Here is a 72,089-nt window from a genome sequence, read left to right on the forward strand (position 1 = left end):
CCAAGCCCAGACACTGGGAGGATACTCTGGCCACCCTCCCTTTGGAAGTGGTAAATCTCCTCCGCTTTGACTTGGTAGAAACATCCTCCAGATATCTCAGATCTTCTCCCTCTCTCATCTTCTCCTTATCTTCTCCTAAAAAACCAAAGACAGACATGATGCAGAGGAGGAAAAGGATGGTCAGGGTGGGGTGGCGATTCTAAGGATTGGTGAGAGGAAGTGGCTCCAGATCTGCCTCCACTCCCCGCTCAGCACCAAACAAGAGGGAAGTGGCTTTCACTTATCTCTGCTCCTCACCAGAAGCCACTCCTTTTTTTAAATTTTGGTTTGCATTTAATTTTCTAAATAAGGACAAAGCAGCTCTACCCTCCAATTATTGATACAGCACACTGTCACTCAAAAATGATTCCTGAGCTCCTCTTATGTGCAGGCACTGTATCAGGCCCTACAGCATGCAAAGACGGAAAGTCAGCATCCCCACCTGGCAAATGTTTAAGCCTATTGAAAAGAGAAGGAAGCAAACAAGCGATTTTAATAATGAGACCCAGGATCAGCCCCAATCAGTATGAGATAGTTTAAATATAATAATATAGTCCTGGAGATGGGTACTACGTGCTGTAGAAGCAAAGAAGGAGCACCAGCATCTACCTAGATGGGGAGGAAGCATCATGGAAGGTGTCAGGAAGGAGTGAAGTGGGGAAGAACATTCCAGATGGGAGTATGTAGAAACATAGAAGAGTGTACAGTATATTTATTTGGTGGACTGCTGTTCATCCATTTATCCTTTCTTTATAAATCACGTGCAAGACATCATGCTTGAAAGTAAATTCAAGGGAGATAATGGTAGAAGTTTAACAGGTAGGAAGAGGCTAGATCCTGAAGAAAAGCCTAGATTTTGTTTTGTTGGTAGAGGAATCAGGGAGGAATTTGAGCAAGGAAGTAAAAATAAGATTGTTTGTGGGGTGCCTGGATGGCTCTATCATGAGGTTGAGCCCATCATGCTCAGCACAGTGTCTGCTTGAGGTCCTCTCCCTCTCCCTCTCCCTCCCCCTTTGCTCCTCCCCCTCACTCTTTCATATTTTTTGAAGATTTTATTTATTTATTTATGAGAGACACAGAGAGAGACAGAGAGAGAGGAAGAGACACAGGCAGAGGGAAAAGCAGACCCCATACAGAGAACCCAATGTGAGACTCGATCCTGGGACTCCAGAATCATGCCCTGGGTGGAAGGCAGGCACTCAACTGCTGAGCCACCCAGGCATCCCACCTCACTCTTTCTTAAATAAATAAATACGTACATACATAAAATCTTTTTAAAAATTGAGATTTTTTTCATTGAAAAGAAAACTCTGGCTTTGAGAGATAATTTCTGGTAAAGTGAATAAAAGTCTTATGATCAGTGAGAAGGAGGCTATCACAATCTTCCTGCTTCTATATGAATAGGGCAATGATGAGAGAGAAGTAGGAGAGACATTTTTAAGAGAGTTTAATGGACTTGGAGACTGGGTAGGGGCGAGAAAAAGGAGGAATTTAGTATAGCTCTCAGGTTTCTATTGTGAGCAATTGATGAAAGGTAGCATCATTCTCTAAGTGATGGAGCCCAAGAAGGGAAGTGGGTTTGGGGAACAATATGAAGTGTTTGGATTTAGTGCTATTGAGTTAGAAAAGTCTATGGGACTCCCAAGTGGATTTTTTTTCTTCAGGCTAGTGGAAATCTGTCAAGAGAGATTTTTAATCCAGAGATAGACTGGGGAGTCATTCATGCACAGGGAGCTATTAGAACCATAGCCCTGGAGAGCCTTCATAGGAAGAAAGAAAAGCATGTAGTAAGAAAAGTAGCCTGTTGATAGGAACCCTAGGGCTGAGAGGTAAAGTTAAACCTGTAAGGGAGACTGAACAGAACTATCAAAAATTAAAAATTAAACAAGAAAGAGTGACATTATACAACCAAGTTTTAAGATGAAGAAAGTGATTAGCAATGGTAATAGAGGCAGATAAACCAAGAAAAATTATTTATCTGCAGAAAATAAAATTTTAGCAACTAGTAGATTTTTTTATTACCTCAATATAGTTTGAGTGGAGTAGTGAGATTGTTTTGGATGACTTTCCAGATTTGTCTGCCATTTATCTTTTAAAGTCTTACCAATGTATTCGTGCCCTTGTTCATCCCCTCTCAGTACCTAGAGAAAATGGACATAATTTAGCAGTTATAATAAAGCCAAAATCCATAGCTGACATAGATTCTATTTACCTCTTTTTTTAAGGAGTCACATAGAGTGCTTTACACAGCAGATGCTGAGATTCAGTGTTTCAGATGAGATTGTAGAAACAAAGGGCCAAAGCCTCAACACCTCCACCTCTTACTTTGAACATCACACAGAAAGCCTCTTGATTTATTATTTAGTTAAATGGATTAATCTTCCAGGTCACTTCCCCCAAACATAACTAAATTATTTCAGGTAATTTCTAAAAAGAAAACCCCATTGGAATTGTGTATACATCACAATTCTATTTATGGATATGCCCTGTTACCCAGATATAAACAAAAAGCCAGGACTGGCAAAAATTGAGGTAGGAACTGTTTGGAGTTTAGTTTTTCCAAGGGAGAGGGTGCTTGTGTTTTTTGTCTATATAACAGACATAGCAGTATCTCTTTGATTCACAGATAAGGGGGAGGCATCCTACCCACTATGGCAGGCTCAGGGTATCAATGACTACAATCCTTATTCTCCTATGAAAGTGATCTGCCTAGGAAAATTAAGTCCTCTAGCAGATACATCCAACACTTAACCACTCCACTCATTAGAACATGATCAAAGTTGAGCACCTCTACACACTAAGTCCTGTCAGGCTTAAACGTGAGGCATAATCAACAGCCTTCCATAGTTTTATCAGAAAAACCTGGAAATTAATACTGGAAACCTTACAACAATAATGTAGAAAATAGAAAGACCAAAGTCTTAGGACAAAAGGAGCATGAGGGACACTAGAGTGAGGTTACACTCAGGAGATCTAATCTTTCCTAGTAAACCTATCATTACTAGTGATGGTTATATTTGCCACAGGTTACTGAAATCATAAATCATGTCACTTACAGAATGACTCTTTCATTCAGGACTTTAAGTTTTCTTCCTTAAGTTACAGCCCTACTATGTAACTTTACCTTCTCTATCCAAGACACATGAAACAGGATGGACCCTTGACGTGAGCAGACAATCACTTAAAATTAGTTAGTTTCTAACTGATTAGCCTGGTAGCTTACAGAAAATCATTAACAGCACTTTTACAGTCAAATCCTAACATGGAAACTCAAGTTAAATAAAGCACAATGTCTAAGAACAATTTAATATTTTTTAGCTGACTTAAAAATAATCAATTCACCAATCCCATGGACACACAGAAATATCATGCGTAGTTCCCTCCAGTCAGCACAGGGCATAGGAGAAGAATAGGTCCACAAAAAAATGGAAAGTAAGCCAGTTTCCTCAAATGAATTCTAATCTTTTTTTTTTCAATTTATATCAGCTTGTGGAGCTAATCAATTCAAAAGTTTAAGGGACGTTTGAATCACCCAAAAGTGATTTATGGCTTTATAAGAAATGGCAGCATTTTTACCAAAATCCAACAAACAGTGATTTAAATAGATGGGTTGACTTGCACTTCTGGCCAAGATCAAGTAACAAGGCCTGGGTTCACCCTCCCACATAAAAAAACTAATAAAGAAAACAAAAGACATAAAACAATAATTTTCAAAACATCGGGCATCAGGTGATAAAGGAAAATGATCCCTGAGAGACAAGAAACAAAGTGAGCTCGGCAATGGCTCCACTCACTTCCTGGAAAGTTTTCAGGCTGCCACACAGGAAAGGGAAACCCATGTGCACACAGTATCACACAGTCCCCCTGGGCCTGAGTCAAGGACATGGGGCTCAGAGTCTGTGGAGGCCAAGGTATTTTTATTTTGCTGCCGTTAAAAAATCTGGAACTCGATAAAAAATTGAGCATGTGGAATGGAAATGGAAACGTGGGCAATGTGAAGCGAATACAATTTGAATTTCTGGAGATGAAAGCTATAAAGTCTGAGATTTAAAAATTACACTAAGGAAATTAAGAATTTCAGAAATGGTTTCAGAAGAAGTTAATGAACTTGAACACCTATCAATAGAAAGTATTCAAAATGAAACATAGGGAAAAATAACTAAAGAGAAAGGATCTCAGCATCCATGAGTGAGACATCAACTTCCAGGAGCCTCAGAGATGTATAATTTGAGTCACAAAAAAGAGAGGAAAAAAGTGAGACAAATAAATACCTAAAAAAGTAATACTCAAAATGTCCAAATCTGATGAAAACTACAAACCAACAAATCCAAAAAGCTCATTGAGCCCCCAGCACAAGGACCATTAAGAAATACTCCAAAGTACATTATAGCAAAATTGCTAAAGAGGGTGATGAGAACATTTTAAACACAGCCAGAAGAGAGGAAAAAAAAGAGAAATTAGGTACACACACCAGAAAGAGAGACATCAGATTTCTCATTAGAAACCATTCATGCCAGTCGACAGTGGTGCTACATATTTAAATTGCTGAAAGAAAAAAAAGCTGTCAACCTAGAATTCTGTATCCAGCAAAAATATTTTCTAAGACTAAAGGTGAAATAAAAACATGTTTAGGCACACAAAAGCTGAAAGAATTCCTCACACCACAATTTTCCTTCTGCATTTTCACACAGAAGGAAAATGAAACCAGATGGAAATCTGGATCTGCACAAAGAAATGAAGAACACCAGAAGTGATAATTGCATGGAAAATATAAAAGCCTTTTATTCTTTTTTATTATTATTTTTATCATCATTCACCATTACACAGTTAAAATAAATGCCTCCCCAGAAGACTTCAGAGAATATTGATAACATTACATCTACCATTACAAGGTAGTAGGAAAAGATGGGAGTAACTTTTAGAAATCCAGCCTAAAACTTCTATATACTGATGATATAAATATCCCACTGGATCAGAAAAACTTGGATATCTTAGCAGTGAACATTTTCATGATAGAATTGGGTAAAGCAGGGCTAATCAAAGAAAATATGCAGACATCAATCATGACATAAAACATGACTGAAAAAATATACTTTGCCAACTCTATTTTCACAGCTGTCCTTCACTTACTCTTTGTTCCAGCCATGTCACATGGTTTCCCCTACTCTGGCAGAGTTGGCCTCATTTTAGACTTTCTCCAGTTCTTCACAGCCTGCTAGACTAGTAGTTCCTTGTTGGTAAAGATTCTGCTATCTTACCCCAAAACCTAGCATGGAGACTGATCCATAGCTTACAAATACAAAACAAAACAAACAACAACAACAAAAACAATAGATGATGATTAGAGAGAAAGAGATGCAAGGCTAATGCTAAATTTATTCTATTATGGTTTAAAATTCACACTTTCTCAGGGCCTGATTGGCTCAGTTGGTAGAGCATGCAGCTCTCGATCTCAGTGTTGTAACTTTGAGTCCCACCTTGGATGTAGTAGACATTACTTAAAAATAAAATCTTTTTTAAAAAAGTAAAATAAAATTCACACTTATTCTTAAGTTTGGATTTATGAGTTAAGGCCAAAGAAAAGTTTTTTAACCATGGAAAATGGTTATGTATTTAGACTTCTGGTTACTATCACTATTCAACTTTCCTGCTGCTTGCTTTTGTTCTAAAGGACTTATTTTTTGGCCACAGAGTGTCTTAGACTGTTTTCTAACATGCCACACGTTTTGCACCAGGTCAGAACACACTAACCCACCCAAAACAGAGATTATTCCTTAGCTTTGATTTTGATTCACTTCCAATTTTTTCCATCAGTGTCTGTGTGTGTGTGTATGTGTGTGTTTGTGTGTGTGTTTAGGTATGTAGACTCATATATAATAATGCAAGACAAATTGCATTTTTCATTAACAACTCTGAAATCAGGATGCCTTACACAATCAAAGGATCTTAGATTAATTGAAATACAGCAGTACTTGAGGCATGTCATGAAAAATGACTCCTTCTGTTCCATGCTACCCTATCCCTGAAGTCAACTCTCCCAAGGCAACCACTTTTTACTTTTTAAAGATTTCTTTTGAGAGAGAGAGAGAGAGAGAGAAGCATGCATGTGTGAGTGAATGTTAGGAGAGAGGGATAGGAGAGGGAGAGAATCTTAAGCAGATCCCCACTGAGTGTGGAGCCAGAGGTGGAGCTCAAACTCACCACTCTGAGATCATGACCTGAGCCAAAATCAAGAATCAGAGCTTCAGGTCATGATCTCAGGGTCCTGGGATTGAGTCCTCAGCGCAGAGTCTGCTTGTCCCTCTCTCTCCCCTCTGCACCCCCCCATCCCCCACTTATACTCTCTCTCTCAAATAAATAAATAATTTTTTAAAAAAGAGGAATGCCTGGGTGGCTCAGTCAGTTAAGCATCTGCCTTCAGTTCAGGTCATGATCCCAGGGTCCTTGGCTTAAGCCCTGAGTCAGGCTCCCTCCTCAGCTAGGAATCTGCTCTTCCCTCTCCCTCTGTCCCCCCTCCCCAAGTTGTGCTATCTCTCTCTCATTCTCTCTCTCAAATAAATAAAATCTTTTTTAAAAAAATTAGATACTTAACCAACAGAGCCAGGCAGGTACCCCTACTTTTTAAATGTTCCTGTAGATAATTATCTATATATCCTCAATAACATACTTACATGGACATTGTTTTATTCTCCATCTAGGCTTTATCTACTTACATTCTACAATGGAAGAAGGTTTTTCATCTCTCTTAACCATCATCACTACCCCCCTTCTCTTGCCAATCCACTCTTCTCTCAACATAATTGTGGTATACAGTGTTTCCCAAGATTTTTTTTGCACATGAAATACATACCTGATATAATTCCCAGGACTGTGAAAAATAATGTATTTTACTGCCATAATTAGGTTATGTTACGTGGCATAATTGACTTTAAGATAGATTATCCGAGTGGGTCTGACAATCACATGAGCCCTTTCAAAGTATAGAGTTTTCTCTAGCTAGGAGCAGAAAAGGGAGAGAGGTACATATACTCCAGCCATCCTGGAAGAAAGCAAACACCCACGCTGTGAACTGTTGATGGGAAGGTGTGGTCTTTAGGAGCTGAGAACAGTCCTGAGCCAATGGCTAGCAGAAAAACGAGCACTTCAACCCTACAACCATTAGAAAATTAATTCAACCAGCCATCTGAATAACCTTTGAATTGGATTCTTCCCCAGATCCTCCTAAAAGGCCAGCTGATACCCCAATTGTGTCTTGTGAGACCCTGAGGAGAGAACCCAGTTACTCTATTCCTGAATATTTGAGCTATAGAATTGTAAGCTAGTAAACAGGTGTTGTTTTATACTACTAAATCTAGAGCACCTCTCAGGATGGCCATTATCAAAAAAAAAAAAAAAGTATTCATGAGGATATAGAGAAATTTAAATAAGAAACTAATTCTGTAGTTATACCTCATTTTCTAGTTATAATAGTATTTAGCTTTTATACTATTATGAATATATTAATATTATTTGCAAGCAAATCATTTAGTACACTTTAATTATATTTCATTCCTAAACAGTTTTGTTTCCCTGGAGTTAATAATTACCTCCTTTCCTTAGTATGCTATGTATTTATCACTAATTCTCCTTGAAATTGTCAATTTGCTCAAACATATTAGGTCACCTATAAGCTTCATATTTTTGCCAAAGATCAGCCTTTTGGAGCCTTCTAACCTGCTCAATCTGAGCTGATTGTTTTCTATCTCTTTGTAAAATTGCTTTAGTGTTGAATCTCCCCTCATCATTATGCTGGAATGCCCTCTCTCCCACATTTCTTGAATTCTTTGCTTGCTTTCTTAAGTCACTCTTTTGTTTTAGAGAAACAGCATTTCTAATAGTTGCTGTGAAAAGGACCTTGGAGATCTTTTTTTTTTTTTTTTCCTTTTTCTTTTTTTTTTTTAATTGTGAGAACAGTTAACATGAAATCTTAAATTCATTTTTTTTAAGATTTTATTTATTCATGAGAGACACAGAGAGGCAGAGATATAGGCAAAAGGAGAAGTAGGCTCCTGGGAAAGCCCAATGTGGAACTCGATCTCAGGACACCGGGATCACCTGAGCCAAAGGCAGATGCTCAACCACTGATCACCCAGATGCCTCTGAAATCTTAAATTTATAAGTGTGCAACACACTATTGATAACTACAAGCACAATGTTGTACAGCAGATCTGTAAAACTTATCTCACATAACAAAACCCTATACGCATTGAACCACAACTCCCCATTCCCTCCTCCCCAGCCCCTGGCAACTCCCTTTCTACTCTCTGCCTCCATGTGTTTGACTATTTTAGATACATTATATAAGTGGAATCATGCTATATTTGCCCTTCTGTTTTATTTAACATCATATTCTGAAAGTTCAACCATATTGTTGTATATGGCAGGATTTCCTTTTTTTTTTTTTTTCAGGCTAAATGATACTCCATTATATGTTTATTCCACAGGGAAATACAAACCAAAACCACCCTGTGATATCACTTCATACCTGTTAGGATGATGTCTTAGTCAGTTGGGCTGCTATAACAAAATACTATAGATTAGATAGAGTTTAAATAAAAATTTATTTCTCCCAGATGTGGAGACTGAGAAGTCCAAGATCAAGGTGCTGTGAGATCCAGTATCCGACGAGAGTCCATTTCCTGGCTTGCTGATAGCTACCTCATTGTATCCTCTCCTGGCAGAGAACACAGATACCATGTATCCTCCTCTTTTTATAGTCTTTAATCCCATTCAGGAGAGCTCTACCCTCATAATCCAATTATATCCCAAAGATTCTACCTCTAAATACTATCACACTGGGGTTTAGGCTTCAACGTATGAATTTGGGGGAGACACAAACATTTGGTGCACAGAAGATGGTTATTATCAAAAATATATATACATTCCTACCAACAGTGTACAAGGGTCCCAACTTCTCCACATCTTCATCAACATTTGTCATTGTATGTTTTATTTTACTTTGTTTTGTGATAATGGCCATCCTAACGGATGTGGGGTGATATCTCATTGTAGTCTTTATCTGCATTTCCCTGATGATTAGTGATGTTGAACATCTTTTCATGTATCTGTCAGCCATCTCTATGTCTTCTTTGGAGAAATATATACTCAAGGAGATACCATCTCACACTTGACAGATGGCCATTATCAAAAACAATAACAAAGAAGTGTTGGTGAGGATATGGAGAAATTGCAACTCATGCACTGTTGGTAGGAATATAAAATGATGTAATCACCTTGAAAAAAGAGTATGGTAATTCTTCAAAAAATTAAAAATAGAAATAACTTATAATTCAGCAATCCCACTTCTGGAAATTTATATCCAAAAGAACTAGATTCAGGATTTGGAAGAGTTACTTGCACTCTTGTGTGTATTGTAGCATTATTCACAACAACCAATATGTGGAATCCATCTAAATGTCCATCAATGGATGACAGGTAAACACAATGTGAAGATACATTTTTGAGACTTTTTCACATTCTTTTATATTGCATTCACACTGAGCTGATAGTTTGGCTGGGTGTAGAATTCCATGTCTGTGCTTCTTCACTATTCTCTGACTTCCAGTTTGCTTTTGAGAAGCAAACTGATGCCATGATTGCCAGTCCTCTGGGTATGACCTGATTTTCTTCAACTTCTCCCCTTCCTCTTCCTTTTCTAGTCTTCTTTTTTAAAGTTTTTAAGAAATTCTCTGAAATTAACAGTGCTCTGAAATTAACAGTGATGTTCTTGGTACATGTCTTTCTAAAGTGCATTCATTGGTCCCTTTTAATTTTTTTTGTCCCTTTTAATTTGGAAACTCAGATCCTTTAGTTGTATTATTTCTTAGATAATTTCCTCCTTTCTGTTTTCTCTGATCTTTCTTTTTAGAACTATTCGTTCCTGACCTGGTCATTTAATTTTATCTTTTCTTTCATATTTTCCAACCATTTACTTTTGGCTCTATTTTGTAGATTTCTTCAACTTTGTTTTCCAATCCTTGTATTGACCTCTTTATTTTGCTTCTTGATTTGCATAAGCTCTTCCTGTTCTCTGAATGTTCCTTTTTTTATTTTATTTTATTTTTTAATAATAAATTTATTTTTTATTGGTGTTCAATGTGCCAATATACAGAATAACACCCAGTGCTCATCCCGTCAAGTGCCCCCCTCAGTGCCCGTCACCCATTCACCCCCACCCCCCTCCCTCCTCCCTGTCCACCACCCCTAGTTCGTTTCCCAGAGTTAGGAGTCTTTATGTTCTGTCTCTCTTTCTGATATTTCCTACCCATTTCTTCTCCCTTCCCGTCTATTCCCTTTCACTATTATTTATATGCCCCAAATGAATGAGAACATATAATGTTTGTCCTTCTCCAATTGACTCATTTCACTCAGCATAATACCCTCCAGTTCCATCCACGTTGAAGAAAATGGTGGGTATTTGTCATTTCTAATGGCTGAGTAATATTCCATTGTATACATAAACCACATCTTCTTTATCCATTCATCTTTCGATGGACACCGAGGCTCCTTCCACAGTTTGGCTATTGTGGACATTGCTGCTATAAACATCGGGGTGAAGGTGTCCCAGCGTTTCATTGCATCTGTATCTTTGGGGTAAATCCCCAACAGTGCAACTGCTGGGTCGTAGGGCAGGTCTATTTTTAACTCTTTGAGGAACTTCCACAGTTTTCCAGAGTGGCTGCACCATGTCCTTTTTAAGTAGAATATTATTCTTTCTTCCTAATATGTTTTTATATATTTCTGTGGGTATTAATTACTTTGGAGAGATTTATTTTTAAATCTTTGTTGCTTGCTTTGTTTTTCTTTCCTCTGAGTTCCCACTTTTGTTGTTGTTGTTGTTTTAATTATAGTCTCTATTTTCATCTTAGAGCCTTTTCTCAAACGCCTGGTGATCCTTGATCATTCCTATGTAAGAGTGAAATAGTAAAATTTAGAAGCACTTTTGTTTTTCTTCTTCTCCATTGTGGGCTTTATTATAGAGATGTGGTCATTCCATAGGGAACCTCTAATAGTACGTGTCTTTAGATCTTCTCTCTTCAGCAAGTTTCCCCAAGGACAAAGCATCCAGTCTCCCGCCAGGAGGGTATAACCCTGACTATACACATTCCAAAAGCTGCTCCAGAAAAGGAAGCTGGAGATATCAATAGTTGGTATGTAAACCTTTACTTAATCTTTCCTGTTTTCAGTGTGATACCCCATCCTCTGCTATGCGTGGTATGCTCGAATCCAGGGCCTCTCTCTGCCTTTCCTGAGAATGAACAGTCAGAGGGCTAGAAATTAGGGGAGAGTAGGAGCCTGGCATCCAAGTTTGGTGAGGAGGATCTGGGACTCCTCATTCAGACTGATGCCTTCCACTTGGGATTCTCCCTAGGATTCTGCACTCATTTTTTTAATGGTTCTTCCTGCCTATAGGCATTTAATTTTCAACGTTCTCCACACTGCAGCTTTTTACCACTAGTCTGTTCACTTTCCAGCTTCCAGATTTTGTTCTTTTGTCATCACTTTAGTGGAATTGCAGGGGAAAAAAGCATCATGGTTAGCCAAAATCTCCTAGATATTGATTGGTTAGAAATTTCCCTCCATTTGTTCTTACATCAGCCTCGTTAATATGAAGAATTTTATTTATTTTTTTAAGATTTTATCTATTCACGAGAGAGAGAGAGAGAGAGAGGCAGAGACACAGGCAGAGGGAGAAGCAGGCTCCATGCAGGGGGCCCGATATGGGACTCGATCCAAGGTCTCTAGGATCACACCCCAGGCGGAAGGCAGTGCTAAACCGCTGAGCCACCTGAACTGCCCAAGAATTTTAAAGCATAAGGGAATAGCATTAATACTCTTTTTATACCTACAGTGTATTTTCTGTTTAGATTTTCTGTTTATTTGTATAAAATTTTCAAGGTTTCTGGAATTTTCATAACTAATATGAAAGAGACAAAGTTGAGAGAATCCTTTACTTGCCCAAACATTTGCTCTCTCATGCACATACACCATTTGGTATGTCAGATATACACATGCCAACCCTCCAGTGCCTCATCTTTACCCTCTGTGAAATGGCCCAAGGTAAAGAAGGCAAAGCCTGCCAGGAGTGATCTCAGATGTGCAGGTGTGGTGGACCTGCCTACCTCCAAGCCCAGTCAGCCCTCCTCCTCCTTCACTTTGACTGTTTGGCCTTCCCCCCAGGCTAGTCTCTGACCAAGAATGATTGAAGAAACCCCAGCTCAGCATCAAGAGAGTCCTCCTCACTGTGTCTCACCCTGTCCCTATCCCCAGATGTAAGAAAAGGAATAACATCCCAGTGGTTTCTTGGATACAGTGTTGATAACTGAGTCCAAGTCCCCACCTGGTAGCCTGCCTCATGTCCCAGTTTATGGAAAACTAGATCAGAGCTGTGTTGCCTCAGAAGCCACAGTGTGGCCTCTCTCCAGTGCCTGCCCACTCACCCACGGGAGGGCTTCCAGATCTTACTTCCTCCTGGGAAGCCTCTCTACAGCGGTTAACCTGTCCATGAGTTAGGACACTGTCTACTCCCAAACTTCCCTAATCAGCCTGCTAATGCATGAAATTTCCTCTTCAGAAATATATTCTTTGACATGAGCCATTCAAACAAGAGCTTGAATTCATGAAACTTTTTCCATTCAATGGGGAAAAGGAGACAGTTCAGGGATGTGGAATTTGAAAGAGGGGAAGATGGAAACCAAAGCATCAACCCATCTCCTCTTCATAGCTTTATAATCAGCCCTGCCCCCTACCCCTCCTCCTTCACCCACTACTCATCTCAGATGATTGACCCACATGAAGCTTTGCCCAATTCCTTTCTGTGGGAATCCGTAGTTGACCTTCTGTGTCACATAATCTCTTAGCCTGGGGTCTAATCCTATTTCTCCCATGTCTCAGTGTTAGAGTTTAATACCCTGAAGGTAGGGGTGTCCAGTTTACTGGCTTTTCATGGCTCCTATCTCAGGATAGTCTTGGCCTTTGCCAAGCCATTTATCCAGCCCGTAGGTCTGAGCTCACTCTACCAAAAAGTCCACAAAGAAAGACCCCAAAAGTACGCTCATGACCACCCTTCCACTCTGGATGGCAGCAAGGAGGTTTCTTTCTGCCATTAGTTCAGGAAAGACACCACGACTCCCTTCAAATTAACAATGTTTGGCCTCATGGGTATCACAACGTGTGACAAAAGAGAAAATGTGATGAAAATGCCCAGCACGTGCCTAGCACATATTTGATGAGCAGTAGGTATTGATTCACAGACTCCATCCCCACAGCCAGAGAGCAAGAAGGAGCAAGTGGTTGAGGAAGCCTCTGGAGGCACCACCAGAAGGTGGAGCGGAGCATCCGAGGAGGGAACCCTGCTCTGTGGAGAGTGAGGATTGTTTATTCCAGACAAGATCCTCCCATCCATTTCCATCCGCCCAAAATTCCAAAGCCTGTAAAAGCATTAAGGGCCCATCGGCCTGGAGCCAAGCTGGAGCTTCCTGACCTGAACAAGAAGGCACTCGGCCCCTGCAGGAGCAGCCAGGCCAGGGTGGCATATTTCAGCAGGCCTCCCGACCTCTGAGTAAATAAATGTGTGGAACAGATACAATAAACATTTGCTCCGGGCCTGAAATCAGATCTGCAGATTCCTCAGTCCCTCTGTGCTGGGCAGACTGTAATTACAGGATATGTTAAATTTTCTTTATAGCTCGTCCTGATGGTTGTGAGGTGACCACACCAGCCCGTACAGCGCCCCGCTCTGGTCTGCTGCCACTGGTAATGACAACCAGATGTTTGTCTGAAGTCGATCATCAATAGGGCTCTCGCCCCTGCATCAAGAAGGGCTCACCGATTGCTTGGAGAAGCCATGTAAAGTGGTGATAAGCAGGAGTGACCTGCAACCTGCCGATGGAGCCACCACTCCAGAATGAGATTAGCCATCTGACACCCTCAGAGGTGACAGGGGAGAGAGCCACTGACAAAAGCCAAACTTTACCCAGCACTCGAAGTGTCTTTGGGTGTCACAGCCCTCCCCTGATGTGCCAGAGGGGGACTTCTAGAGAAAGGGCAATTTGGAAAGCCATGGACATCTTTGCTGAGAATCTACAGATCTTATTCAGCTCGTGGACAACAATCCCTTGGAATTCCTGAGCCAAAGTCTTTTCCATTTAGGGGTGGTTTTCCTCTCTTGCTCAGAAATATTCACACAGTGTGTAAATCCACAAAGGTATAATCGAATCACTCCTGTTAGTAGCTAACATTGTAAATCCGAGTTCAAACTGGTAATGTAGGCACCAGTAGGTGTAATTATTAAAAGAAAGCATCCACATAAGGATTCCAATTAATGGTATGAGATGAGCTCCCAGCATCTGTACTTTTGATGAGATTCCCCAAGTGATTCTCATACAGAGATATGCTTTTTTTTTTAACATTTTTATTTTTTTTTATTTTTTTTTATGTTTTTTTTTAATTAATTTTTATTGGTGTTCAATTTACCAACATACAGAAAAACACCCAGTGCTCATCCCGTCAAGTGTCCACCTCAGTGCCCGTCACCCATTCCCCTCCAACACCCGCCCTCCTCCCCCCTTCCACCACCCCTAGTTCGTTTCCCCGAGTTAGGAGTCTTTATGTTCTGTCTCCCTTCCTGATATTTCCCACACATTTCTTCTCCCTTCCTTTATATTCCCTTTCACTATTATTTATATTCCCCAAATGAATGAGAACATACACTGCTTGTCCTCTCTTTCACCATACACAAAGATAAACTCAAAATGGATGAGAGATCTAAATGTGAGACAAGAGTCCATCAAATTCCTAGAGGAGAACACAGGCAACACCCTTTTTGAACTCGGCCACAGTAACTTCTTGCAAGATACATCCACAAAGGCAGAGATATGCTTTTTAAAAAAGTGTTTAACTCCTGAATCAAACTGGTTTGGAGATGCAGAGAGAAGGAGCGTGTACAGCTCTCTCCACCACTCTTAGAACCAGAAAGGCTCTGGCAAGAATCAACTCTGTCTGCAGCCTCTAAGCAGGGACACTGCCCCCCATATGCTACTCTAAGAAAAGGGGTCAGATCCATGTCAATGCAATTGTTTCAAGGAATCCGGGATATTTATGAGGAATGGGTTGGGTGTTCTGACAAACTAAATGCCACCAAAAAGTTTTATGTTTTCAAATGCTCCACTCAGAAACCTCTATATGAAGAATCTGTTGATTCTTTTCTTAATTTGAGTCTCCCTGACGCACAATGTCACATTAGTTTCAACTGTACCGCATTGTGATTTAACTTCTCCATGCTCACCACAAGCGTTGCTACCATCTAGCATCTGTTAATTCTTGAGAACTCACTGGTTTTCTCCAATTTTCTCCTCAAATTTACCATGATCATAGTCAGCACTTCCTATTACTAAATATATTTACTTTGCTTAACATGGTATTTACTTTTCCATTTGGTGCACACCTCTTTCTCACAGATGTCCTGATTTAATTGAGTCACACATTAGACATTGTTGAGAGGATGTCCAAGCCAAAATATTATTCTTAGATCCAGACAGCCCAGGGAAATTCTCAATTGAGCACTGTTCTAGAAGTACTGCTCTAATATGAAATATTCTTTTTCATATAATTAACTTCCTTTATAACAATGGTTGAGGAAAAACAACTAATGTGTCCCTCAAAAGCCAACCCAGCCTCAGGGTTTAAAAAAAAATTTTTTTTGTTTTTCTGGATATAATAACTATATATAATTGTAAGAAATTAAAACAATACAAAAATGAGTTAAATAGAAAGTGAAAGTCAACCAAAAATAAACTGGAGTTAGATTTGGAGTAAGAATCAGGAGTGTCTTACACATATTACTGAGAAAAAGAAAACAAAGATTTTGCATTTTGCATCATAATGACTTTCTCAAAAGGTAGCATCTTCATAAAGATCAAAATTCACCCTCTAATATTTCACCTTTCCCATGCCTGGACTCTTTCTCTCCCTTTTCTGCTTTATTTTTCTCATTGCCCTTAACACTATAAAACATAGTAAATATTGTTTATTGTTATTTATTATTTGTTTCTTCAGTGCTGTGTTATTATTCTTTTTTGCTTTTTTATTCACTGCTCTATCTCCAGCACCTAAGACAGCCCTGATACATAATAATTATTGCTCAATAAACAGCTATTGAATGTTGAATGAACAAATTCAATTCAGGTGCTATTACTGCTCTGAAGGCTTTGCTCACTTCCATTATTCTTGACCTTAGCTTACCAGAAAGTAACTTCCTTTCTTTGTGCTTCTGTTTCTGTATTATATCCAGACTTCTCCAGTTACATTTTTTAACACAATTACAACAAGCTGATCCTACCAAAGACCATGAGTCCCTTGAGGGTCAGAGCAAGGCCATTTATATCTTTATCCCCAGTGCTCATCTCCATACCTATCTCCTAGTTAGTGTTATAGTGAAGAGATTGTGGAAAGTAGAGCATAAATAATAAGACAGTATTTGGCATGGGATGGGATGGGATAGGGTATAACTTTGAATCCATGCCTCAGACAAAAAAAACTAAGGAGGGTTTATTTTAGCCTGATATGGAAGGTGATGTAAAATTAATATGCACCAGCTCATTAAAAGCATGCTGGTTGAGGGGTGCCTGGGTGGCTCAGTCAATTAAGCATCTGCCTTCTGATTGGGTCATGATCCTGGGGTCCAAGAATTGAGCCCCACTCAGTGGGACTCCCTGCTCAGTGGGGAGCCTGCTTCACCCTCTCCTTCTGCTCCTCCCCACAACACATACACCATTTGTGCTCTTACTCTCTCTCTCAAATACATAAATAAAATCTTACCAAAAAAAAAAAAAAAACATGCTGGTTGAATTCCTGGGATGCTAGGGTTTCCCTGGGTTTCAAGTTCAAGCTGCTATATTTACTACTTTCCAAAAGACTTCACCAAGTGGTCAACAGGCACCAAAAAATGTGATGCATCTAGTTCAGTATTTAAAGACTCATTAATGGGGATCCCTGGGTGGTTCAGCAGTTTGGCGCTGCCTTCAGCCCAGGGCATGATCCTGGAGACCGGGATCGAGTCCCACGTCGGGCTCCCTGCATGGAGCCTGCTTCTCCCTCTGCCTTGTCTCTGCCTCTCTGTGTGTGTGTGTGTATGTGTATCTCCCATGAACGAATAAATAAAAATATTTTTTTAAAAATAAAAAATAAAGATTCATTAAAAATGGATAAAGAAGATACGGTATGTGCATACAATAGAATAGTATTCAGCTATGAGAAAGAAGGAAACCCTGTTACTTATGACAACATGGATGGACCCAGAGGGCATCATGCTAAGTGAAATAAGGCAAACAGAGAAAGACAAATACTGTATGGTACCCTTTGTATGGGGAATCTAAAAATTCTGCAAACTTGCAGAAACAGAAAGTAGAATGATGGTTACCAAGGACGAGGGGGTGGGGGATGTGGATGGAGAGACGTTGGTCAGAGAATACAAACTTTTAGTTAGAAGATGAATAAGTGGGATCCCTGGGTGGCGCAGCGGTTTGGCGCCTGCCTTTGGCCCAGGGCGCGATCCTGGAGACCCTGGATCGAATCCCACATCAGGCTCCCGGTGCATGGAGCCTGCTTCTCCCTCCGCCTGTGTCTCTGCCTCTCTCTCTCTCTGTGACTATCATAAATAAATAAAAATTAAAAAAAAAGAAGATGAATAAGTTCTGGGGATTGAAAGGAATGGTATTGTGATTGTAGTTAACAGTGCTGTTTTATATACTTGAAAGTTAGATCTTAAGTGTTCTCACTACAAAAGAGAAATGGTAATTATGTGACACGATAGAGGTGTTAAGTAATGCTGTGGTGGGAATCATAATTCAATATACAACTTTATCAATTCAATATGTTTTACTCCTTAAATATGTGTGTATGTGTTGATTATATCTCAATAAGGCTGGGGAAAAAATAAAGATTCATTACACTTAAAAGCCAAAGAGTGTCAAGGATCCACTGAGCCCACCTGCTGAATTCCTTACCCAAAACTCTCTCCACCACAAGAATGACTGCTCACTGCATGTGAATCCACCATCCACTCATCTTCAATGAGTTAGAGTATAATTAAGTGTACTGAGCTCCCACTTAGTGCCTTGCACTTTGGTGAATAATAATTTCAGCTACAAATGTCCATTGAACTCAAAAGCATCTGTGATGTATGCTGTTCTTTCTAGATCTCCTTAGTGGGAGTTTATCTGTTTATCTAGGATAACGATGCAAGTTTATGCTCAATTATTCATGGGCTAGTTTGCATCCTGTCTTCCAACTTCCTCTTAACAAAAAGAATCAAGCTAGGCTCAAGTACTCCTTTTTTCCCTAAGAGCTTAATTTTTTAGAGCAGTTTTAAGTTCACAGCAAAACTGAGAGGAAGTTAGAAAACTTCCCCTATACCTCTTGCCTGTACACATGCATGGCCACCTTCATTGTCAACATCATTCACCGGAGTCAAGTACTTAATAATAGCATAATATTGCCATTTTGGGCAATATTGGCATTTTTAATGGCATATTATGCCATTAAATAATAATGCCATTTATGGAGTACCTACCACAAGTTCTCATTCATTGTACACAAGAACCAAGGTAAACAGCATTATACCCGTTTTGCTTTTGTGTAAACTGGCTTAGAGACCTTCCAAGTATTTCCAAGTATTTCCAAGATCCATGTGGCTAGAAAGTGCCTGAGATGCCATTCAAAACCAAAGTTATCTGACTTGAAAGTTGTTTGGTTTCCTTAATTTCACCATTAAGACAATTTATTACCTCTTTATACTTTATCTCCTGAAATCTGGTATAAGTTCATTTAAAACAGGACATTTAGCCAGAAGAAGTGCAAGTAACTCTGCTTACCAGGTGGGTTTTTGCACAGTCATAACAAATAAAGCACTGTTTCTGCCATTGCCGAGAAGGATTTTATGACACTGTCTCTGGTCCATCTCTACATTCCACCTTTCCAGGCCTGTAGAGACACTTCTAGTTTTCCTTGTGGCTTCAGTGTTGAAACTGAAATGATCTCAATTCTGAGAACATTAGGAACACCTGCATGTCAATGAAATGCAAACATTAATCAAAACCAAATGTAAAAGATTCCAGGGTTGTGTGTCATCTGTATCATCCACACTCTGCTCCTCTCCCTCAGGAGGGATGATTGAGAGTTGATTACAAGTTCTTTTTGATGATGCTGCTAAAAACCATTTGAAAAACATCATCCCCTCTCTTCACAAGATGGATTATATTGGGCAACATGAAGTCATGATTACATTGCACTAATTTTAGCTAAGTCAGACGTCTTCGCAAAGGCATTGCTCATGCCTGTCAACCACGGCTGACTGAGTCAAAGTTCACCCAACTTTGGACAAAAGAGAAACAATCAACCACCCCCTGTCTCTGTGAAGGGGCTGCTGCCTTATCAAGAGTAAAACCAAGCCTGAGGCAGACGAGTCAGTCCATTTCTAGATCCCACAAGTTCTGCCCCCACAGCACCCCACTATCTGCTGGCTTTTCAGTAACACAGGCGTCATAGAGAAGAGTGAAGCTACCTTATGGCCCCCCCAAACCCCTCACCCCTTCAACTAGGAACCTGGTCTCAAGAACCCGTGATGCTCATACTTGCCTCCCTCATGGTTTCAGCCTCTCCCAAATCAGAGCGAGTTTTGTTACTGCTCTTCTATGATCTGCTTTGAATTACCTTGTAATTCTAAGAAACATGTTGTAATGTTCCAAGGCAGCAATGCCCCAAGAGCTCTTCCAGAGTCTCAGGACTAGATAGGTTGTTTAGTAGTTGGATCATTTACTTGGTGCTTTTTCTATTTGCTATTTGTTGAAGATTCTGAGAGGTTTGGAAGAGGATTCCAATTACTCTGACAGTTCTAATTCCTAATCGATTTGCTATAAGGTAAGGGGACTCAAGTTATAATGCTTTGCATTATATCCTGACCTGCATATCATGATAGAGGAACCTTCAAAGCACTGAGGAACATCAGTTAAGGCTACCAACATGATGAGGTGCCGAACTGATCCACAGGTATTTCCTATGCCCTGGAGGTATTTGGTTCAATGGGAAAATGGGAGCTCAGCATTCTCACCTTCTTTCCCTAGTGACAAGAACCATGCTTTCATTCCTTCCAACTTTTCAGATCTCCTGGAAGCTAAAAGAACACTAGTGACTGGTGAGTAGACGGAATCTGAGAGGCCCTGGGACTAAGGCAACCTCCAAGTCTCTGCTTTGCCATATACTGTGTGAGACGCTGGCCAATGCCTCACAACTTCTTCAAGGCTCAGTTTCCTCATCTCCAAAATGAAGGTAATTGTAATAACTACCTCTCAGGCTTTGTGTGAAGCTCAAATAAGGGAATCGACATGAAGTTTCTTTGTACAACGCGAAACCAACACCGCTTGTTAGGGGCAGGGGACCTTTAAAAGCTCAATTATAACATCACCTGTCACGGTTGGCAAGGAATTGTCATTTTCGGCATTATTTTAGAGACATAAATTAAGACCAGATGGCTCATAAAATTCCTTATGTTCTTTCAGCCAATCTGTAGCAGCACCTGCTAACAAACGAATCCAGATATTTAGAGCCACCCTTTCAGGCCATGAGCATCCTATAAATGTGCAGCACCTATTACATGCCCATGTCTAGGCTAGATCCTCTGTGGGAGACACTGGAAGAAGCAGCTCCAGATATCAAGAGTTTTAAATCTTGTTAAACTCAATCCAACTAACTCAATCAACGAATCCACCAGCCCTCCCTGGAACATTCTACACACCCAGATCTGCCAAGGTGCCACAGGAGAGATGTTCCCACTCTATAGGAATTTGACATCTGAATCATTTCATGGCTTCCCTACCTTTAAAAAAGGTGGACAAGGAATGCCTGGGTGGCTCAGTGGTTAAGCATCTGCCTTCAGCTCAGGGTGTGATCTCAGGGTCCGGGATCGAGTCCCACATCAGGTTCCCCGCAGAGTCTGCTTCTCCCTCTTCCTATGTCTTTGCCTCTCTCTGTGTGTCTCTCATGAATAAATAAATAAAATCTTTTTTTAATGGGGGATAAGAGTTATTATAAGGCTATTAATAAGACAATGCAGGAATCTACCTGAAAATGAGGAAGCAGGCCTCACCAAAGGTAGGCTGGAAGGTCAGTCATTACCTCAGGAGCTCTCAGGACAGACTTATATGTCACTTGGCACTAGAGCTTGGAGGCTCTGCTCCTTATGAGGTATTATCAGTGGAACTCTCAGCCCCTGATTCTCCTTGTGTGACCACCTTCTGGGTACTTCCCATCCCAGTAACCACTGACGATGGAGAGTCTGAGTGGTCCTTGTCATTGCCAAGACAATGCCTACTCATGTTTTGGACAATCAGAATGCTCCGATTCACGTGGCATGGAAGTGCCCCCGGGTAAGGAAAAGCCAAGATCTGCTTCCCCCAACAAGGACAGTGGATGCATTTGGTTTGCTCCAGAAGAGGCTGGGAGCCTGGCAAATACCATAACAGTCCTCCTGAGTAAATGATTTTCTCCCTCTCTCCACTCCCCCATCCTTATCCCCTCAATGTAGAAAACATAGAGAGTCTGAAAACCCACCCAGTGAACTGGAATTACTGGGGGACAGTGTATAAAAGAGGCAGGAAAGGAACTCAGACTCAAGGATGGATGACACCAGATCTCCAAGGAGATGGAGGTATTCCAGACGGACAAACCTAGTTGAACAATGACAAAACTCCCAAAATGAGCTTCCCTACAGACACATAACTCCCTTAAGTAGAGCAGTTAAGACTCACTGCTTCTTTTTTCAAGTTGGGAATAAAATAGCAAAGGGAAAGTGACCACTTGCATCCTGTGAAGGAGTTAATTTCTCTATTGCTAGATACTGACATATGTACTTAATAAAGATAAAAGTCTTTTTCTAGACTCATCCACACTCCAAATTAGGCTCTCTTCATTCTGGTGGTGACTTTTCTCCCTTTCTAGTTTTGGCCTGCTGGTACAGTTCCTGAGAATAATAATAGCAAATTATAATACTAGCATTTACAGACAACCTTAGTGTCAGTTGTGACATTCAGTTCTTTCTATGTCTCATCTCACGTACATCTCATCTCATCATTGTACAATGCGTATTATAAAAGGAGACTCTACAAAACAAATCATTAACAAGAGAAGGAAGACCTTCCCCCACCACCAAAGAAGTAATATTTAAACCAAATTTTCAAATATCGTGTAAGAGTTCTCCTGGTAATCAAGTCTGGGAAAGACATTCCACGCAGTGGGATTGGCATCAAAGAGATAGAAACAATCATGGGATGTTCCAGAAAAAGCAAGTGGTTCACCAACATGAGATGATAGGGTCCTTGTGGGAAGGGGTAGAGCTGGGACCAGACACGCTGGAAAAAGTCAAACTGTGGGGAGATTTGTATGTAGCGATTGTATCAAAAATCCAACAGGAATCCACTGGAGTGCTTTCACAAGATCTGCATCTTAGAAAGAAGATCTGGGGCAATGCGGAGCATGGATTCATTAAGCACGGAGACTGGAAGTCGGGGCAGCCGGCTGGGAGGCTATCACTATAATTACCCAACTGAGAGCAGACAAAGAATGGAATTGAGCCAATGATGGAGGAGGAAGAGGATCCACCGCATTCAGGAGATCTCTACCTCTAGAGCTTAGAACCCAAGAAGACTGGAAACGCTACCAAACAAATGTCAATGGCACCAGGCTGTAGACGCGTGAGGCCAAGGGACAGTAACTATAATCGGTGCTGGGCAAGTTCAGAGGAGGAAGTGTTTCCAGCCTGGGGACTCCAGCAAAGCTTCCAGAAGGGGTGCTGTTTGAGCTTCATGGCAACAAATGAGTAGGGTTTAAATGGACAGAAATATCTCGAAGAGCATCCCAGGAGAGAGGAGCAAATGCAGAGATTTTGAGGGTGTAAAGCACGAGGCTGACTGGGGAGGTATTAGGACAAAAAACACACTGTGAGGCCAGCCTCCTCGTGCTGCCCCAGCCACCAGAACCCTGGAGCAGAGTCCTGGCAGTTGGCAGACGCTCCCTCATAACCCCTTCCGGGCAGGAGTACAAGAAATGAGACATTGTCTTTATCACAGAAAACCACAGATAATGGTCTGGACAAGCTCGAGGGCCTGGAATAGCATTTCCTCAGCAGCACCCAGAGCTTGGAGGTGGAGAGACACCTCATCCAAAGGAGTTCCTGTTAGGAATCTGTTAGGCTTTCTTACTCTCCTTTCCTAGTTCTTTTGGGCAAATGGCCCTGCCTTTCCCAACACTCTGTTCTGAGTCTTCTCTCAAATTGTTTCAAGAATGAGTCTTCCATCCTCAGTAGAAACCAAATGGCAAGGCAGGACCCGTGGCAGTGAGCGACAAAAGGAAGTCCTCCCCTCCTGGGGGCTCCCTGTGTCCCCACCTGGGCCTAGAGGCCTGAGAGGCCCGCAGGCTGAGGGCCCGCTTCCCGCCCTCCTCCCACCTCTCTTTACTCACCGGCAGCCCAGAGAGCTGTTTAACAGTAAGTGAAACATTGATCCTTTAATTCTCAGCTGTCTGTGATCTGAAAAAAATAACAGTGGAGAAAATATCCTGAGGACGTCAGAGGAAGGGAAATGTGGAGAGCAGATGCCACAGTTTGGTTTTGTCCCCGTTTTATCTTTTAAAAATACATAAAACATGAATAACGAGGGAGAAATAGTTCCAGCTTTGGGGAAAACCAAAAAGGGGGTCCTTTATAGTTTGGGTTGCACTTCTTACATTTTAACTTGTTCTGCTCCTCAACACACTTCATGAAATCACAAAATTCTGGAGCCGGGATCGAACTTGAGAGGTGACTTATTCCAGTTCCCAGTTTTTCAGTTGATGGATGAGCATCCAGTCTACAAAAAGCCCTTTCCTTTCATACTCAGTACAGAAATTTTCCCTCTTTGCCACCCTAGCCTCATTGGACCGTGCAGAGAGGCAGAAAGGTTGTGATAGGTACAAATACTCATTCGCTGCTTTTGTTCATTGACTATCTACTGAGCACCTACTAAACACGAGAGGGTGTTCTGAGGGAGATTGGAAATGCAAACGTGATCCCTGAGTCTCACTGACATGACCAGTCTTACCAGAGAGGGTAGTATGATGTCACCATATCCAGAGGACACCCAATGAGCATGGGATGGGGGCAAACAGGTGAGAGAGAGAAGCTCAGCCAGATGGAGGACAAAGTTGTGATAGAGCAGACCTCATTTTAACTTACGCAGTAGAAATATCTACCCATACCAATATCTGTGTGTCGTTCTTTGATTGTGAAAGGATGTCCACAACAACCTCCTGGTTTATTTTCCTCACAGTCATGTGAGGTAGGTCTTATTATTATGCCTGACGTATACATTAAGACATGGAGGCCCAAGTTTTCAAAACTAGTCGGTGACTGATGTGGAAGTCAAATTTGGGCCTTGGGACTTTTAGATCTCTTGCTCTCTTCTCTTCCTGACGTGGCCTATTATCATTTCAAAAATAAATAAATAAATAGTAGTATAGAGCATCTCTGGTGTCAGGCGCTGTGGTTTATGTTTGGAGAGAGGCTGTGGTACAGAGATGAGTAAACCTTCACAATCGTGTAGTCTAAGAGAGGAAGAACCATAAAATCATACACAAAGAAAAATGTGGGTTTTTTGTTTGTTTGTTTTACAAAACTGAGTCACCAAGTAAGCAAAACAAGCAGCGATTGGTACAGGAGTCTAAGGAGGGGAAAACCATCACTTCGTGGGCTAATGTGGTGTCATGAGAAGGATGGGCCAATAGAGCTTGCTGTTTGGGAGTAGAGGTCAACTAAAAAAAAAGGAAAACCATTAATTTTGTGTGGAAGTGCCTAGGAGAGCATGAGCTGTGGAATCAGTCAGAGATGGGTTCACATACTAGTCCTGTCCCTCTGTGGCAACTCTGAGTAATTCACTCAAACCCCACCAGACCATGTAGGCATTCAGTGAGATCACACACATAAAGCATTTATCATAGTACCTGGAATACACCAATTCTCAATAAATGGTGGAGATGGTGGCGGTGGCAACATCACTCTAAGATCATCACCACCACTGTCATTTTCTCAGACATGCCAGAGAGGATCCCTCAGGCCACCCCCGACACTGCTCCCTGCCACTCGCCCAGGTGCGAATCTACAAGCCTCTTAAGAAAATGTGGCTCTCTTCTCACCTCCACTCCTGTCCTGGGTCCCCTGTGCATGACATTTGCAGAACAACCATTTCTACAATATTGCTTTTCCTTCAGGATCTCCCTATTTTCTGGAACTTTCTGTGGAATTTACATTCCTCTAGAAAGGACAGCCCTTCTTCCCAAGGACCCAAACAGTGCCTGCTACAGTCCCCAGTGGCCCTTCAGCAGATAGGAGTCAGGGGTACCCTAGGACTTGTATACTCTCCCCTGGAGGTTCTCTCTTGGTCTGCTATTACTTACTGCATAACTCTGGGCTGCACTATTAGCAGTCAAAGCTGTAGGGGACCCAGCTGCCATGAAACAGACACATAAAGGAAAAATGTGAAGCCAAAAATGAAGTGCTGCAGCTGAAATCTGTGAAGGAGGCAGTGTTTCTATTTAGAGTCCGCCAGCCTCCCCAGCAGGACTCCATACACCACCCTCCTCCCCCAACCCATGCTCCCTCAGCCTCTTCCTACCCTCCAACAAGTTGTCAACTATTCCCTGAAGGAGAATCCAGAAGGTATGCCAAAAAAAAAGGGCCTTGGCTGAGTGTCAGGACCCTGGGGTCCAGGTTGGACTCTGCCAGTGATGAGCTGTGGGAACTTTGGCAAAGGATTGAGTTTTTCTGAGCCTTCATTTGTAAATGACTAGACCAACACTGCAGCTCTAACCCTGGGTGATTCTGCTGCTGTGCTCTTTTCTTAGCACATATTTTATAGATATACACACACTCACGCACGTGCACGCACACACTATCACTCATCAGTGAATTATATTATTTTTAATGCTTATAATGGTTATCCAGCTGTCAGTTTGATGTTAAGAGCAAAAGAATTCTCATATTAACACTATGGACAAAGTTGACTTTCTGTAAGATACAAAATCTGACTCAAAATTATCAGAAAAAAGGGAAGTTGTAAATATAAAAACATGTAGAGAATATGAATACATAATTCACACAAAAGAAGGTGCAAAGAGTAAAAGGCACTGGGAATATGTTTTCTCTTATGAGCAGAAACATAAATCAATATATATAAATTAATAAATATAATAATATAAATATGATATACTAATAAAAGTAATAAATAAATATAGGTTAAAATGATATCGATATATTAAAACATATTATAAACTCTTATTAATCAAAACATAAATTTCCACATCAGGAACAAATAGATCAATGGGACAGAATAAAGAATTCAGAAATTAGCATGTGTGTGGGTGTGTGATTATGAAGGTGGGTGGGTGTGTACCTAACATATGATAAAGACAACAACACCAACCAATAAGGGAATACAGATAGATCATTTAGTACATGGTTCAGGAGAAATTGATTCCCACATGGAAAGCTATAAAAAGTCAATTCGCAAAAGAAGTAGCACAGATGTCTAAAAAAGCATTTAAGGAATGCTCAAACTTGCCAATAATCTGAAAAGTCAGATTAAAATAATGAGATACAAAGTGGTAACTTTTACAGTTATCAGAAAGCAAAAACAGCTGGTGAGAGTGTAAACTGGAACTACCATTCTAGAAAGAATCTGCCAGCATTTAGCAAAATAAAATGTTTATTTTTCTGACCCAATAAATTCACTCCTAGGTATAAATCCCAAAGTTCTACCATGGGTCTGTAACTGTGAATATACAATAATGTCTTCTGTGACGTTGTTTGTAGTTGCAAGTAGTTGGAGGCAAGTTAGTTTTTGATCACTAGGGCTAATGAATAAGTCATGTGCAAGAAATGCAATCTATGGCACAGTGTGCAGTAATAAATGAAAAAGCGAGGACAAATCTCAAAAAATATTCAGCAAGCAAGAAACAAAATGAAAGTTATAACACAATTTCATTGATGTAAAAATAAAAAGAAGAACATGATACATACGGAGAACCACAGTATATTGTTTACAAAAACACAAATTCAAGGACACATTAGAATGGTTTTCTACCAAGAACGTACTAGTAAGGAGTCAGTCAAGAAAATATAAACCCCCAGGCAAGAGGGATTGAGGTGCACTCAAAAACATTGGAAGGACTAGAGGTGTGAGGGGCAGGGAAGACCACCACTAGTTCCCAAGTTCACTACCAGCCTCAAAAAAAAAACAGGAAATTGATACTGTCACCCATGAGGACTAAAGGAAATGCCGCCAATGGTACAACTGCGTTTTCACAGAGGCAAGTGATTTATGGGAGAAGGCCTGAGGTTGCTGCAAGATCTCATATCCGCCAAAGCCCACACATCTGCCTGCAAGTGGGGAGGAAAAATAATGTTCTCCTAATTCTAATGAGGGCATCTCTCAGCAGTGAAATATAAACTAGAACCCTTCTGATCATGGAATCTGGAACATGTAAGCTTCTAGCTTGGTGATATAGGGAGCACCTGAAAGAGCATAGGAATGGTGCTGAATACCACAGACATTCTTCTGGCTGCCCAGGACCCATTCACAGCCTTCCGTATTTAACTCCCAAACAACAATAGTATCAGCAGCACATTTTCTGCCTAATATGATGCAGTTACCCCTCGTACAAATAAAGAGGCATTCACCTCTCCACAAAGAGATTCCCAAGTGGAATATCATCGTTGCAACCATTGTCTAGTTCAATATCACTGAATCAATTTAAAGGCATGGACTTAATCACCAACAGCAGACCTTATACTAAAATAGTAGAGGAAAGGAAGAGGGGACATGGAAATTCAATCTTGCTTAATATAGACAAATAAAGACATGTGAACCTATACCTAAGAATATGAATGCTGCTATAGTTGTCATCTCTACAACTGATCCCAAGATTATAGTTGATATTTTAACTCTTATTCCACTACCTATTCCATGATTTTTTTTGTCCTTCAACAGCCACGTCAGCTGGCCATAGTCCTTGGCCTAGGACAGTGACCCAAAACTTTACTCCTAAAGGGCCTGCACATTAGTTGCCCTGCCTGGGTTGGGCTACTATAGTCTTTTATTAAGTTCTTCACAGCATGAAAGTACTAGCAGGCACCCCTAACTCCCCCAGAATCTACATATATGCTTTCTGACTCTGTTTTAAAGCACCAACCCTATTTTAGGATTGGTTGCTATAGACAACACAGGAACCCCTCCTTCTGTGTCTCTTGGTTCAGTGACATGAGGAGAACAAAATGGAGAACCTTCCATTTCATTGTAATAAAAACCAAAGGTAAGGAAAAAAACTACTGAAAGCCGCCAGTTTCCCTCTTGGGAAGAAACAACTTGAATGACAGTTAACTTCATAGCAGAAACCATAGAAGTCAGAAATGAGTGGCTTAACATTTTTCAAGAGCTAGGGGGAAAAAAAAATCTCAACCCAGAATCTTATTACTACTGAAAATATCTTCAGGGATTAGGGAAAATTAGACATTCTCTGATAAAGAAAAACTAAAAGAAATTATCCCCAGCAGACCTGTCTTAAAAAAATATCTAAAGAAAATTCTCTAAACAGAAAGAAGATGATGAAATAGGAACTTTTGGGACATTAGGAAGGAAGAATAATGTAATATATATATATATATATATATATATATATATATATATATATATATATGTAGATACAATAGGCTTTTGTCATCCTCTTCCTTTTGCATTTTTCTAAATTATATTTGATGGTCGAAATAAAACTTATAACACTGACGTGGTTCTAAACACACATGTATATGTGTATGTAAATATATGTAGAGGAAATGTTGAAGAAACGTGTATCATAGATGGGGAGAATAAGGTATATCAAAGAGAGGTAAGTAAGGTACTTCACTGAAACTGGTGAAATGATGACAACAGTAAATTGTGATGTCTCTTTGGAAGATTAAGAAAAATATTTATAATACAAACATTGTGTCGGGGCCATCTGATGTTTCTCCCCCAGGGAACCCACTCCACACTTCATCCTAAGGATTCTAGGTCCATAAACGTGTTTAAGAATGGAAATTAGATCACAGGCCATAACTACCTATTAAGATGACTCAAATGAAGACCTAAAATATTTTTATTGATGCATATCAAGACTTTAATAGCTTTCCATCTATTGATTCTTGGGGGAACATGTTGAATTACATTTCAAGGATTTCTGGAGATCAAACTCTTATTACCAACTTTAACCCTGCTTCCCATATTGGTAATCTGCTTACTCTGTCGTTTGGGAAGAAGTACATTTCAATGGCTCCTGCCCTCATTCTCAACTTTCAGAGAGAAGGCACTACAGAGCTTTCAAAGAATGCCAGTGCCCCCCTCACCAATGTATGCTTTATGCCCTTCTGAAGGGAATGTCATTTGGACTCTTTCCAATGACCCAGTAAGGAGATGGGTAAGTGAATCCTGGCATCTCGATTTATTTACTGTGGAACAGAGTTAAATCCAGGCTTCAACCCGAATCAGTGAACTTCTGCTTCTGCATAAACAATCTTTCAAAAACCGTAGATTAAAACTGCAAAGACTACTTCTGTGGTTCCTGGGATTATTAGGCAGTTCTTTAGGCTTAAGGATGAATGATTTAGGATAACTTCATTCACATATCTGAAGATTTGCCTGAGATGGTTGAGACTTTTCTCCAAGTCTCCAACTTATCACTCATCCACCAGTAGCTAGCCTAAGCTTGTTCAAATGGTGGCAGAAGGGTTCCCACCAGCAAGAGAGTGCAAATCCCAATGCCTCTGCTTGGATCACGTTTGCTAATGTCTCATAACCAAAGCAAGTTATATGTCAAGTCCAGATTCAAGAAGTGGAGAAAGAGTGAAGTCCCGTTACAAAAGGGTGGGTATACAGGAGTGGAAAGAATTTGAGTAAATCTTGCAAACCAATCATCACAGAGTCAGCCAACAGAGAAGACTGTAAAACCATTCCCAGCCCTTGAAATTGACATGCTGAACCCATAATCTTTTGATAATGCACCCAAATCAATAACTTTAGCATATCCCATGTTCATTTTGAACTATCTCATAATAGGGGGGGATCAAGGAGCATCAGCCATCTCTTCCCCAATCAGACATGTACTTGTCCCTCTGGGTTAGGCTGGGCTCTGCCTTTAGTTACAGGTCTATAGGTAATGAGAAGTGGCAGGAGCAGATTTTGAGGAAAACTAAGATCTACTTATAAGAGAATTGCCCCAGGCAGTTCCAGCAAGCTTGCGGGCTTTTCCAGCAACACTAGTCTCCTCAGATAAGGGAGAAGCCGCTGGGAAGAGAGTGCCAGTCAGATGTGGGCTTTAAGGTAATCAGATCCATCCAACTTTTCCCACATGTTCCCAATTCACTTTTTATGGTCTCTCCCTTTGTAAAGCAATGTCATAATTTTCACATGTGACATTGCAAGGCTGAGAATTCAACCTGCGACATAATTCTATAAGACACAGGATCAAATTGTGGATCTGATTTTTTTATACATTGGCCCGGCAGCCACAACATCTAAGAGATTCTTTTAGCCCAGGCATCCACACTCTCTGGCTCCTCCAACTGTGCTTTAATCAGATCATTTAAACTCTCTATAGCAGTCATAAGCCATTGTCCCACTCCATAGTCCCAGTAGTCTTTATTTCCATACTTAAAGTTTACTACAACAGCTACTTGGTCACTCAAAGTCTCATCTTCAAAAGAAAATTTGTAGGCAACAAGAGGTGATCCTTTAAATAATGCTTTTGTTATTGCATGCCATGGATTATTAATATCCATGCCACCAGCAATTATGTCACCACTGCTTTCAAACGTAACTAGGTCAAATAACAAATCCCAGCTTTCCATATGTAAAGATATATTTCCTACAACCACTGCTGATACCAAATATTTTATCAGTCAAGATTCGGTCAAGAACACACTAACACACAATGTATTTCAAGGAGGAAGGGATTTAATACAAGTAATTAGGTACTTAAAAATCCACAGAGTTGTTGGAGGAGTAAAGGTCAAGGAAGAATGTTTCTACCTCTCAGAGAATTAGGAGTTTTCTGCGAACCAAGTCAAACACTGCAGGAATTCCCTCTTGCCTCTGATGCAGTAAAATGCTGTAAAATCTCATCCGTCTAAATCCTGATGTCTGCCTACCACAGAGGGAGGAAAATTAATGACATCTGCATCTAGTCTGCCTTCCAAATCCTTTATAAGAATTTTTCATTGGCAAAATATAAAGTGGAACTTTACTGTCAAGAGATTCTGAACATTCTAATTTCCAAGGATACTTGGGGAGAACATACAAGAAAGGCGGGATTTTGAGACCGAGTGAGAGTAGAAATTGAAAAAGAAAGAGAAAAATAAATTTAAACAAAAAAGAGGCCCTGTATAGATGATGACAGTGTGCTCTGAATTAAGGAATATAAATAAGGGAATTCTCTGCACCTGAGGTCCGGTGACAGGAAAATGAGAAAAAAAATAAAGAAGCTCATTCACTACATATAGATAGAGCTCTCTGGGAATTTAATATATATATTCATATCAAAGTTAAAAACTTATATCTTATACTTCTTCCTTATTCAAAAGAAATTATTCAAAAGAATTAGGACATATTGCGGACATTAAAATCCTTTTTACTATTCTATATGAGAAAAAAACAGTTGATCTTGCATTCTCAAAAGCTACATCCTGAGAATTTTGAATATTCCACATTTGTGGATTTGTTTACTCTTCCCTTTATTTTGGTCATTTTTTGCTTCATGCATTTTGAGGCTATGCTATAAATTATATACAACTTAGAATTTTTCTGCTTCCTTGGTACATTGACATTTTATCATTATCAACTACCCCTCTTCTGCTACAGTAGTACTCTGGACTTTGTCTTCTTTGTCCAACAGAATAGATACTCCAGCTTACTTTAAATTATGATTACATCACATCTCTTTCCATCATTTTATTTTCAAAATGTCTGTATCTTTATACTTAAGGTCTGTTTCCTCTAGGCATCATTCAATCCAGCTTGTCATCTCTGTCTTTTAATATTGCCATTTAGTACATTTATATTTAATGTATCTACCAATATATTTGTACTTAAACTATTATTATTCTACTATTTGTTTTATAATGCCTCACCTTTTATATTTTCCTTTTACTCTCTTTTCTCGCCCTTTCTTGAACAAAATCTCAGTAGTTTTTTTTTTTTTTTAAGATTTCTGTTCCCCACTATTGGCCTGTTAATTATACATTCTTTTACTATTTCTCTTTAGCAGTCACCCTGATGATTAAAACATCAAACCCTGACCTTATAAAGTCTAACATAAATTAGAACTTTTATGTCCCAAAATAAAACATGGAGTAAAAAACATTTTAAATTCCAGAGCACCTGGGTGGCTCAGTCAGTTCAACAGTTGGCTCTTTATTTCAGCTCAAGTCATGATTGTTATGTCCTAGGATCAAGCCTCATGTCAGGCTCCACACTTAGTGGGGAGTCTGCTTGAGATTCTCTCTCCCTCTCTCTCTGCCCCTCCCCCTGCTCAAGCTCACACTCTCTCTAAAATAAATAAATAAGTCTTTAAAAAAATTTTTTATTCCATTTATCTTCCTCTGTTTTTGAGCTTTGTTGTCAAGTATTGTATTCACATATATTTCATACCGTGAGACACTTTACTATTTTTTATGAAAATAGTTGTTTATATTTATCCATGTATTCATCCATTATATTGTTTGGTGTTTCTTTCTACCATTTTTTCCCCAATCTGGAATAATTTTACTTCTTCCTGAAGAACTCACTATAGTGATTTTTAGTATAGATATGCTGAGAAGTTGTTTCTGTTTTTTAAAAATGTGACTTTTTTTGCCTTCATTTTAAATATTTCCTTTGAGTGTAGAATTCTATGTTGGCAGTTATTTTCTTTCAAAAGCAAATACATTATACTATTGTCTTCTGGCTTTGATTGTTTCTCTTGAGAAATGAGTTAAAGCCTGATTTTCTTCCTTTTTAAGACTCTTTCCAAGGTTTTTCTAGCTGCTTTTAAGTTTGTTTCTGTTTTTGTTTTGTATTTGTTTTTCTTAAGTCTTACTATGATATGCCTAGCAGTGGATTTCGTTTAGCCAGTTTGGGATTTGCAGGATTTGTAGCGATTCTTGAATCTGTGGCTTGATGTCTTTTGCATTAAGAGTACAAAATTCCAAAATTCTATTAAAAATAAGATATGGGGATGTCTAGGTGGCTCAGTGGTTGAGCATCTGCCTTCAGCTCAAGGCATGACTCCAGAGTCCCAGGATCAAGTCCCACATCGGACTCCCCACAGGGAGCCTGTTTCTCCCTCTGCCTGTGTCTCTGCCTCTCTCTCTGGGTCTCTCATGAATAAATAAATAAAATCTTTAAAAAAAAGATAAGATATAAAACATCAACTTAGTGGGCTCCTCTTATATTAAAAGTTATATTTATTTCAAACTCTGGAAACTATGATATACTAGTACATAAAAAGTAAGATATAAATTGAATCTGAATTAGAAATACAATTATTGTATAATAAGTATTATATGGAAAGTTTGGGAAGAAAATAAATCAAAATTATGAACAATTATGTTAAAGTAAAAATTCAATAGGAAATTTTTAAAAGGCATTTTCTTTAATGTCAATTCCATTTTTTCAAAGTAGAGTACTTTTACAGGAAAAAAACAATAAAATTTTGTAAATGTTGGCTTTTCATTTTAATGATCTAGTAAAAATCTAGTAAAATCCTAATGATCTTTTTTTCAAATTATCTTTGGAATACAAAAAAACTACTCTTTGGAATATAAAAAGCTAATAGCAAATGGATATCAGAATTACCTGTTGGAGTCAAAGACTCCCAAGTTCCACTCCTCCCTTTTGATTATTGACTAACAATGTAAACTAGTCACTAATCTTAGTGAACTTTTTGTCTTAGGGGTCCTTTTATAATCTACTGAAAATTATGGAGCTTCTCCCCAGAAAAATGCATATATGCCTACCTGCAATCAAATTTATAAATGATTTCCATGAATTTATGAATCCCCTGAAAGCCAAGGATACAGATCCATAGTCATGAGGCAAAGTACCCTGCCGATGAAGACCTAAATCATCCAAGCAGTCCTAGGATCAAGCCCCGAGTAGGGCTCCCTAGGCAGAGGGGAGCCTGAATTCCCTTTGCCCTTCCCCCTGCTCATGCTCACTCTCTCTCTCTCTCTCTCTCTCAAATAAATAAATAAAATCTTAAAAAATAATAAAATAAAATAAACAAAAATAAATCCTCCAAGCATGAGAGTCCCCATCTGTCTAGATCCCTGAGGAGTCTCAGGAATCTAGTATAAGAACAGCCCCTATGATCCAACTCCTCACTTCACAAATGAAAAACTCCAAACTCAGAAATGCACAAGACTTGTGCATGGTCCCAGAGCTACTCAGTAGAAACACTGGAACAAAACCCTTGTTCCCTCCTGACTCACATCCCAGTGATCTCTCTATAACTCCTTGAATTCTCAGACTAGGCAACACCTGGTCCCAGAGGTACCAAGTGGTTGCCCTATCAGAGACTTCAAGGTAACAAGGCACATCCTGAAGCATGAGCTTTCTTTAGAAAATTGATCTAGATTTGGAATAAAACACACTCGGGTATATTATAGAGTGCAAATTTTGCACAAAATTATAAGAAAAATACATCATTTTTTTTAATGTATTGAGCCTTCTGAGAGTCACCAATGATTTTAGAGCCAAATCCCCTATAAGTGCTTGTCCATCCCCTCTGCCCTGCCCTCTTCCACACCGTGCTGCTATCATGGCCCTGCCTTCAGTAAGTAGCCCAGACTACCAGCTGTGTGACTTCAGGTAAGTTGCTTAATCTTCCTGAGCCTTAATTTCCTCTTCTGTAAAATGGAGAGGATGGTAGTACTCACATCCTGGGATTGTTGCTTAAAATATTGCCTGCAACACTGCCAACTACTCTCTATATATTGTCATTGTTTTTACCGTTAGTACAATCGGTTTGTGGAATCACTGTGCTAGGTATAATCACCCTGTGAAACAATAGATGTGAGTGTGCTGGGTAAACATTAAAGCATCTTCCACGTATAAGGCATCATTATTAACATAGTTGGCTCGGTAGCTACGGACAGTCATAGGTCATAAAATTAACATGGACAGAATATTTACCCTTTATGAAACCCTGACAGTTGTTCTGTTTGGGGAATTGAGAGAGCTGCCCCAATAGAATCCCAGGAGAAGAAAACTGCCTCAGAAGAAAGATGACCCTTAGATAAACAACCATAAACAGATTTCAGTATCATCATTAGACCAACAAATCACCCTTCAAAAACGCCAGCTGACAGCTCTGTGATCCAGTACTGATGGGAAAGAAACCCTGCTGGGGTGAAATAATTGAGGGAAATATGGCCAGATTAGATGTCATCTGATGAGTTTACATTCTATAATAATTTAAACAGTCATTGGATCTCCATCCCTGCCTTATCCAGCTCTGCAATACTTAATATTTGTGGCTGCTCCTGGTGGCTCTCCCTCAGCCCTAACTTCTGGCCCAGGGTTTAAATAAATTGCATTTCCTGGGTGTAATTTGAAATAAATTAGCCATGGGATGGCTGCCTTCCCACCAGGTTCCTACCAGGTTCCTGGACATAGTGCTTCATTCTGTCTCTCTTTTTTAAGATTTATTAATTTGTTGAAAGAGAGAGCATGAGGAGAGGAGCAGAAAGAGAGGGAGAGAGAGAATCTCAAGAAGATTCTGCACTGAGCATGGAGACCTAGGCGGGGCTCGATTCCATGACCCCAAGATCAGGATTCTGAGATCACAACCTGAGCAGAAACCGAGAGTCCCAAGCTTAACCAATTGTGCCACCCAGGCACCCCCACACCTTTAAAGAATAAAAGTGCTTTATTCTAGGCCCTTAGAAGCACTTTTTAACATCAACTAAGATGCGCCAAGAAAGAAGAACTAATCGTTGGTCTGCTGGCCCCATCAGCCAGGAGGAATCGATTAAATTACCAGATTGTGCCATGTGCCTTGTTTGCAGCATGAAAAGCTGGGAAACAATTCTAGGGTTTGAGCCAGAGCAGAAGAAGCATCCCCAAAAAGGGCCAGAGCACAAGGCTGCCCCAGGGTTTGTCGTGGTCCATGTGGGCCATCCACCTCCTTGAGTTCACGCAACAACTGCTCCCCTCTGTCTGGTTGCCTGGATCCCTTCACCAAGTCCCACTTTCATATTTTCATATTTATGAGTTCGCATAGTTGCACTCCACCATTCATTTCTGCCTTTTCCCCATCTGTTTATATGAGGCAGCCACATGAGAGGAAAAAATAAGACACCCTAGAAATTAATTCCATGAAGTAAGAATTTACTGTCTCTGCCACGTAGGGGAGCATAAAAGAAGGGGAGAGGTCGTTCTGTAATTCATTCTTGAAAGTGTGACAGCTGCTGGGTGTCTCAGGTTGGGGGTGGGGGCGGTGAGTTTTATTTCCAGGACCCAAAGTTTGTCTTCCTTCTTAATCTGTGCAGGAAGGGCCTGCTTCTGAAAGACCAACCAAGTTCATCAAGCACTCAGTGTGAATATTTAGCTGGGTGATTCACTCAGTGTTTTCACTGTCACTGAGTATGAGTCAATGTCAAAGTTTGAAGGGAGCTGAGAGTTTATTAAATCCAACCACATTATTTCACAGATGGGGAAAACAAAGGCCAAAAGGATCACTATTTGCCTAAAGTCATATATAAGCTATGTGGCAGAGCCAAGACCAGAAGCCTCAAACTCTTCAGTCCCCAGGCCAGAGAACTTTCCCAAAATGTGCCTCTTGAGTTCCATGCATCCTTCTCTTGTCTTGAGTCCTCCATGGAGCTCAGACTCAGAAAAGCCCCGTCAGTGACGAAGAGAGCACAGCTTCTACGGTGTAGTTCCGACAACCATTCTAGATGACAGGCATATTCCCTATGATCCAGAAAAAAAAAAAACACTCCAAAGAATATGTTCTAAAGAATACAGACATGCATAAAGTTGTATGTAAAGATAGCTTTGCAATTAAAAATATGAAAATAAAATAAAATAAAATAAAAATATGGAATTCATATTATTTTTAAAATCTCAAAATTATATATAGGATACCAAGCTTCACATTACAGAGATTCGAACAGCAAGTACCAATTGTAGTTAATCAGATCATAAAGAGGGTTTACCTGTTTGTGTCTTTTTTTCTTTTCTGTAGAGTAGGTGCATTTATTTTTTAGATGCAAATACACCACCCCTCAAGGCATATAAAATAATTGTCATTTCTGAAAATTGTGTCTACCAGAGAAATACACAATTTCCTTGATTCATATGCCTTCCTCCTTCAGCGCAAGAGCCTCAGCAATTTACACTTTAAACATATCAGAAAAACACCCAGGAGAGAAGAACCACCAACGGCTCAAAAAAGAAGAGTTCCTTATACTTTCTGGGTTTATTGAGATGCAACAAGATGACTTCTTTTGTTTTATGTCAAACACTAAATCTAAAGTAATAATCCTCAGAAATATGCCAGTTCTGATTTTTTCCTTCTTATCCATAGTATAGCTCCAGTGTGACAGGACATAAAATTAATGGCCTATAAACTAACGTTGCAGAAACATCACATCTATTTTTTTATCTCAAATAAACAATATAAAATGTAACCTCCGTGATCTGAAATTCAAGGTTGCAACTCTTAAGCACTTGGTTTTCCAAAGATAATCAGTTAGAAAAAGAAAAATATATCAAATACTAGAAGCATTTTTTTCATACTCCTAAAACATAAGGTCTTTGTAGAAAATAAAGCAGTATTTAAATCAAACACACACACAATACAGATGAATGAACTGAATTAAAAATCCTTAAAAAGTTTTCCCCTTGTCGGGCTCTGCCTGGAGTCTCCTTGAGGAGTCTCTCTCTCTCCCTCTCCCACTACCCCTCCCTCCATTCACTCCTGCACTCTCTCTCTCCCTCATATAAATAAATGTTTCTAAAAAAAGAAATCTTTAAAAAGTTTAAATGTTTAAGCAAAAATAAAAGTGAATAAAAGTAAAAAATATTACAAACAAAAATAATTCATGACACTATCATGTTAATCTTAGTGCACTGTATTAGATTTACAATAACAAGAACAGTTAAAATGAACACCGAGGGCACCTGGGTGGCTCAGTCAATTAAGCATCTGCCTTCAGCTCAGGTCATGATTCCAGGGTCCTGGGATCAAGTCCTGCATCAGGCTCCCTGCTCAGCTGGGAGTCTGCTTCTCCCTCTGCCCTTCCCCCTTGCTTGTGATCTCTCTCTCTCTCTCTCCCCCAAATAAATAAATAAAATATTTTAAAAATAAATAATAAAATAAAATAAAATGAACACCTAAGATGATGGTCTTCAAATGACATTAAATGCTATCTTTGATCTTTTGGGGTTTTGGCTTCATAATAAGTATATAATAAATATCTGTAATACCTTGTCCATGTTGAGCACTTTTCTTTCTCCATTTGAAAGCCCTTCTCCAGAGTCACACTTAGAGCCATCCCAGTGGCTGGGGAGTAGAGACTCAGCAGTGAGTCCATTAACAAAGCAGACTTCGTATCTACATGTTCCTGGAGTTTGTATATCCACTGATCAACATAGTCCAGAAGTTTCTTTTCCCATTGGTCCCATATTTTCAGTAAGAATCTTTTCCAAGTAGGAGCACCCAGATTGTTCCTCCATCGCAACACCAACAATGTCTTCCCTGGCCTTTAGTGATGCTTTCCCACCACTTGGCATTACGACCCTCACAGAGATGGTTAACTCGACTACATACACTCTGCAGAAACGCAGCAACTCCAAGGTAGGTATATTTGACTTGTCACTTGCTTTCTTTGGTGGGAAAGAAGAAACTGCATTTTTAAGGTCCCTCCCAAGAAGAGAACGATTTTGTGGCACAATCTTACACCGTGATGTTTATTTCCTCCAGAGGAGCTGCAGACTTCTCTCAACACAGCGTTGGGTCTTCAGTCACAGTTCGAGATGTCAATCCAGTTCCAGAAGGAAAAGGTGTGGAGGGTGCCATGTCCAAGGCTCCTGAAAAAGAGGACAATTGCGTGTCAATCATATGCTTTTATGTCCTGTATTTCCCCAAAGTGACTGAAACTGCTTTCCTGTGGGAATATGATTCTGCTGCTAAGATTGAACCATATTCATTGATTGGTGAGCACCAGGTGACAACTTTGACCCCACAGACTCCATGATAGTTCAGACCCTCTGGAAGTTCAGACCCTCTGGAAGTTCGGACCCTCGGTGCTAGGGCAGAAGAGGTCTTTGAAGAACCTGCTAGAACCTTCCTTGTGGACACCATAACTTTCCTGAGGAACACGTACTGCTTCCTGCAGTTGCATAGGAGAGCAAATTTATTTTACAAGCATGACTGGAGTACTCCAATTGTAAATATTTTTTGTAGAAAATCATTTTGTACTCACTGCATTAGGGTCACATCTCAGGTAAAGGAAGCAGGGATTTTCATCTTGGCTGATCAGTCTTCTCTTCAAAATCACCAGATGTCGGTCCCGAGGCCAGTGGCACCAGCAGCTGCTCCCAGCCCAAGTCCCTGGTGCCCAGTCCAGCCCAGGTGAGAGGGAGGCTCTGGGCCAGGGCTCCACCTGCTGCATCCGAAGGAAGAGGCCAGCAGCGGGCAGTAGGTCTGTCCCGCATCCTCACCCTGGGCTCTAATATGCTGCCGGCTCAGGCCAACCCTGAAACTTCTCTTTGTGTTTTTCTATGAGTTTCTTCCCAAGTTGTATATACAAATATGTTTGTATTTTAATGTTTTAATTGGAGAAAATATTACTTAAAGTAAACCAAATGTTTTAGTAAACATTTCATTTTGCTCTTGAGCAACTCCTCTTCAGAGTGCTCTTCTGAAACCAGACTCCTAGTCCACGAAATGATTGGGCCTCCAACCACCACCACCACCAAACTACTGACCCATTCTGATACCCTGCATCCTGAGTCCTATGGAGTAGGCTGGAGGCTACATCCTGGAGTCCTATGGAGGCTGGACTGGAGGCTGCATCCTGAGTCCTATGCCTCCTCCAACGTACATGCTCTCAGGTCTACTGAGCTCCTGCCATGAGATGCATTATCACTCAAAAAGCCAGCATTTTTGTCAAGAGTTCCAGCATCCCAATATTCCAGCATCTGCTGTCAGACAGAACCATAGTGCTAATTTGCCCTGACAGGTGCACTGACAATGACTTGAACCATTCCTATGTCTGGTGTCCCAGATACATACTCAAGTTTGGCCTTTCTTTTGTCCTTGCTGGAATCCCAGTTCAAGGCCCCTTTCCAAGTTCCAGCATCTTCTGATGGCTCTTCAGATCCAGTGGTTGATAACCTAGCATACTGAGTCTGTATCCACTGGAGCCATGACATATGGAATCAAATAAGGCTGAAGTTCTTCACAGAGAGCTCCCTGGAAGAGGTCCTCGTCATCTGACACTCAAAGCATGGCAGAAAGCTAGCAATAATTTAAAGGTTTGTGTTTAAAGAAATACTTGGCAAGGATGGCTGAGCTTTAAATTAATAAATTCTATTTCACTGTAGACACAAACCATGGTGTCATCTATTAGGACTTGGCACTTTATGGCTCCTGGAGATGGCACCATATCAGAATAGACCTTAGTCACTTGACAGGAATAAGATGAAGACAACACATCACCCAGCAGTGATGCTTCCTCCAGCCCCTTATCATCTCAGTAATTTCAGGAATTTATAAAAGAGATTTAAACATAATTTTGGATTCTCATACATCTAAAGTTGTTTCTGAGGAATCTTTAAAGTAAAGGAAGCGACCTCAAGAAGAAAAATCAAACCGGAGCTCCTAGGCAAGTTAGCTTCCCTTAAGCCCCATTCATCCATAAAAAATATTTTTAAATAAAGTTTTCCCTCCAGAGTATGAGAGAGAACTCTTAGCCAGGGTTCATGTGATGGAGGCATGGAGCAGGGGCAGTGGAAAATGAACATGACTTGCCTTGTGTGAAAGGAAACGATAGCTCTAGTTTTGCCCATTAAAATCAGGTTAGCGTATAAATTTTTGGCAGGAAATTAAATGATGCAAACAGATGGAGATAGCAGTATCTTAATGCCCAAAGCAGTTTGTCTTTAAATGTAATAATATAATAAAATTGGGGAGGGAGTTTGCTTCTGAGCATCTGTTTTTATCTCAAGAGAAACTATCAGAGACAAGAGAGTACAATGGCTTTTGGAACCGTGTGAACATGAATCAGACAGAGCCAGTATGAGGAGACGGTTCTGGAACTCTGGGTCTAATGGTCAGACCAAGAGGAGGGATGGTAACTCAGGGTGCAGCTTTCAGAGCTGCAGCAGCACACGGCAGGACCTAGCTGCAAGCCTTTCAGGATCATCCACGTCCTCAGTACTAGAATACCTCAGCCCAAGACAGGCCCATCATTCAAGGTCATTGAGCAGGGCTGGGTGATTCCGTCACCGAATCTGATTTCCTTAGCACATTCTACAGCTTCAAGAAGGCAGACAATACAGGGGGAGAAAGACACTTGGGGCCAAGACCAAGAATTGAATTTCCTGTAAAAATAGCAAAGTACAGGAACCTCTAATCCCTCTAGTTCTCCGCTGTAAGCTGGACCCAAACCACATCCCAAAGATGTGGGAGAAGCAACTTGGGGATGGATTCGGTGGTTAGTAAGTTGGAGATGATGCAAATACCTGATTGCAGATTAATAGATAGAATGTTACGTCAGTTATGATTTTTACTATTGTTCTTTCTATCTTACATATAAATGCATTGATAAAAATTCTATAAAGACATACCAGTCTCATAACGGTGGCTACCTCTAAAATGCGTAAGTTCTAGGAGAGGTAGCTGAGGAGATATGCAAAGGCTTCCAGGACTAGGTGAGATTAATTCTGAAGACTCTGTAGGAATTACCAAAGTGAACAAGGGAAAGACAATATTCCAGCAAAGAGCTTAGCATTTTAGGGTAATGATTCGGTAGAGTCGGAATATAGGCCACTCAGGAAGACCTGATAAGAGATGAGATTGGAAAAGGAGCCAGGCATCTGATCTCAATGGACCTTGTATTTAGTTCCAAATAATTTCAATTTCTGCCTATGGGCAATAGAGAGCCTGTGTTTGATTACAAGCAATAGAAGGATCATCCAAGAGTGATTCAAGTAATAAGCACGTCTATTTTGTTATGTATTCACTCTGGTCCCACGCAGATAGGGTGGAAAGCAAGAGGGGATGGGATGCAAAGCAGCTACCCAGCTGGACAGGAAGCATGAAGCCAGTGGTCTCTGAGATGGTGCCTAAGAACCCCCAGGGCAGCAGTGAGTTAACGAAAGAAGCCAGGTGGGGAGGAACTCCCATTTAGGGGTGCTCATATGCTTGGCCAACCTGATTTGGAAAAAGAGCCAGAATTCATCCCTGTATTGCCAAAAAATGCTTTGCAAGAGTAGACAAAACTAAGCTAGGGTGGAAAAAAAAAAGTCAGACCAGTATTGCAGGAGCAGAGACTGGTGGAGAAGGAGCATAAGGGGGATCCCTGGGTGGCTCAGCGGTTTAGCACCTGCCTTCGGCCCAGGGCATGATCCTGGAGTCCTGGGATCAAGTCCCACATCGGGGTCCCTGCATGGAGCCTGCTTGTCCCTCTGCCTGTGTCTCTGCCTCTGTGTGTGTGTGTGTGTGTGTGTGTGTGTGTGTGTGTCTCATAAATAAATAAATAAAATCTTAAAAAAAAAAAAAGAATGAGGGAAACTTCTGGACTGATGGTAATGTTCTAAACCTTGATAGGGGTCAGGGTTATATGCGTGTATCAATTTGCCAAAATGGATGGAAAAGTACACCCAGAGATTTGTGCTTTTGTATAAAGAATTCACCCTCCACTGAAAATTTTAAAAATAATAATAATAATAGAAAACACCCTAATCAGACACTGCATTCTAGTTCATGAATGCAAAGCAAAGGATTTAGGAGTAAAGTAAGCTGATGAAATGCACGACTCTGAAATGTTTCAGAATAGCAAGTAGATTTGTGGACAGATGAAGACATGGAGAGGTAGGCTCAAATGTGTAAACAAATGCAGCGCAAGTTAACCACATAATCTTGGTGGTGTTCATTGTAAAATTCTTTTGAGCAATGTTTAGAAATTTGTTATATAAAATATAGGAGGAGGTGGGAAAAATCCTACAAAAATCTCTTCTCAGAGCCTTAAAACCTACACACTGGGTTTCACATAGTCACACCCCTGGCACAAGACAAACCTGACTATTCTGTGCTTCTATCGTGCCACAATCCCAGAAACCCAAGTTCCCAGGAAAATCCCTTCGCTGGATGGATGTGTAGACGCCATCTCCCAAGTTCTGACCACAACATTTCAAACAGAGCAGTTTTCATTCTCTAATCAATAGTGGCCATGCAGTAGTCCTTCACCAATTGCAAGAACTAAATTCTCGAAAGCCCCATCGTATGTGAACTGAAGAATTGAAGACCTTATTAGAAACATTTGTGCTGGAAGACAGAGGTTCCAAAAGAACTTTAAAAAAAAAAAAAGCTTTCCTAAATATTTTCATATTTAATGAGACACAAAAAAAACAGCAAAGTAAATACATAACTAATTTTGAAGTATTTCGAAATAATCATTAGAACCATAAAATTAAATATTTATTTGCCATCCCCTTCTCACCAGACCATGGTTTCTCCAACTCAGCACTATTAGCATTTGGGGCCAGATCCTTCTCATTTGGGAAAGGGCTGTCCTATGCGCTGCACAATGTTTAGTGGCATCCCTGGCCTCCACCCACTAGATGCCAGTAGTTGGGGTTTTTTTTTAATATCTATTTATTCATTGGGGCGCCTGGACGGCTCAACTGGTTAAGCACCTGCCTTTGGCTCTGGTCATGATCCCAGAGTCCTGGGATGGTGCCCAGACTCAAGCTCCCGGCTCAGCAGGGAGCCTGCTTCTCCCTCTCCCCCTACCCCTCCCTCTCACTTCTTATTTATTTGAGAGAGAGAGAGAGAGCACATGAGCTGGGGGAGGGGCTGGGGCGAGGGAGAAGCAGACTCCCTACTGAGTGGGGGACCTGAGATCATGACCTGAGCTGGAATCAAGAGTTGGACACAGCGACTGAGCCACCCAGGCACTCCTAGATGCCAGTAGTTTTCGTCGTAGTTGTGACAACCATAAGTGTCTCCAGACATTCCCAAGTGTCCCCAGGGGAGAAACAGCCCCTGGTTGAGAATCCCTGAACCAGATCTTTTCCCTGGTATTCTTTTCTCAGCATTTCAATGAGATGCTTGTAGATACATTTTGCTTTGTTCTGAATAATTCACATACCAAGAGGCACCTGTTCTGTATCAAGTCCGTCATCCAACTGTCCAATGCCTTTCTGGTTTTATGGTTCCAAGTTGTTCTGTCTGCTTCAGAAGGAACATAGGAACGTTGGAGCTTGAGACAGAAAAAGCTTTCACTAATCTTTATCTAAATAATCTGTTCAGCTCACTGCTTAGATGCCTTTAACTCCCCACCTCCCTCTTCGTCCCTTACACACACACACACACACACACACACACATGCGTGTAGAAAGACTCCCCTGCACAGAATACTTCATGCCAAAGTCCCTTTCCTAAGCTTCTCTCTCTCCTGCTCTGCATCTGGCATGATGTCTCTTTTCTATTCCCTAAAACACATCTCCTAACTTTTTCTAATTATTCCCAACTTGAGTGACTCACAATTCTGGGCTTTTCATAATTTTAGTAAGACATGCAAAAGCAAACCTAGACTTCTTTGAACTTTGGGGAAAGAAACCAACGGTAACAGGAGAGGTGACCCAATATTCTGCATTCAATCCAAGGTTTATAGGTGCCAAAGTTGACGTGACTATCCATGCTGCACATGTGGGCGCCAGGACCTTTCTGGGTGGGTGTTCTCTTTTGCCATCATGTCCAGTACAGGGTCACTCCTGGTATTGGCAGGGGAATCCGTAGGACTCCTGTTCTGACCTAGGAGGGAATACAGCTTTTTCAGTGGAGCCTGCATCTCTAGCAATGATGAGATAGTACAGGAAATTTCTTTCAAATGGCAACAGTGGGGCCCCTCTGGATGTTGACCTAGCCGGAAATGCCCTTTGGGTCTCCTCAGGGCTTAAGTGCCATGACAGCTCCCAAACCCCCTGTGTAGTATCTTCTGTCCAGACTCTAAGTGCAAGGGTGTCACTGACTGTGTTTGCTGGCAGAGGGATTGGATCTCCTCCTGATGCTGCCGCCCTCCTCTCTAAGACTCAATGCCCTGCTGGGTCAGAGACTGACAAGACTTCAGATCCATTGCATTTTCAGAAATACTGGATAGAAATATTCAAGTTATCCCAGCTCTTGGAGACAAGACAGAGTGACCTCCCACATCCTTGGAGAAGCACCTCTCTCATCCATAGTAGCTGTAACACGGCGCTGCGTCATCCTGACGCCAGCACCCTCCTCTTCCACAAAAGACTACAAGCTCTGTGAGAGCTGGACTGTAGGTCTCTCACCACTGAGCTACCAGCACTGATCACAGCACCTAGAACACAACAGATGCTTGCTATGTACTTCATGAGTAGAAATGAGGAGAAGCATAACTTCAAGAATATCGAAAAGTTTACACTCCCTGAGTTGGTGCCGGAAGAACCAGGCAAAGGGAGGTAAGAATAAGTTTGTACATTTGATAAAAGAATTCCTGTTCCAAGAAGTAGGTTCAAGCTAACTAGTTTCTCATCCTAGACAAACCTGACAAGGTTTCTGTGACTCTGACATTTGATTTCTGGTCCCGCGTTTGTTTAGCCAGAGATTAATGAAAGTCACCATGACTGCCTTCACACGACACCTTCTTCACAACCTCCCAGCCTTCCAAGGCAGCAGTAGAGCATCCCATGGTTTTCTAGCCATGTACTCTCTTTATCCGCCATGTCACTAAAACCTTCTTTATCCACCCTCTTTATCCACCATGTCACTAAAACCCAATTATAAAACTTGAAGATACTGTGGGTTCAGACAGTCTGGAGCTGAGGAAGGATTTTCTTTCTTGGGCCTTCATTCCTGTCACAGTCAGCCAATAATCCCTTTGACTGTCAGCCAATCCACTGACCCTAAGTCCGAAGATGGAAGGTTGACGCCAAGAGGCGTGGCCTATGATTGAGTCTGCCTAGGCTGTAACTTCAGCATGGCCTGACTCAAAACTTCTTTTGCAAACTATATTCCCTTTAAATATGGAAAACAGAAATGGGAGTAAAATTGGCAAAGCAACTCTGGAAAATAATTGGGCAACATCCGCTAGAATTTTAAATCATCTTACCCTATAATTCAATATTCTACTTCTTGCTTGGAAAACACATGTGTGAATAAAATAATAATAAAAGTAATAGAGCATGCACAAGGATGTCAACTGCAGTGTTTTTTATAATACTGAAAAACTGGAAATGAACAAAATGCCCACCAACAGGGGCAGGGCAAAATAAACCCATAGACCCATACTAACTAACATTGGTTGCATGCAGCAAATGAAGTGCAGGTAACCTCTTTGTACTAACAGGAGTAGGTCTCTAAGACATATTAAATTAAAAAAATGTAAATAACACGCTAGGAACCCCTTGCTGAAAGCACACACTCAAACACACTCATAACCTAGATATTTCCTATGAACACAACAGTAGGTATGTAAGTCGACTGGGAAATGTGGGGTAAGGTACATATCAATCCACTGGCCGTGCTTCCCTTGGGGTTGAGAGCAGAGGGAAAGAGAGAAGAGCAAAGGACCTCTTTTATAGAAGAGAAAATATTCATGCACTCCTTGAAAAATTAACAATTAAACACAAAAATGGGTGGGGAGGAGCTATGTCTCTCCACCTCTACAGGGGAAGCTATTAAATGGAACTACCAGGAAATAGCAGCTCTTAGAATGGATGCAATGATCGAGGGTAGGATCATCCCTTAATTGGGCAGGATGGCATGGTTGAATGAATGTGCTGAGAATGCTCCCACTGCAAAAATGTAAATCCTTCGGGTTGAGAATCCTTCAACTGGGAAGGGATGCTGTGTGTTAGGTAGAGAGTTGAACTAGACCCCCATTCGTGTTTAATACCTAGAATGCCGTGTAATTATCCAATCTGTAATGACAACAGGCACAGTCTACTACCAGGCATGAGTGTGCACCCAGCACAGCCCTAGGTGCTTTACATGCAGCCTCTCAGTTAGGTGTAGTTATTCCTACTCTACGAGTGAGGAAACCAAGTTCATAGTAAGCAGTGAGCTGAGGTATGAAGGTAGGTATGCTTCACTTCAAAGCCCACTCTCTCAACCACTATGCCATAGAGGGCATGGGAATTCGGGGACTCTACATGCTGGAAGAGGGTTAGGATGTTCATAGTGGGCCCTTCTAACAGTTCTGAAGTTCTAACAGCCCCTATGGCTTATTGGGGACCATGGAATAGTTTCTCCACGTCCAATAAAATGAAGCTGCCCCTACAGAACATTTTTCTGGATACGGCATTCCTTAAATTCTGTCCCAGGAGCTGTGTGATAATGAAGTTTCATTGTCATTTGAAAGAGGTTGGTGGAAAAGGGAAACGAGTCCCAGGTGGGGCCGATCTGAATGGTGCAGCAGAGGAAATGCTGTCCCCATGAACACAAGCAGCTGGGTGTCTGGACGCATCATAAAATTTTATTGTGAAATGCGCAGATGATGGGCCCAGCTGCAAAGCATCAGGAGTGTTTATCATGATCTCCCAGTGCATTCTGGGTGCGCTCCCCTTTGACACTATTTTTTGTGGGTTTAACCTAATTGAGATGAAGACATCAAAATTACTTCAAGGTGCAGTCCTGCTGGGAGGCACGCCATGGGCTTCCCTCTCTGAAGCTCATCATACCATTTGTCATGATGGCTAGACAAGCAGTGAGAGGAGTAAGTATTAAGCATTAACATGAGAAGATGACATGACCTGGAGGTTAGTAGACCTTTGTTGGTTCCACCCCTATCTGACAGATGTCATGATACCAAGCCCACAGGGAGGCCGAGGGTTCTATTGGCCATACTTCAACATTAACCAAGATCACCAAACCATGCCATACAACGATGCCTGCGCTGTTTGTGCTCCAGAGAATGAGATAATGTACAGCCCCAAAATAGTTTTACTCTGTCCACCCACCCCATACACTCTACAAGCAGTTCTATCCTCGGTAATAATCCCTTTTCTTAGGTAAGGCTGTGCCTCTTCCCTTAAAGACCATGACATTCTCAATCAGGGTTTCCCCTATGAGCCACAGAATCCGGAAAGTGTTGGGGTGACTATTTTCTCACTCCCAAAGATAGTACATAATCGGTTCTATTTCAATTGCAGAGGAAAGAAGTTGAATCATTATGTACAATGGATGCCTTTGACATACAGCTTAACTCTCTTACTGGATCCCTGTTGAGAAGGGCTTAGGAAGGTCTCAAGTGCCACACGCCTTAAGATTAAGTCATAGAAGCTCATAAGGAAAGAGCTTCTTACCAGTTGGCCAGTTAAACATCACTTTTTTATTTTATTCTTTTGTATATCTTTTTATTGGAGTTTGATTTGCCAACATATAGTATAATACCCAGTGCCCATCCCGTCCAGTGCCCCTATCAGTGCCCAACACCCTGTGACATCCCCTTTTTATACGTGAGTTCTCAATGGTACCCTGAAAAGTAGTCGATTAGCCTCTACCTGAACAGCTCAGCCAGCAGAGGCAGCAAACACCATGAGGGAGGAGGCCTACTGCTAGAAGCTCTTCTCTGGATGAGGTAGGAATCTTCCAGACTGTAGGACCCCTTGAAAGCTAGATCAATACTTGGGGACTGCATCCCATAGGTAGTGGTAAGCCATCAGTCCCCAGCTCTCTGCAGGGCTGGAGCAACCCAAAGCCTGTTCTCTGATTCTGCCAAAGTAATATAATGGTATATTACTGCAGGGACTAGCACCCACAGAACTGCTGACAAGTTTTGAAAACTGATGTAGGGCCAGCAGGTAGATGCTATCAACAGGTAACACCATTCGTCTCACTCACGGAGATTTACATGGCAGGGCAGACAGCGCCCCGAGGAATGCTATCTCTGCCTGTAACCTGCCTCCTTGGATAACTTGCAAATACCCTGTCCTGATGTCTTATCTTGTTTTCTCACATCAGGCCTGGGCTGAGGTTTCAGGTGTCAAGCTGCAGCCAGAAGGGAGATTTATGGTCCTGTTATCAGCTCCAGACAGCAAGAGGCTGTGGTCACATGGTGGGGGAACAATAGCCGCGTGGGGAAGGCCGCGAGGATGGCTGCTGGTCACCACCTGGAGTCACCTGTGCCCACACAGTCCCCAGGGGCAGGTGGACTGGGCTGAGTGTTGGAAATAGAAATGCACCGTGGGTCCTGGGAAAACAGCTCCATCCACGCGAGTGCTCTGAGTGCAATCACTTACTAGCTCAGATGGTTATTGCCTATGGCTAAATCCACTGTCACATATTTCAGAGGTGCTAAATCATTCCAGCAATGTATAAGATGGAAAGCCTATCACAGCTGCTTAGGACTGAAGAGGTCATGATAGATGGGGAGTGAGTGAGAAGACCCCTGGGGGCTCACTCGTGCCCACGTTCAAGCCACAGAAGAGGCATCCTGTTGGCTTGTCCCATGTGACAGCTGGTAGTCCCCCACCCTCCAAGGGCAAAAAAGAGATATTGCAAAACAACTTCTACTTCTCAGGCATGGGCAAGATGAGGAGGCAGTGACAAATCTCATTATTACGGCAGCCGTGCATTTTCATTTACCATCGTGGGACTCCACCTCATTTCTAACAAAACCTCTTCAACTACACAAATATGTAACAACATATAGTATATGATCTACATTATCTACACATAGCTATAGATCATATTATAGATTGTAAATACAGATTGTAGATTATAAATATATATGTATTGCAGATACAACTTTTATCTATAAGGTCTATCGCTCTATATGTAATCTTTTCAAACAGTTTTTTAGGATTTTATTTATTTATTCATGAGAGACACAGAGAGAGAGGCAGAGACACAGGCAGAGGAAGAATCAAAATCCTCACGGGGAGCCCCATGCGGGACTCGATCCCAGGACCCCAGGATCATGCCCTGAGTCGAAGGCAGATGCTCATCCGCTGAGCCACCCAGGAGTCCCTCTCTATGTAATTTATATAGCATTTGATAGATGTCACAAAATATAGTACGATGAGCTAATGGCTTCCCCATCCCTAACTGCACCCTCATGTTGCTGGACCCTGAACACACAACCCCTTCCACCACCACCATGACGCTATGAGTGGGACACACTAGGAGAGCACCTCTCTCATTCCCTTCCCTTACCCACAGCTCTCTCTGAGCCTTCAAGTGTGGGCAAAAAGGCGAGAGCAGACTTTAGTTGACTTCAGGGAAATCCCAACACTAAGCAACAGAGAGAACCATCCAAATCTCCCTGCCTTCCGCTCAGGCTGCCAGTAGAGAATTTAGATTTGCCAAGGAGATTCTTTTCTAGGCATTAGGCTAAAGTCACCACTTATTCCCCTTGGTCTGCTACAAAGATATCATCGTCTGCTGAGTCAGGGCCTGGGCTGAACCTGAGCAGGTGACCCCAAAGGAAATGGCTCTAGTGTACCCACGAGCAGCTGTCTCCTCCAGAGCCCTGCTCAAACACAGTCTCTCCAGAGACTCTTCCCCAGTTTACCCTGAGTAATTGAGCAGAGGCTGGACCACACACAACAAATATTTACTGCGTGCCTGTTACATGGAGAGGATGATGTCAAGGAGCCATTTCAGTTCTGTTCAATTCAGCCTACGTTTATTTGGAAGCTTTTGTTAGAGAAAAGTGGAGTATCATGGGTTCAAGAACAACGTCTGAGCCATCCTACTTGATCCACATCCTGAGTCACCAGCTCCTTTGATATTTTTAAGTGAAATGAGTTAACACATCCAAAATAGTTAAAACCATGTCCAACACAAAATAAGCACTCAATGTATGTTAATCCTTATTACAAGACACAGTGGCTAAGCCCTGGGGATGTAACGACCAGTGCATTGTTCTCCGCCCCTCTAAGAAAATACAATCTATGGAAGAGAAGACACTGAGGCAGAGCATTTCAATACAGCGGAGTTTCCCAACCCATCGGCCATGACACACTGATATACCCAAAGCACTTCACAACTCTGCTGCCAAATTGTGAACAATGTTGAAAAGGAACATTTGCTACAGTGACTATAATACAGTTATGTTCCTCAGCTAAATCATTGAGCCGAGTGGAGAGATAATATTGTGTAGACCAGGGAACAATGCCACACTTAGACCAAAGAAAAATCACATCTTACTAGTAAACATAAGGAATGTATTTGGTAAGTGGATAAGAAAGTGCTTTTGGGCCACAGGTAATTCTATTTGAACAGCAAGAGTACTCGAGGACACTTTGATCTGCTAATAACATAGTGCCCAACCTTTAGTCAGGCATTATGGGTAAGATACAAGGACATTTATTATATTGCAGAGCAAAAATTGTCAAGGAAGGTGGTTCAAAGGCTGGTCCAGCAGCTCAATTACATCACACAATCCCACACTCATCCATCTTTCCAGTCTTCAAACCTAAGCCCATCAACTTAGTCTTTAAGCATCTATCCTTCAGGATGCAAAGTGGCGACCATCGTTCCAGCCATCACAGGTAGACATGTTCAGCAAAGAATTTCCAACGAGTCTCTTTTCTTAGGGTCACATTGCCTCAGGTGCCATTGCCAACACTGAATCCCATGGCCATAGCCTCGCTACAAAAGAGTCTGGGAAAGTAAGTGTCTGACTTCCTTGGCCTCTATAATGGAAGATGAACTTCACCAAGAAAGTGTGTAACCAAGAATGCCTGCCTAGTGAATAAGTGAATTGCCCAGAAACCGTGGCTGTTTATTCAAACAGTGTGAGTTCTTATTGTGCTTGTGCTATAATAGTACTTGTGTAGTAACTATTATTAACTCGTTGAGTGTGGCCTTAAAACATTTAATCCCTTCAAGTGCACAGCCAAATATTCTAGTATTTCAAGACGCATCACAACCATGGAAAGGCTGAGAGCACTAGGTCAGTGCGTGGCAGTAAATGCCAGTCACACAAATGAAATGCTATAGAGGAAACTGGAAAAGCAGCCAGGAGATCATATATATTTATCATAGACTCATTCATTTTTTTAATTAGTTTTTGACCATTTGCTATGTATCTGGCTCCATTTTATAGCAGTGAGGAAGACGAGGTTCCTGCCTCTATGTCATTTAAGTATTTTGGGTGTGATCTAATGGCCTTGAGCCCCCAAGACCCAAAGATTCTACGTATCCCAAGTTCATGGGAGTTCTTATGGATCCTATGCCCTCTATCCCTTCTCCCAGGAACTGTGTCCTTATACTCTGCAACGTGGCAGTTGTGTCTATTGTCAGCAAATATCCTTGCACTTATAAAAGTGTGTCTTGTTTCCATCAGGGCTGCCAAACTTCAGAAAATAAGAAAAACAGGACTTAGGTTCATTTTGTGCCCCATCAGAGCACAGGCTCTTCATCTTCGCAGTGACAAGCTGGCGGAGGAGAAAAGTGCAGACTGGTGCACTCATCTCAGCTTTGGTCGTTAGCAGCCACATAGCGAGTCACCTTCCGAGCCTGGTTCCTCATCTGAAAATGGGCAAGATAATAACCCATATTGCCACATCATGCTCTAACAGTGCTAATCGTGGTAAGAAGCCCAGACAAAAACAGTGCATGGTGGCTGGCCTGGTGTAGACCCTCGGCGTAGGGGAGGCTAGTGACAGTCCTCACTGCTCTCCGGCCTTCTAATCTCATTTGCTACTTGTCAAATGAAACCGACCCTCTGCAGCAGGTGGCCAGGCCAGTCAATTAGTGCCTACAGATGGCACGGTGATCTGCTAATTGCTCCAAGGCTTCCAAATTCTAAATTGGTGTGGTGGCTCAGCTGCCAGGAACATCAAGTATTCCCCTCTCCTGCCCCTGCCCTCAGCCCTGCTCCTGAGCATTCCAGTGAAAACTCTGATTCTCTGGAGACGGGTCAGCAGTTTGTGCTGTTATAAATAAGTCGTTTGGACCCTGACCTGACACTTATGAGGAAACAGAAGGTACTTAGTGCCATCTTTGATTTCTTTTTGCCCATCCCCATAAAAAAAAAAATTTTTAATCTATGGGAATTTTGACATTTCTCTCATGGTTGAGCTCTTCGGCTGTCACCCAGACTATCCCCAGACTGAGCGCGAGGTGAACAGAGGACCTGAGAAGAGACAAGGAATCACAAGAGAATGTCCCACTCAATTATTTATTCAAGTGGCCAAGCATGGTACATACTCACTGCCGTGATTTAGCCAATTAAAAAAAAAATAGCTGCAGATTTCTACCTAGATAAATATATGCTGTATTTTTTTTTCCAAATAAATAATCAACCCAGTTTCCTAGCGATTCAAACAACCATCTGCTTTTGTGAGCTCTCCCATCACAGGTGTCCTTCCTGACTCTGAAACCACGGCATGGGCCTGGGCTTCCTGCTAGGAAGTATGGGTAGTTTGCCATTTGTTGGGGAAGAGACTCAGCACATGTTTTGTCATTGCCGGTCTGAAAACACGGCACATTACCCATACATCAAAGCATCAGTGTGTCCCTGGCACCTCCTCTGCTAGGCGCTTAGTAAATGGTGGTTGACTGTCATGGAAAGTCGTGGAGAAGCAGAGCAGGGAGGGAGAGGAGACAGATGGACAGACAAGGCTCCCATTTGACAGCCCTTTGGAGTATATGTCTGGGCAGTTGTGTCTCCTTAAATAAGAAAAGTGGGAGAAAGAATCCGAGGAAAGGCCAAGCAAAGAAGAGTCCAGTTCTGCCCATTGTCATTCAAGAGCAGCATTGACAGGACGAAAGTCCTTTGGAAGTGATAATGCCATATGGTCTCATTCATTTGGGGAATATAAAAAATAGTGACAGGGAATAAAGGGGAAAGGAGAAAAAAATGAGTGGGAAACATCAGAAAGGGAGACAGAACTTGAGAGACTCCTAACTCTGGGAAACGAACTAGGGGTGGTGGAAGGGGAGGTGGGCGGGGGGTGGAGGTGACTGGGTGACAGGCACTGAGGAGGGCACTTGATGGGATGAGCACTGGGTGTTATTCTGTATGTTGGCAAATTGAACACCAATAAAAAATAAATTTATTTAAAAAAGGAAGTGATAATGCCAAATTTGTGCCAAACTTCAGAAGCAAGTGCAGCTTTGCTGCTTGCGTTGGTCAACTGAGGCTGCCCAAGCAAAATACCACAGACTGAGGGGTGGGGTGGGGGATTAAACAACACAAGGAGGCTGCAAGTCCAAGATCAAGACACCAGGTAATTTGGTTCCTAATGTGGACTCTCTTCCTGGCTTGTAGATGTCTGTCTTCACACCATGTCCTCGCACAGCCAGCCGGGAAAGAGAAGAGGACACTAATCCTACTGGCTCAGGATCCTCCCCTTATGATCTTATTTAACCTGAATTATCTCTAAATATAGTCATTTAGGGGGTGAGGGCTTCAACATGTGAAATTTCGGAGGACACGACTCAGTCCATAGCACGGCTGAAAGAGCTTGCACTTTCCGAAGGCCCCTCCGTGTACCCTAGACATACCCTCAGCACACACTGCAGGCTACAAGACACAGGGAACCCGGGTTGGGGATTCCTGCCCATTGGAAAGTTGTTAGAAATGAAGAAAGGAAGAACTAAAATCATAGCACAGGACAATGGTCGGTGGACTTTGAGTTATACCAAACTTTTCTGGAACGCCTCTGTTATAAAACAAGGCAACATGCTGCTCATCCCCAATATTCTCCTTAGGGCTGTCTTGTAGAACTCCATTTTTCTCATTTAAGGAAAACTATGTGGTATATTCCATATATAACTTCATAACTCTGAAGATGATAGTGCTTCAAGGCATGGAGAAGAAAGGGCCAGGGTGCTGTCTTTCTCTCAGGTTCCACATACATTCTACTTAATTCAGCCAATATTTACTAAGCAGCTACTACAGGCCAAAGATTATCCTAGGCGCTGACAATGCTGAGGTTTAGGAGAGTTGAGCATGGGCTACACCACCAGGTATTTCCCCCTCTCCATCCCTTGACAGCCTTGAGGCTGTGCCTGGTAGAAGCATAGAACTGGAAGAGCGTGTCCAAATGACCCTCCGTCCACCCTGGTCTGGAGCCCGAATGGGGCCAAGCTCCCACACTCACAGACAAGCGAGTCAAGGACATGATGGAGGCAATGTCTCTGAAGAGCCGGCGAGGCACCCCCTGCCCACGCCAGGTCATTTGCCTCATCTCCTCCTCTCCTGGCTTCCTTCTCTCTCTGTTCTCATTCGCCTCTCCCTGGACTATGCCTAAAAGGGCTCACGTGTGCTTCCTGGAGACTGACGATGCACATCAGTGAGAAGTCTTGCAATAAAAAAACTTACCTATCCCAATAGTTCTCAGATGTATTTCTTTACTGTAGCAGGTGCACAGCCCTGTGGGTGGCTTCTAAGGTTGCTCACCAGTTTCCAAAGATTCAAGCCAACTCCTTAAGATGCCTTAATTGTAACTCTAAAGATGATAGTATTTGCTTTCAATTCTCTCCCACTTCCTAGCCATGTCTCCTCACTTCTGGCATCCACCAGGTACCATCCCTACCCGCTCTCTGCACCTTGCCACCTTAGATGCAGATCTTCTTCATGACCCTCGGATACAGAAGACCCAAGCTCTACACTTTCCAAACAAAACTTGATGCTCTAGGCTGGAATCTCCCAATCAGAAACTCTAAGAAATATTTATCTTGAAGAAGTTATTAAAGAGAGAAAGTTCACAATTAAATAAGTTTACATATTAAGAAGAAAAAATGAGTGGGAAATATCAGAAAGGGAAACAGAACATGAGAGACTCCTAACTCTGGGAAACGAACTAGGGGTGGTGGAAGGGTCGGGGGGCTTGGGGGTGACTGGGAGATGGGCACTGAGGGAGGCACTTGAGGGGATGAGCACTGGGTGTTATTCTATATGTTGGCAAATTGAACACCAATAAAAAATAAATTTATTAAAAAAATTCCCCTCTTGGATATTTATAAGATATATTATTGAAGGCTCTGCAAAGTCCTGTATTAGAGAAACTTATCTAACGTCACTTTCCCATATGCATTTGACCACACATCCCCTTTTTAATAACACCTAACAAGGAAGGAACTACCAGTCCCCAGAATACCCTTCAAGAAACTCTGCTGCAAACCAGTTTTCTCCTCTGAACTCCTCCTGTCCCATCAAATCCCTCCGCTTTGGTGTCTCATTCTGTCAGCATAAGTGGGCTAAGGATGACACATTGAGTTAATAACAGCAGCACACTATTTGGTACTAATTTCTAGTACCCCGAATCCTCCAAAAAAAAAAAAAGCAGCAGCATCTTCATTTTACAGATGAGGACACTGAGCCCTAAAGAAAAGAAACAAACTTTCTCAAGTCTGGCCCAGCCAGGAGGGGTCAAGGTGAGAGTTAAATCCAGGTGTTCTAATGACTCCTTTTTAAACCAACCACTCTTAAAAAATAAATAAATAAATAAATAAATAAATAAAAATAAACCAGCCATTCTTGTCAATAAGGGGTTAACGCGCTCACTTTCCAGAGCTGTTTACATTTTAAAGTCAAAGAGAAAAAAATACTTTAATCCCAGAAGAATGAAATGAATCCCTACTGACAGGAATCTGTGGAAGACTGAGGACGCCAGGGAGGCCCGTCTTCCTTTCCTACCACAGTGCCCCCTCCCCACAGGTGCAAGGAAAGGTTCACCCACTCGGGCAAGGGGACCTCCCAACTTCCTCCAAACTAAGGTTGTAAGGTGATGCAAATAGCCACGGATCTGTAGAGGGGCACAGCTATGGAGTGGGGCTGTATGACAAGAACTCAGGATGCTCCGATTTGTGCAGCCCACAGACTCTGCCTTCTATTAATAGCTTGGGTTATGGTTTGATTCCAAGAAGGCCAAACTGAAGCCTACTGCCCATCATACATGAGATGTTTCTAAGAAAAGGGATATGTCCGCGTAATGCTAGCTGTACAGTGCTGACGTGGGGTCTTTCAAAAACCAGTGGTTCACTAGACATTTTCTTTCTTTTTTCTTTTTTAAGATTTTATTTATTTATTCATAAGAGACACAGAGAGAGAGAGAGAGACATAGGCAGAGGCAGAGGCACAGGGAGCCTGATGCGAGACTCGATCCCAGGACCCTCAGGATCATGACCTGAGCCAAAGGCAGACGCTCAACCCCTGAGCCACCCAGGAACCCCTCACTAGATATTTTCTGAGGCTGGTAATCCTGAGAAATCAGTACCCGTTTCAGCACAGTTTTGCTCCCAGATGGTTGGCAAATCCTCCCAAGTGCTCTGATTGGAATTTGGGGTGAGCTTCATTTGAAGAGATTTTCCAGTCGGCATCCCTTCTAATGTACTCAAATGCATCATCAGTGGGGCACCTGCGGGGCTGGGTCAGTTAAGTGTCCAACCCTCAATTTCCGCCCAGCTCACCATCTCAGGGCTGTGGGATCGAGCCCCACCTCGGGAGGAGCCTGCCTAAGCTTCTCTCTCCCTCTCCCTTGGCCCCTTCCCTGCCGCTCTCTCTCTAAAATTGAAAAATAATAATAATAATAATAGATAAATAAAAATGCATCATCCGTAATGATAACGTAGTCTGCAGAGAAGCAGCTGTGGAATGTCCCTCCGCCGCCCGATGGCCCTCTCATCAGGCTGCCATCCAGCTCTGTTTGTACTTCTCCATCACCTTTATTTGTTTAAGAGGCCTGACAAGGCAAACACGCCTGATGCGCTGTTTACATTGCAGCTTTCACTGGAGCTTATTAAACTCATCGTTACTTCATATAAGCCGCAGATATGTGGCTCGGACCAGTTAGTGTTGACAGTAAGTAACAGACACCCTGTCACAAGGTAACATGTTTATACACTCCACTGGATGCCTGGTGGATTTTGTCCCTGTAAAACTATCACAGATAATGAAGCTACTATCAGATAAGTGACTATAATAAATGACCACAATTAGGTCTCTGGTTGATGAGAACACTTGGTGGTCTCTCCAGCTTGACTTGGACAGATCCCAGGCCAAAAAAAAAAAAAATGGGGAGGGGGGTGCAGTGGCAGGGAAGGGGATCAAAACTCAAATGCAAATGAGATGGATCTACTAGAGCACCCTTTGATTTCAAGAGGAGCGAGAGTTGGAAGGGATCAAGTGTTCATCTTCCCTCCGTCCTGACCCTCTTGGCCTTACCCTCTGTCCATCGCAAAAATAAATAAATGAACAGAGAAAATTCTAGAGTCAGGTTCTTACATACAAAGATCTAACGCCCTGGGCCTGCCTCCTCCCCCACACGTCCCCCAGGATGCCTAGAATGGCAAAAAACATCCCAGGACGTCTACACACGGGGAGGTTTCTCCAGACGAAAGGGCCCATCTGGGGCAGTTACTGCACCCACAGGAAAAATGGGCGAGGAGACTCAATCCCCGAAGGGTTCTTGGCATGAACTTCCCCATAGCGGGACAGTCAAGGCTCCATCCATCCTTGTGGCAGCTCGCAAGGCGTGACTGTAATCACTTCTTTAAGGGGTTTTTGTTACAGCAGGCAGGCTCTCATTACAGGCCTGCGAAATTATGGCACAGAATCGAAGTGCTCTGATGAAAAGGTCTTTAAAAGACATTTATTTTCTTGTACGGAATAGTCATTTCTAGGACCACTCGTGGATTTACAGTGAGCTTTATATCTATAGGGGTATAACTTAAGAATGTGCTGGAAGCAGGTGTGGAGGGCCCCTTCGGAGGCCTTATAAGATGACACCGGCCCAGTGGAAACCAACGGGCAGGCAAGCAAGCACTGTGTGCCCTGGGCAATTACTTTGCTTCCGTGAAAATGACTTGGTTTACACCATGTCATGCTGGCTCTCCCCAGGTACCTCCCCACTTTCCTCAGCGGTCCTCCCCTACTTCCCTCCTCCTTGACACCCCGATTCTCCTACCTCTGGCTCCTCGAATCTCAGCCTCCTCAAATCACAGCTGCACTTTAAAAATCTGGCTAGAGGAGAATATTTTTCTGTAGCAGCATCTTTGTTCTGGGGGAGGGGGGGGTCTATTTTCCTTTGATTTAATATTCCTGATAATACTTTCAGGGGAAATTACCCTGTATGGTCGAGTGATTCCCCCCAGGAATAAATGCCTTGGGAGGTGGAGGGTGGAAGTGGGGAGGGGGTGATTGATGGGGCTTTTTGTATATCCCTGTTGCCAGAAGACCTCATAAACTCAGGAAAGCTGCCCAGGCATCATTCTGTTTACCTTTTCACGACTTTAAAGGTGATTTATTTGACCTTTGAAAACTGGGATCATACTTCTTGCTGAAAACAGTGCACATTTCAGCATAAATGGTGTCTGTCAAGATGGCAAGGTCTCCAGTTTGAGGTTCTTTATCACTTTTTTTCTCCTTCTAATCTGAATGGGAAGCGTCTGCTGGATTCTTGGTACAAACGTATTTGAAGGACATTGTCTAAATATATGGAGATAAGTGTGTGTTTATGTACCACACGTACCTATAGTTTCCATAACGATTTTTAAAATGAGTTATAAATGCCCTGGGTGTGTGGGAAAGAGGAGATAGCCTGGGTAAAGAAAAGCCTTGGGATTCCAGACAGGACCTGAGTTCTTCACTGGCTGGGACCCCCTGACTGTATAATTTAGCATCTTATAAGTGACAACTCTGGAGCCAAACCACTGCCATTGGATTCAAGCAGCTCTAACACTCAGTATATAAGCTTGCACAAGATCCTTAAACTTCTCTGCACCTTGATGTCATTACCTGTGAAATGGAAATAATAGTGTCTACACCTCATACGTTTGCCATGAAGATGAAGTAGGTGGAAACATGCAGATTGCTTACAAAAATGCCTGGCATATAGAAAACAATAAATGTCAGCTATTACTACCATCTGGAAAGGGGGTTAAATAATTATATCCTATGACAAATACATCATTTAGGAACTAATAATAAAATAGACAATGCCAAAAAAAATAAATAAATAAAATAAAATAAAATAAAATAAAATAAAATAAAATACAATGCCTACAAAGTACCTGGTACACTGTAACATGCTCTACCGATGCCACTCCCACCCCTGAACTGAAGACAACTCGTGAAAATCCCATTTATGTCCCTAGTACTGAATGCTGTGACTAGGTGGGTTTTCATAACTTCTTTTTAATCAAACTATGAAGCCATGCAGCAGGTTATCTGTATCTTCATTCTACATGTGAAGAAAGTGCAGGTGTAAAGAAATGAATGACTTCCTCGAGGTCACACAGCTCTTCAGAACACATTTGCGTTCGGATTAAGGTTCTCTAGTATCGTAAAATGCTATTTATTCATCGATGAGCAAAGGACCAACCAATAGCTACGGGTTCTTCAGGTTTGTGAGGCCTGCTTCCCAGCAGGAACTAGTTTCCCCCTTCAGAGGGACCCGACCAGCAGGGGAAACAGTTTCTAGAACAGAGTGAACGTCATTAGCAAGGTCAGTGTTCCCCTGAGATCTAACGATCCAGAGAGGAAACGGAGAAAAGCGTCTAACAGCACAGACTGGATCAAGAAAATTGCTTTACCAAGTGTACTCTTGGTTTTACTTCTAAGGAACCTTAGAAAGGACATTTGGTATCAGTAAGATTTCTATTTTAAAACGTTTTATGTCTTTTTAGAACTCAATCCATCAATAGAAGAATGAACCACTGCAATGTGAATCCATTCTGTTAAAATAAAATTGGGTTTATTTCCACTGATGACTTTGCAAGCTTTCTCGACAAGTGGCCAGCAAGAGAGGATGGGAGCACCCGAGTGTCGGGGGGACATTTGCCTTGATACCACCACACATTTTGCAAGTCCAGTTCAAGTTTGTGGTATGGCTGATTTTCTGGAAAGCTCCCCAGGAGCCCCATAGGTGCCAAGGGAGGGCTCAGGATACAACCAATTGACGTGCCCTAGAAAGCTGCCTTCGGTGGGCAGAGGACACAAGCCTACCAAAGAATCAGAAGACAAGTCCTGGGGACAACTGAAACAGTCAGTGGGGGTGACACTGGTAGCAATGAATGTGTGCCCCTCGAAACCAGCTAGAAGGCCATCTGTTCTGGGAAAAGACCCACCTGCCCCAACACTTCCAGGGCCTCCAGAGCAGACACCACCCCATGGCCGTGCACTTCCCACACTCCCAATATCCCAACCTCCCAGGCACCTCTGGGAAACATGACCACTGGCAGAGGCTGCAACAAGGTGCCCATCCTTGACCTTGCACAAGCTCGGCTCAAACCCGCATGGACCGAGGACTCTGGGGCTACCCACCATCCTCTACGATGACAGCCCATAATTTATGAGCCACTGCATTTCTCTTCAGGACGTGACGATTGCATGTGTTCTACGGGGACAGCTGAGGACCCATTAATCTTCCCCCTGGCAGGGAAGAAACTGATGGTAATTTAATTTAACTGGATGGGTGAGGTAGATATAAAAGACCACAAGGTAAAAATGACAAGATTATTAACTGCGCCCAGAGCCGTCGGTTCAGCAAGCTGCCTCAATAAATGGAAGCGGGTTGGTTAAACGTGGCCCAAGGTTCAAGCAAGGTTTACGGAGGGGAGGTACTGGCAGATGTGGGTAATGGCAAAGCTCCACATTTCCAGGGAGAAAGCAAAGGACTTTTGTGGTTAGAAGAGGAACTTGGGCCTCGACCAGATTAGCAAGCAGGCTAAAGTTTAAAAGGTCAGGGCAAATTCAGAAATATTTCTCTCCCACACCCGCAAAAAGGAAACGGTTGAACTTAATCACCAAGGTCCCCCTTCAAATCCTCCCCTGACCAACCTCTCATTCCAGCTAACTCAATTTTTCCTCCTGGCCAAGTTGTTTTTAGAGGCTGAGTGACAGCTCTCTGCCTGAGGGGGCCTGCTCCTGAGCTTCTAGAAGGAGCACCTGCCCCAGGCCAACTCTGGGGGCTTTCCACGCACCAGCCCACCCTGGGGGGGTGGGGGGTGGGCAAGCATCAAAGAAAGGGCTGTTGGTTTCCCTTTGTAGCATCCACCATAGATTCCCTCCATGGGACACTTCCAAGGTATCCACCTTCCCACATCAGCATGGAAGAAATCCCAGCATCAAACAGCGCTGCCCCCAAGTGCAGACCACAGTAAGAGAGGAAAGCCTCCACGTTCTCTGCTCCTGGGCTGGCTCAGGATTTGTGCACAGAAATGTAATAACAAGCTTCCAGGTGCTTCTCAGTGTACTGGCTCCGTGCTCCGATCCCAGGCCTGTCCAGACCCTGCCCCTTGCCCCACCTCCAGGTCCTATAAGTGCCCATGGCGAACTACAGATCACAGAGTCACACAGGTCATCCCAAATGAGGGCAATGTTCACCTTGGGAGGCCGATAGGTATTTGATGCCTTATGGTTTGCAAAGCATTCATCTGAGATGATCGTCCCATTGCCCTTGGATGGCAGAGCGAGTAGTAGTTCTCCACTTTACAGAAGAGAAAGCTGAGATGCCGAAGGATTGGGTTTACCAGAGTCATAAAAAGCAGGACACGTGTTGGGAGACTTCTACTAGCACTCATTTCACTTTAGTATATAATATATGCACATATCAGAATGTATTTTAATATATATTTACATATGTATATATTTGTATAAATGAATATCCTTCTGTGCCAGACACTGGAACTCACCTCCTCAAAAGTCATTGTTCCTCTTCTCTTAGTCATAGAACCAGAACTATGTTCGGTATTGGCCAGAGATGCATTGGTCCCCAAAAATGGACCCAGCTTCTGGTTTCTAACCCAGGAGATGAAAGAAGTCTATTAGAGGTTTCTAGAAAGATTTTCCTTCCTGATTAAGAGGGAGGCGCCATGAGGGGAAGCTCTCTTGCCTCACGTTGCCCATCTTCCCTGCTAGCGAACATGGAAGGGGAGGGCAAAATGCTAGAGCAGCTGCAGCTTTTTGGTGACAATGAGGAAGAAGGCCAAGAACATCAAAGGGATGACGACCCAGAGTTTTGACATCATTAAGCTACGAAACTAGCCTTGGTAATGTGCAGAGCACCACACTTCTAGTTTAAGCCATTTTTAGTTGAGTATTTTGTTTACTGGAGCTAAAAGCATTCCCAGCTAATATGCTCCTGGACCAGATGATGAGCAGCTCAAGGACAGAGGCCATATTTATGTTTGAGCTCTCTTTGGAATCTAGTCCAGAAATAGTCACTTAACAAATGTTTGCTAGAAGAAAGAAAAGAGTGTTCTCTTAACAGATATATCCCAATGTGATGAACTTAACAAAACCAATGAAGAAAAAATTAAATCTTCACTTGGCTGGCAACCACTCAGTCCTCCATTCCTATGGCTGTTAACTGCCACCATTCCTCTGCCTCCTTTCCCAGAGCTCTTCTCACCGCCTCCATACACCACGACAACTAAAAACTTGTTTTTTTCATAAGACTGAACAAGTCAGTAATGCATGTCTGCAGTGAAGGTATTTTTCTGATTTAAAAATAGAATCGTTTAGAGGATGAAACAATCTAATAATTATTTGAAAAGAAAATAAAAAGATCCCTGGTACTACACACCAAAATAAGTTTCAGGTGAATTACTGTCCCCTATATTGCAGGGTAAATAATTATTGAATCTATAAAAAGGGGCAGCCCGAGTGGCTCAGTGGTTTAGTGCTGCCTTCGGCCCAGGGCATGATCCTGGGGACCCCAGATCGGGTCCCATGTCGGGCTCCCTGCATGGGGCCTGCTTCTCCCTCTGCCTGTGTCTCTGCCTCTCTCTCTCTCTCTCTCTCTGTGTGTGTCTCTCATGAATAAATAAATAAAATCTTTTAAAAAATAAAAAATAGAAAATATAAAAGAATCCATAAAAAGATCTACGGGATATATTCATATCATGTCACCTTTGGAATAACTTTGTAAGGCAGAAACCACAAAGGAAAAACAATTAAATGCTTGATCACATGAAATTCACATTTTCTGGGGGCACCTGGGTGGCTCAGTCAGTTAAGGGTCTGACTCTTGATTTCAGCTCAGATCATGATCTCAGAGTTGTGAGATTGAGCCCCATCTCAGGTTCTGTGCTGGGCATGGAGCCTACTTAGGATTCTCTCTCTCCCCCTCTAAAAAAATTCTTTTTAAAATATATGGGGCACCTGTCTGACTCCTGGTTCCAGCTCAGGTCATGATCAAGGCTGTGAGATGGAGCCCCATGTGGGCTCAGCACTTAGCCTGGAATCTGTTTGAGATCTTTCCCCTCCTCCTCCCCCCCTCACTGCTCCTTCCATTTGCTCCATCCCTCATTTGCACTCTCTCTCTCTCTCTGAAATAAATAAATAAAATCTTTGAAAAAATAAAGTAAAATTAAAAATTAAATTAAAACACACACATTTTATGAACCCAAGAAAACCACCAAAAAACAAAATTGAGAAATAACATTGAAAAGAAATATTTGCATACAAAGCATTAATGCCTTAAGCTATATAGAAATCTTGGAAGCAATCATGCAAAGAAAAAAAACACCTCAATAAAAAAATGTGCAAAGGCCATTAATTCAAAATTGCCTAAAGAAGAAATATCAACAATCAAGAAACATATGAAAATGTAGAATTTCTGGGCAGCCCGGGTGGCTCAGTGGTTTCGCGCTGACTTCGGCCCAGGGCATGATCCTGGAGACCCACGATCCAGTCCCACGTCAGGCTCCCTGCATGGAGCCTGCTTCTCCCTCTGCCTCTCTCTCTCTCTCTCATGAATAAATAAATAAAATCTTTTTTAAAAATGTAGAATTTCACCAGTAACGAAAGATTTTCAGATTAAAATGAGACCCCCTTTGCCATTTTCTGCCTATCTTATAGGCAAAAATGTTTTTCAGGATCATATCAAGTGTTTGGAAGAAGTTAGAAAACTGTGGTACCTATAAGTGCCTGTTGGTATTAGAAAACAGAAATTAAAAATTGACAGGGGAAAAAGAAAGAAAGAATAAAAAAAGTAAACCGTTGATCCCTAATATTATTTTACAAATTTATCCTATGGAAAGATTTATCCTAAGGAAATGTATCCTAAGGAAATACGAAGATTCACCCATAAATATGCTCACTGTAGCATTATGTATAAGAATTAAAATTGGAATGAACGTAAACGTGTGTGAAATGATAGCATATGTGTACAGAGCAAATACCGTTAGCAGGAAAGGCCCCCACACAGTGTTAGGAGAAGCAAGCAAAGCAAGCAAGTCATGAAACAGAACAGGCATCTAGTTATAAGGTGGAAGGTGGTAGTGAGATAACCACACAGAATTTTTTTTGCCTCTTCTGAAGTTTCCTAATTTTTCTGCGAATCACATGTATTGTTTTTATAAACAAAAAGTTATTTTTACGTAGGAAAAATAATCACAACCTCCCTTGTGCCAGTATCACAATCCTAGTGGCGTGCTGTTCCCAGTAGTATTTCAAGTCATAACACATCAGTTCCTAGACTGTTTACAGTACTGACACACACACACCTAACAAAGATACAGCACTAACAAAAAAATAAAAAAATAATAATATGCATTAGTAATAAACCCTTCTGAGTAAATACTGGTAATAAAAATGGAAAAATCTCCACAACTACTATATGTTGGCAAATTGAACACCAATAAAAAATAAATGTATTAAAAGAAAAAAAAATCTCCACAACTACAGCCCTTTACAGACACTATCTTGTATGACCCTACAAGAACTCTCTGAGGGAGGGATGGGCAAACTGAGGTTGGAAGGTCAGAGTGGTTTGTCCAAGGGAGGGAACTACAGGTGCGGGGCCTCAGACTCCACCCCACACTTCGGTGCTTTGCACTAAGCGTGATGCTCATACCTGGGAGTTGCATCAACCACATGGCTCCCCAGCGCTGTGACCCTGGGAACCAGGGGCCTGACAACTCATCCCACCCACTGTCTGGCCCCTAACTCCTGGTATCGCTGGTGCCCCAAAGTGCTCTTCTGCTCCCTGGCTGCCTCTGCACTGCAGCTACAGGGTGGGGGGCAAGTCTCAGCCACCCCTTCTTGGCCTTACGAGGCTGGGCCCTCTGAGCAGCACCTGCTGGGGGCTGGGAATGGGGCAGGGCTGTGCTGGTCACACCCGAAGCCTTACTGAGAAGTCAAGAGGGAGACCATGGCTCAGCCATTACTACCAAGTCATGGCCTGGGAGCCCTTTCCTTCTCTTTTTTATTTCTTCTCTTCTTTTCTTTTTTTTTTTTTAAGTTGAAAATTGGTGTTCTTTATTGTAAGATTTTTTTAATTTAATTTTATTTTATTTTATTTCTTAATTCATGAGAGACACAGAGAGAGAGAGAGGCAGAGACACAGGCAGAGGGAGAAGCAGGCTCCATGCGGGGAGCCCCACGCGGGACTCGATCCCGGGTCTCCAGGATGACACCCTGGGCTACAGGCGGCACTAAACTGCTGAGCCACCCGGGCTGCCCTTAAATTTTATTTAAGTTCAATTTGCCAACATATAAACCCAGTGCTCATCTCATCATGTCTTGTCTCTTTTTTTTTTTTTTTAGAGAGAGAGAGAGCACACATGCATGGCGGCGGGGAGGGGAGCAGAGGGCAGAGGGAGAGAGAGCATCTCAAGCAGTCTCCAGGCCCAGGGCGGAGCCACACAAGGCTCTGTCTCACCACCCTGAGATCAGGACCCAAGCCAAATCAAGAGTCGGAAGCCCAACCGACTGAGCAACCCCCCCCCCCCCCAAGGCCAGGTGCCCTACCTGGGTGGGAGCCTTTCTGAACCTCAAGCCAGGGATCCATCAGCAAAGGGACCTGAAAATCCAGCTATTCCACATGGGACAGCTATTCCTTCTCTGACTGCTATCCTGTTACATCAGTAATAAGGCTGGTCCTAATAAGCTCCTGAGGATGAGCTCAGGAACCCATTTTGATAGAAAATAAAAGAGGTTCATGATCAGATCTATTTTTGTCCCATCTACTAGCATGACAGACACACCTGAACTGTAAGCCCCAGGCCTTTAGTCATGCTTCCGAGGAAACCCATGCACCTTTCTGCATATCACCCACCCAGTCAGTAGTGCCTGGCGTCCCCTGAGGCCAGAGCCAACGTCATCACCCAGAAGCCACCCATGTCCTGTTTGCTTCCCCACAGCCCAAGCCATTGCACTGGCCCTCATCCCTGCTCCGGGGGCAGGTATCCACTGCACACACCCCCAACGGCACTTACTGATCATCCCATGACCCACTGTCTGCTCACCCATCCTCCACTGCATCCTGAGCACCATGCCTCACTCACCCCATTCCCTCGGTGTCCGGCACAGAGGCCCATACATAGTCAGCAGGGTGCTCCAGGGAGGGAGGTGCTCCTCATCAGTACTCTCTGGAATCCCCGTAAAAAAGCCAACGAATTAGAACTCGCAGCCAAATGACAAGAAAGAAATGAGAATTACAGACACTTCTGCTGTGAGATGGAGAATATAACTGTGAAAAACTAACAAAGACATACACACCTACACACACACACACACACACACACACACACACACAGCATCTCCATAATCTGGAAAGGACCAAAGACATGAGGAATATGTTCACCAGACAAACGACACAGTTGGTTCCTGGAAACCTGGGGTGGCCCAGATGACGTGAGCAGGATACCCAGAAAATTAACTGTGAGGCAAGTTCTGCTAAGAAGCTGGATTATTTGGATTATTGAGTTATCGTCATTACTGAATAATTATATAACATTATTGATGATTACATGAACCAACTCGGAAAGGGCAGTGCCTGGTGGTGGCATGTTTCCACATTTGTTGGATGGAGGCCACGGCACAGCCAAATAAACAGCCAGACCACCGAACAGGAAAGAAACGGCCTTGATTCTAACCCCCAGGCTGCACACATGTCAGAATCGGAACCCGGAGAGGAGAGGAGACACACTTCAAGAAATATTTCTCATTTACCTGGAGAGCTGGGTCTAGAACCCAAGTGTCTCAGCTCTCCAGTCATTGGACAGGGATGTCCTCCCGCAGAGTAAAAGCAACAGGGCAAATTAGCAAAAAATAATTTGGAAATTTCAGAGAACTCAGTCATGGGGAAACATTCACTTTTGGTACGAGATGCTTAAAAGTTTTTTTTTTTGTCCTTTTTTTTCCCCTGCTGCTACTGCAGCTTTTTATCTGGTCTATGTAGGTGAAGGGGAAGGGGAAAGGAGCAATCAGTTGGGAAAGGTAAAAAGCACACAGCCTTGCTTCTACTCTTCTTTCTGCCCTGGACCCAGCCCCAAAAGGTCTGAGCGCACTGGCAGCTGAAATGGATCCAATCCACAGACAGCTACAAGGACCTTTCACAACCCCCTGGACCTCAAGGTGAAAGTCAAAGCCTAAAAAAAAAAAAAAAAAAAAAAAAAAAAAGGTCAAAGCCTCCCTTCCTACTCTGAGAGCAAAGGTTCAGTGTCACCCTTTGCTCTGCCCAGCCTCCTAGAATCTCCTCTTTGACCCTGGAGACGGATTTCTTTTCTCTGCCTTGAATGCCAACCCTGAAACCCTAGGTACCCATGAGACTTGGAACCCCCACCCCATTCACATTCTAGCCCCGAGCCTCTCACTATCTCTGACCCCTAGAATCACAGAACCTTGATTCCTGAGTCTAGATCCTGACTCCCAACCTCGCCATGTCTCAGTAGCACCTATAGGCCTTCCTAGAGATCCTGGTGAATCATCCAAACACCTAAGTTGGCAACTGGGGAGGGGGCAAAAAGTGGCCAGTGCTAAGAAAAATTCTCCAAGCCAGTTTTTTTGCCCATCTACAAATATCCTGGACTATTATTACCATATGAGAATTAGTGAGGACGATACCAAATCATCCCAGAGGTGGTTGGAAGAGTTACTTTGAAATGGTGGTTGATTTCATTATTGTGCTCGTAACCAAATAGAGAAAATCTGCATGTTTCATCTTCAACAATGCTGGAGAGCTCACACCCAAGCCCAGGCTCGCCAGGAAGGATGGTGTGAGTTTGGGGAAGTTACTTTACCTCTCCCAAAATTCAGTTTCCTTAACCGGAAAGTGAAAACAATAATATCTCCCTCATACAGAATATTTCTTCGGATTAAATCAGCTGTGACACGGGGCCTGGCACATAGTAGGGACTCGATCAGAAACTAGTTCTCCCCTTCTGTCCTCCTCCTCTGCAAATTATTCAGAATGTGTAATCAGAGCATGAGGAAACTACCACCACCTGGTGTACGGGTCTCAAAACTGCATAAGCAGCAGCAAAGGTGAAAATACAACCTCCACTCAGGAAATAGCTGAAACTCTGAAAAACCAAAGTTCAGAAAAGACCAAAAACGCTCTGTCCTTAAAATACTATCAATTCTATATGTGGGATAGAGGCCCCTGGAGATGCTAGCCTGGTGGGTAGAACTGATCCAGGCAAACTTCCCGGAAGAGGTACACCTTATTTTGAAATGTGAGAGATAAAGGAGAAAAGATGTGGGCTGATTGAAAAAAAGGAATACTTTCCTGTGCCAAGTTGGTCAGGTAGGCAGAAGGGCGGATCTTGGAAGCAAAAGAGGAAGGTCTTGGAGGCCTCGGGGTGGCAAATTATGTCAACTGGAGCCTCTAGTCCAATGAAGTCCAATCCAGTCTGTTGAGCCTTTAGGCCCTTTGATCACAGAAGAAAATAAGAGATAACCTGAATGGCTTGATGTCAGTCACCCCACTACAGGCCACCCTCCTGGACAGGCAGCTGATAGAATCTAAGGTCAACATCTCTAACCCATGGATGTCCTTCCTTTGGTCAGGACCTGCTTCCAGAGGCAGAAGGTGCTGGAAGCAGCCATGGAGGACCATAGTGACAAAGAGCCTCAGAAAAGGGTGGAGATGTGCTTCTCCTTAAATATTCCCACAGAGCAGGGAGCAGAGGCTGCATTAGGCAGGCAGGTTTCTAACCTGCCGGCTCCCTGTTCTGCACCCCTTCCTCCACATTCTGGTCACACCCATGATGAAATGCGCTGTGCCCTCTTTCTTCTAGATCTTTGAAGACAATCCTCCTTCTGCCTGAAAAACACTTCAAGGGTCCCAGCTGAGAGATGATATTTTTCAAGAAGACTTCTCTGATCCCACTCCAGCGCCCCAAAACCCCCTTATCTTAGCATGGATTGTTACGTTGTGTCATAATTTCTTGTCCTCTTGTTTACTTATCCTTCTTGTTTCCTCTTGTTGAAATGTAGTGAAACTACATTTCACTCTAAGTCCCCAGAAGGAATGGTTTTCTTGTCCGTTGCTGTTTCCCCAGGACCTAGTATAGTGCCTGGCACAATAAGGTCCTTGATAAAGATTTAAGAACGTCCACAAACCCCCACTCAGTTGGTTCTGAGTAGCCCAGAAATGAAGGAACTCAGGACAGGAGAGACCTAGAAGCATCCATCTCAGCTGCCCTGAAGTTTGCTTCTCATACTACTTGGGTCCCGGCCAGTGCTCAGGCCAGTACCACCTTAGCAGGCTGACTTTGGCCAATATCACCCCACCTGCCCTACACACACACATCTCACCTAGGCTTTGGGGAATCCAAGTCACCCTGCCCCACTTCCTGCAGTGTATTCTGAGTATAATGCCAAGGTGTTGAACCACCTTGGCCACTGAACTGGGTGTGGTGTTTCAACCATGAGGCTGGTCAAAACAGACCATGCACAATTGTCTCAGAGACTTGATTTTTTTCTAAATCAGGAGATTTTTCTAACTCCAACAAAAAAAGAGACAAAACTACAAAGGTATCAGGCAGGAAGGACTAACCCGAGGACAACCCAGAGCCCAGAGACCTAGACAGTCACAGTGGGTACTTCCATATGTTCCAGGTGACATCGGGTCAAAAGAAACATCTGGACAGCTCTGGAGTGGGAAAGAAGACACACGTGGGCAGCTTTTGGAAAGAAGAAGCAATGAAAGCGGGGAGAGATGCATGCCCAACCATGAAGGGCAAGCAGCATCAGCCAACCACTTGGATATGACTCCAGGCATTTCTAGCACCAGTTGCCAAAGGAACCTCCTCCTTTCTTCTTATGGCTGCCCCTTGGCAGCAGCACGAAGACCAACCTTGGTCTATAGTGGTGCTCCAGAAACATCCTGAATGCAGGGGTTTTTCTGTGTCTCCACCCACCGTTCCCTCTTATCAGCATCATGAAGAAAAAAGGTTCTATCTCCCCAAATCTTGAGGACACATGATGGTGCCTCTGTTCTGATCAGTCTTGTGGTGCATAAAAGGTCCCAGGCAAGGGCAGAGGCAGCGGAGAAAGTGTGCAACAGAAAAGTCAGTCTCAGAACAGTGGCTTTGCCCACAGTGGACTCAGCAACCTTGCTTCCACATCACAGCACCCACATTTTTCTGTCCATAGGTCATACGCAGCTCTTGGGCTACATGTGGTCACCCATCTCAGCCAGGAGACCTCCCAAACTGTTAGATCACTCCTCCTCTGCAAGCACCACTACCATTTTGCAACTCTCCACTTCTTAACATCCAAAGGGCCATGTGTGGCCCCCCTCACTGGCCCAGTAAGATGATTGGCCAGGGGCTAGCTATCAGAGCGTAGTTGTCCTAAGCTTCCAGCTCCCACCTCTTATAATCCCCAGCCCCCTAGTTCCACATGGACCATGGCCTTGCCTGCGCTCTTGCCCCACAGGCCGATTATGACATAATTACTCCTGCCCTGTGACCGTGGGTCTAGCCAAGCCTGACCCTCACGCTATCGATTCGCCCTGAGTCATTTA

At 42.3% G+C, this 72,089-nt stretch overlaps 1 pseudogene; it reads right to left on the reverse strand.

Moving 5' to 3' along the window:
• Positions 1-13,759: 13,759 nt before the first annotated feature.
• On the reverse strand, positions 13,760-39,890 carry LOC121471528 (annotated as a pseudogene).
• Positions 39,891-72,089: the final 32,199 nt, after the last annotated feature.

Source organism: Vulpes lagopus, chromosome 11, assembly GCF_018345385.1.
Source record: "Vulpes lagopus strain Blue_001 chromosome 11, ASM1834538v1, whole genome shotgun sequence".
Lineage (NCBI taxonomy): Eukaryota > Metazoa > Chordata > Mammalia > Carnivora > Canidae > Vulpes > Vulpes lagopus.